The sequence below is a fragment of the Haemaphysalis longicornis genome, unplaced genomic scaffold (assembly GCF_048455015.1).
Source record: "Haemaphysalis longicornis isolate Haplotype H1 unplaced genomic scaffold, Haemaphysalis longicornis Haplotype H1 scaffold_16, whole genome shotgun sequence".
Lineage (NCBI taxonomy): Eukaryota > Metazoa > Arthropoda > Arachnida > Ixodida > Ixodidae > Haemaphysalis > Haemaphysalis longicornis.
In genome coordinates, this window is record NW_027526266.1 from 13,836,521 (window position 1) to 13,897,468 (window position 60,948).

At 47.1% G+C, this 60,948-nt stretch overlaps 1 non-coding gene and 1 pseudogene across 1 annotated transcript; both read left to right on the forward strand.

The window, feature by feature from the left end:
- The first annotated feature begins 36,146 nt into the window (after window positions 1-36,146).
- Trnaa-ggc (transfer RNA alanine (anticodon GGC)) lies at window positions 36,147-36,219 on the forward strand. The gene has a single exon. It is a non-coding gene; the product is annotated as a tRNA-Ala (tRNA).
- A 14,164-nt stretch (window positions 36,220-50,383) lies between these two features.
- On the forward strand, window positions 50,384-55,747 carry LOC144166233 (uncharacterized; annotated as a pseudogene).
- The last annotated feature ends 5,201 nt before the right edge of the window (window positions 55,748-60,948 follow it).

Consider the following 60,948-nt stretch of genomic DNA (forward strand, 5'->3'; position numbering starts at 1 on the left):
AAATCTTCCCCCAAAAGGCTCATTTCCGCCTCGGCAAACAAAATTCCCTGTCTAAATTCACCATCCGACACAATCTACCTCCAATGGTTCCTCGCTCACACGGGCATTGGAGGGATAGAGACGGCCCACACGGCAGCCCGAGCACTTGTCACCCGGGCGTATGATGTAGGCTCTTCCCTCCATGGAGCCAGATCGACCAGGGACAGTCACCTCACATTAAGAGAGGTCACACAGCATTACTGCCTCTCCCGCCACAGGCTTGCCCCCGCTCACTCATCCCTCACTCTGGAGGAGGAACGCCCCTGGCGTCCACTCCAAACAGAATCCTTACGCTGCAGAGCCGTCCTTCATCGTCTCCAACCCTCCCGCTACCCATCCTCACTCTGCCCCCGCTGCGGTCAAAAAGCCACAGTCCAACACCAAATGTAGGCTCGTGCAGAGGACCCATTCCCTCTAATTAATTCTCCGGACCAGTGGATGGACGCGTTGAGCAGCTCAGACCTCCAGCTCAAGAAGGAGCTTGTGACTCAAGCGGCTGAAGTCGTTGCGACCCTCCGGGTAGTGCCCACCGCATCCTAACCCTTTATAGAAGTAAAAGTTATTTCTCTCTCTCTCTCTCTCTCTCGCCCCTCCCCAGGTTTCACGTATTGGAGATGGCCTAGGATTTGTTTAGTAATGACTTTAGCTGTAGTTCAGCGTATTGCCCTGTGCCTTCTACTCTGCGTTACGTCTGTTTACAGCTGTATCTAGTAATATGAATGCATACCAACTTTCCCACTTGCCCCTCTTTATATTCACAGGCCACACGGAGCTTCCTAAGACAAATACGCCTCAGTAAATTGGTGACCATTACACCATGAATGGTAAAACATATGAAAACTACCGTGGAGCCCACAATAAAAATGTTTTCTTTTCGCAGTTTTTCAAGAGACTATCAAAATCTATTGTTAAATCATTCCCTAGAGCATCATTGTTGTTTATTTGTTGAACCTAGATGTCTATGTTTGTGCGTACCCAAAATACCAGCAAGCGAAATTGTCGATGTTCCTTTATTTGCCCGTGACGTAACAGGGTGCTAGAAAAAAAAACTCCATGAAACAAAACCTCTTGAAATAATGACCCCGTATCTATCTGAAGTATAGAGTACCGGAAGCGTGTGTAGGAACCAAATTTTTAGGCGATAACTGAACATTTATTTGCATGCTTTGTAACATTTTTCAGCATGATTGTGTCAAAGAAATAGGCTCAATAGGATCTATGCAGCCCCTCACACGGGTCGATGGTCGCACACTCCTGGCAGAATGCGCGAAACCACTAAGCAGATAAAGTAGAACCCCGTTGATGAGTCCCCGGTTTATACGATTTCCCGGTTACTGTGTTCTAAATTGTGAACACTGCAGATGCCAATAGCGTTACGGTGTTTCGGCGCCGGTTATTACGTCCCTCGATAACACGGTTTCCAGGTAAGTACTATTATGAGCAACATGAAAGGGAACACAGCAATGAGTGGCAATCAGCCTCGAAACAGACTCGGAGCGATACGCGGATGGCGCTGTGAAAAAATTGGCCGCGTATCTGCTTCTTTCGTTGCAAATGTCGTCAAAAGGCGATAGCCTTTGTAGACATTTGCCAAGGAAATGCCCCCCTTTGCTCACCCGCTCACCTCTCATGCTGTTCCATTACGGTCGCGCTCATCCCAAGGTAAACACACTAAAGGTTTGCGCAAGGCGATTTGAATTTACCGCGTTCCACTGCTACAGGCCGGTTTCCTCGATGCCATCGCTGCAGTACGGCGGAGACGCGCGTGAATGGAGACGGCCGAATACAAGGTTTATAGAACCGCGTGGCTGTGCTCCACGTGCGTGGCAAGCAGAACGTGGAACCTAGCTATTGGAGCCTCTTGTTGCTGTTGCCGGGTGATTTTTTATATGCCGCCAGGAGGCGGCCATTTTCTGCAGTAGATGTAGATTATCATTTGCTATCAAAAAACCAAGCATCCATTATTTTTATTAAAGGAACACTGTAAACATCCCTTGTGTACTAATTTTCTGTCTTATATTTGCGTAATGTCTTGTGCTTGTACAACAAAGTTGACAAGTATGAATATATAAACCGGGCTTAGACGTTTAGGCTGTGAGTGTATAAGACTGTTGGGCAATAGCAATTTTACTTTGGCCGGGTGGCTGATTCGAGTCACAGACAGACAGATGGACAGACAGACAGACATGCAGACATACCAAAATTTCTGGGTTTAAGTAGACCAAGAAAGACTATCGTCTTTAAAACAAAAAAAAATGAGGGCGCTCTTCCACTAACTGCAGGCACTCCCACCACGCTGGGAATTCTGTAAAGCAGAAGCTTGCATCATTTCGCCCATAATATGGTATCGTCTAACAGCCGATAAGACGCACGGGAACAGTTGTTAGAATAGTGTCCCCCTTTCCTCTTTGTTTCCGACGGCGGCAGCTGCGTATCACTCACTGATAGCTGGGTCTGGGGGTGTTTTAGCGGGTTCCTGTGTTCCCTTTCATATTGCTCATAATAGTACGTTCAAGATTTTAAACATTTTATCCCACTACGACCCGATGATACGTATTTTCAAGCAAAAAACGTTCTGTCGTGCGTGCTGACCGAGTGTCAGCGCGCACGGCTCAACAAGCGGGGCGCGAGCGGCGGTCTGGCCGCACGGGTCAACGTGGCGCCTTTCCCGTAGTGCTGGGCTTGCAGGAGTCACTTGGTAATGCGGCTGCCAAACGTGCGTTTAAGAAAGCACTTTAATTCCTTGCAAGGAACAACGACAGATCAGATGTCGAATTACTGTCGCTCGCGTTACTCGCACCCCTGTCAGCCCGACCTTGATAAAACTGTCGTACAGTTCCGTCATCTAATCAGCCCAACCGAGAAGTAATAAAGGATCTCAACATAAACAGGTTTTGCGACAAATGCGTTGAGGAGCCCTCCGTTGGTCTGCACGATTACGAAGCGGCTTTCTTGATTGTTGTTGAATGTAGTACAGCAAGCGTATTCCTTCTTTTTGTCCCTGTCAGTGTTTCGGGTGATACTTATGATAGCGCGCGCGCAGCTTCATGTTATTTTATTTATAAATGTTTGTTGGTATTCAATAAATCTCAGTTGATAGCCAGCACTCGTTCTCTTTAGTTATTTTCTCTGTGTTCCTGTAATACTGATCTGTTTCTAAACCATCTCCTCATACCAACTAGCACAACTGTCCATCCTTTTGTAGACAATACGTGTTGCAGGAATGAATTTAGTACAGTCTCTTCGATCCTCCGTATCTTTTTTACGGCCCATTTAGGCTGCACTGCCAATAGAGAACCCATGACTAATAACTCTCTTAGAATCTTCACCCGACGCGATGGCTCAGTGGCTATGGCGTTGTGCTGCGGAGCCGAAGGACGCGAATTCAATTCCCTGCTGTGGGGGCCGATTTTGTGATGCAGGCTAAAAGCAAAAACGCTCATGTGTTCGATATTTCAGCGCACGTTAAAAATCCCCAGGTGGTCAAAACAAATCCGGAACCCTTCACAACGGTGCTCTTCATCGCCTGTGTACCGTCGGCGCGTTAAACCCTCACGATAAATCTTAAAACCTTCACTTTTGTAAGGCGCCTACATTTAGCTGCCAATATTATTAATTCTACGCATGCTATTCTCATATCCGCCCTGATATCACACGGGTTTGTCATCGTGACTGCACACACTTAACGAAACTATTGGAATTCGCCCATAAAAAGAAAAAGCGATTCATCACGTCAGCGTACTTTCACTACTAGAACATTTCTTAGAAACGTTAACTTCACCTTCATTCGTGTGTACGTGTATTCAGATGATAGCACTATTTTTTAAGTTTCTTCTAAGGAAACGTGCTGCTTTCTTGAGAGTTTATCTTTCCGCCCACTCCCATTTCCTATCAAGTCGACCATATGTGTAAGGTGAAAGCACGTTTTCTAAAACACAAAAATATCAAAACTTTTTAGCTCTACCAATCGGTGAGTAGAGGTCGTTGCGATCCCGCATGGTAAGTATAAGAGAATCATAATTTTTCTGGGAACAACTAAAAACGTTTTCAGGAGCTGTTCCAACTGGTGCTTTGTCCTTCTGGCTTTTTGTTGGAAACACGTTTTTTTCTGTATTTGTTTGTTTGTGATTATAAATATATTAACCAAACAATTAATGCAAAGATTGGGTAAAAATATTGCATACCATGTTTGTGAGTGGCCCTCCCTTACGTTTTAGTGCTGTGTCTTTGTTTACAGACGATTTATATTCCATTGTTTTTTATCCTAAGCTTGGACAGCTTGAACAATCGCAGCAGTATCTACAACAAAGGCACAACACCAAAATCAACATTGGTGTCCTTGACGAGCCAGCTGCGCGCAGTTCCTGCCGAATAAATATACATGCCATCTACTTATTTGTGCACTGAGAAAAAGAGCTGTTACTATCGCTATGTCTGGAATAAAAGTACTGTTAACCTTCACCTTAATGGTCGGTAAGTGAAACCATCAATAGCAATGAACATTAAAAAAGTTTAAATGAGAACAAGGGCAGAAGCGTAGTTTAGTATATGTAAATTTAAAAGAACGATTTTTTTGCTATGTCTTGGTTTATATCTGTTTAAATTTCCAACAAAAGAACGTAAAAAATTCTAGTCTTTTTTCTCGTTGTTTGCTACAAACAATTTAAATTATCTGAAAAAGAATGATCTAATTGCCTCATAGTGCAAGCAGGTAAATATGACTACTGGGTGCTTTTGTTTGCAACATAACTACTTTGTCAGTAAGCTTGCCTCAAATTTATATTCGAAGATTTAGTGTGTCATCCCTTAATGCCAAATGGCGTCAAAACATATACAGGACTCAAGTGACCAATTTAGCCATGTACTAAATTATACGTTGCAGAAACCACCACTTTTAACTCTTAAGCAACATAATTACACTACTGACTTGAAAACATCACGGCCGCTTTTGTTGGAGGCTTATACATTCAGTTGCTCATTTCAAAATATTTCTAGCCACAAATCAGTGTAAGTTATCACCGGTTCGAAAACATTGATTGTTGTATCCTTTCTCTCCGTCAACAATTCAAAGTGGTTAATGATTTTTCTTCCCCCCAATGCCATGTAACTTCCCGGGTTTCTCGGGGTAGTGTTCTTTGGCACTTTTTATTTTTATTTACATATGACTTACCACTTAATGTAAAAACCTCTACGCCCCTATTTGCAGAATATTATATCGTATATCACACCATCGCTGGCTCTGTTTATCACAAAGTCAACAAAAATGACATGAAAACAATTTTCAATTCGCGCGAAATCTGGCTTTTGTCCGACAACTTGTTCAAATGCTAGCTTGCATCATTCAGCCGCAAGCTCACAGTCCAAACTTTAAATATGTCCTAAAAAACCTACTTGTGTCCTAGCTCCATCACATAAATATCTGGGCATGCATCTTCCACAAACTCTTTCCTGGTTCTTGCACCACACCACCATTTGTGTCAAAGCCACCAGAACCCTGGTATACGAACGCCGTAATTTAAAACACTGCCCGAAAAATGTCCGTAAGCGTGCCTACTTAACGTCCGTCCGCCCTAAACTTGAGCTTGCTCCATCTGCCTGGTTACCTTACCAAAAGTACTCAATTCCTATGATCGATCATCGAAGCAATTCAAAACCCTGCTGCACGTTTCATCTCTCAAAAATACAGCCGTCATCTTAGCGTAACACAAAGACTGGTGACACTATAGAACCCTTGTAATTGCGTCGTTCCGTTGCCATCATTTCTTCAGTTCACAAGTATGTCTACTAGTCTTATCTTTCACCACTTCCTCTCCACGTTCCGGTTGGCATGTCCAGCACGTTGAAGATCCAGGGGTGTTTATAACGGATGTACGGCCACATCCAAGCTTTTAACGTATCTGCCCTCTCCAAAGAGTTAATATTGTGGAATGATCTTCCCGACTAAAGTGTTTCACTCACTGACCACACATTATTGCCCAACTAAGTGTACCAGCATTATACCTCATCAAAAGCTAGATTTTTATCTGTGCACATTGATATTGCCGCCTGTTTTCTCTTTTAATGCCGTGCACACTACTTTGTGCGCAGTGTATATTTTTTTGGGCCATTTTGCTTGTATTTGTCGCATTTCCCCATGTTTTTACTAGACGTCGTTATTGCAAATACAGTACGCTTCTTCCACATTGCCTCTTCTGCTAGTTAAACAGTGTCCTGGCGTTGTATTGCTTTATACTATATTGCTTCTGTTCATATTGAGTTTTTGCGTTTTGATTTTCCCGCCCTCCTTTTTCAATCTACCTAGAAGACCCTGTACAGTAACGTGAACAATTATATATATATATATATATATATATATATATATATATATATATATATATATATATATATATATAAGGTTATTAGAGACAGAGACAAACGAGAAAGACGTAGAAAATAGAAATAATTTTACTGACGTTTCAGTGAGAGGACTCTCTTTCTTCATAGAGGACTCCTTTCGACTGGACCACCAGTCGAAATGTTAGTAAACATGTTCGTTTTTTGAGACTTGCGCCGGACTCTACTTTTTGATATATATATATATATATATATATATATATATATATATATATATATATATATATATATATATATATATATATATATTACGCGGTATGGAAGATAATAAGCAAATTTATTTAATGAAATTTTCTTAAAGAGGCTCTATCGGGAACGAAGGCCCATCCTGAAGTCCAGGGGTTCTGCCAGCGTTTGGTTCCACAATGCATCGTAAGTTCACACTTTTTTATACTTCTTCTTTCCTAAGTATTTGTGGCGGAAATGGCCATTGCAAAGTAATTGGGCAATATAAAAGGGGGAGTAATAGCGCATAGCATGAACCTGGATAAAAATGCACTGCCGCAGATACAATCAATTTAGATTTTCCCGGTCCTGAAATAAATGTTTGAATTTGGAATTCCACATTATGCTGATACTCCTGCGCACTCCTTTTTCCGGAGATCTTACAGGCGCTACAAAAATACTACGCAGTATTAGGTGAAAGGGGCTCACCCTGGTATCCTCAATACCTCCTACACCCGAGCCTCCAGTCAGAAATATTCTTCCAGGCGATTTTCACATGTATTTGCTTTCGCAGTATCTTTCGGTCCACCGAGTAGAGGTAACACATGGATCGCAGAAAAGACTAAGAAAATTACAGCATGGCTGCATATGACTAGCTTTTATTTCGTGCGTGGAAACTTTTGCGTTGATGGGAAAATTGTTCATACACAAAGTCTAGAGTTTTGAGTTTTCATCTTAGTAACGGCACCCGGTGTAACGTTTTTGCTGGTGATTTTCATTCCCACTTCTCCTACATCCACGTGAATCACGTTGGCTTTCGCCGGCGAGGGCTATCACGTGATGCCTGAGTGGGTGACTGTGACGGTTGATTGCCCCGGAGAATAGGTGTACATTGCAGTGTTATTTAAGTTTTGCGGTTTTCCATGTAATAACCGCTCTACTATGAAAGTTATCGCGTCCCTTTGGAGTGAGTCGCGTACGCGCGGGGAAAGCATCGCCTTATGTCTTGGCTCGCTCAAACCCGTAGTGGAAGTTACACTGCAGTCCGTGCTGTGCGAGACTAATAAGAGTAACATAAACGGGTTATTCTATTCTAAGGCTACTACTTAATTGTAGTGTAGTGTAGCACAATTATAATAATCTTATTACAACATAAAACAATTCTGCAGGTTGTATTCTTTCGCTCTAATCAGGCAAAATATTAGATGAGACACTATTGTGCTAGTCTAGCAGCAATGAAGGAACATAGTGAAATATTGGTTGACGGAAAACAATATCGTTTTATAGTAAATTCTAGTCTTTTGCCTGACGTACTGCTACAGCCATTCGTAGCAGTAGGGCAACTACCGTTGCCCTACTGCTCTGCACTTTAGAGGAATAGTCTCACCCTACATGTTTCAGGCTATCACAAAACCATGGCTTATCTAATAAAATGATATTAGAGATGGAGTTATGCCTAAGGATTTTCAGAAGGAAGCTACCATACGACCATCAAGTGTGGAAAATGAAAGTTGCTCGAGGCCTCATCTGTCAACAATTTGCGTCCTGATTAAAAAGCGTATTCATAGCTAAAGTTAGCGCCATTCACTGCAACAGGCGTGCGCTAGAATCGCACAGATTAGAGCCTCAAAAGCAAGTCATCAGCATTGAGGAGAGCATTCCAAATATACGAAGTGGCGTAAGTACATGTGTAAAGCAACTAAAAGCAATCAACCATAGGCACGGGAAACTTGGGTGATCGTCGGTAATTGTGCGTATTTTGGGCTGTCAAATCGCCACCGCTACGTTTCTTCGCTAGGAATAATACAGAAGCCTCCTCATGTCTACTACAAGCAGTCAAGAAGCGTTCAAAGCCCCTACTATGCGAGAAAATGTCGTGACAAAAGGAGTAGCAATTGGCAGGGATAATATCGTCAAAGAAATGGTGGCCCACAAAAATGTAACTTGCCATTTATACTAGTAAGTACCTTCAAGAAGTGCACACAGGACCCTAAAATTGCCCCTATTATAGCTTAACCCCTTCGTGGGGTTAGGTGCGAAGTCCCCCCTCCATAGGAAAGAAGGCTGACCGACCACAGTGCCGAAATCTAAAAGCTCACTGATTGAACACGTGGAGATGGCCATGAGTTCAACCCCATGAGCTACAGGTATTATGGTTCCTTGACGAAGTAAAGTTACTTTCTTCTTCACCGCACCCAAACCCAAGTTATGGGCATTATCTATATTATTGAACAGGCTGTTCGAGCTACCTTCTACACGACTTGATTGCAGCTTGCGGTCTTTCGCGACCGTCCGAGAAACTCTCCTCGTCAATAATTATTGCGCTCTCACAGAACAGCGGTACCCGAGCTATCCGAGCAACGGTGATCATAAAAAGTTTCGCTGTTGGTCACTCAGCTAAGCACGGAACCCAGGAAGGGTGAACCATTTTTTCAAAAACCGCTACGTTCGTGTTGGCTGACCGCGAATCTACACCACCGTAAACTTCCAGCCAACGATATCTTCAGACCTATTTCTGTTCGATGTCAAAGGAATGCCGGAATCAGACGGCGCAGCGAAAGAACGGCCCCAAGTAGCCCCCGATGGCGTAGCGGTAAAGGCGTACCATACAAGCTTCTAAAAACAAGCGGTTTACATAGCCGTAAACATTCGAAACTCGTGAACCGCTGGCGCTTGTCGTTCAGCTCCCCGTTGTTTTGTGCAACGAGAACTGCAGGTACATTTCAGCCAAAATACACGTGCTTAACCGGTAGCCCTCGCGTTCATTTATATACGAACTATTGTTGGGTTGGTTTTTACGATTGCAAGCGAAAAAGATGGCCGCCAGAAACTGCGCGTTTCAAACTGCGCAGTAGGGCGCCGGAACGTGCGACATGAAAGCAAGCAAAAAAAAAAAAGAACAGAAATCACGCTCACGCGGTTCCCAGCAGAGGGCCAGCGAGCATTGCAAATGCAAGGAATTTGAATTGCATTGGATAAAGCTTTGTTCAAGTCACCAAGAAAAGAGTGAGACAGGGAGGCGAAGAGCATGATGGGTGGTAGCAGTGAGCAGATAATGGCGCCACAGCCCATTATGGCGCATCATTGCTTTGCACTTCTGACAGCTGTCACGTTAAGTGGACCGGCTTTATTTTTAAAGACGATAGTCTTTCTTGGGCTACTTAAACCCAGAAATGTTGGCCTGTCTGTATGTCTGTCTGTCTGTCCGTCTGTCTTTCTGTGACTCGATTCAGCCACCCGCCCAAAGCAGAACAATGCCTGCGCAATAGTCTTGTACAGTCACAGCTAAATCTACCCGTCTATGTCCGGTGTAATGTTCATACTTGTCAACATTGTTGAAGAAGAACAAGACATTACCCAAATATGAGACAACAAATCAATACAGAGGTGATATTTGCAGTGTTCCTTTATAAAAACTTAAACATGCTTGACTTTTGCGAAATTAAATACTTCATCAACTGCAGAAAAAGAATTCACTCTGCCGTCGCCTGCTGTCGCCCGCGCCACTATAGCTTCTGGTGCCATTTTAAGAAATCAACCGGCAACAGTTACGCAAGGTTCCACTAGATAGTTTCCACGTTCTGCTTGCAACGCACGTGGAGTAGGGAAACGCGGTTCTATAAACGTTGAAGTAGGGTGCCTCGATTAACGCGCGTCTTCGCCTTACGGCAGCGTTCGCATCGAGACACCCGGTTTGGAGCAGTGGAACGCGGCAAATTTAAAATGATTTAAGCAAACATTTGGCCCCTTTACCTTGGGAGGAGCACGATGCAAGAGGAACAACGTGACAGGTGAGCGGTAAAGCACATTTACTTCGCGAAAGCCGATAAAGACTATCGTCTTTTGACGGAATTTGCAACGAAAGGAGCAGATACGCGGGCAATTTTTTTAACGAAGTAATCACTTTGGACTTAGCAACAGAATCTGCGGTGGATGCATGGTAATTTAGGATAGAAACTTTATTTATACGCTGCAGCTGACGAAGCCACACGGGCTTTCCCGCCGCCGTCGTGCTGGGCACATGATCAAATGCGTTAGGATAGACACCGATGGTGCCCATGTAACTGGCGGGGTTGGCTTGAGTTCACCAACGGCGGTTTCCGCCTTGTTTTAGAAAAAGGCCGAGTAGATTTTTTTGAAACGGAGTTGCTAGTTCGATTGAAACTGGGTTGACCGTGGTGTATGTGTGCGCATGTCAAATAAACATATTGATTGACTGATTTATTGAGTTGTAGACGCAGCTTCCTCTGGTGAATACTCCTTGAAGCCGGACGCAGGAAGTTCAGCAGAGTGGGCTGGGCAGCGAAAGAACATAGGTCAGCACGGGGAAATACATGCGCACGAGGAACAAAACGAGCAGGTGATCTCTCCCGCCTAATGAACGAGAGTCCCTGCATGTCACTTAAACGTATTCGTAGCAGGAAGAGCGTCGTAGAGCCTTGTATTTGTCCGCCGCAGCACACCCGTCTTCGAAACACCGTGTAGTTCGTACGACCACATTTTAATCCCGTTGCTCGTCACATCAACCAGTGATCCGGGAGTCTATAGTACTTGGGCATGTGCAGCACGTGCCTGCCAAATTCAGGAACGAAAGCCCTCCAAGAGGCTCCTTCAACCCTCTGTACGGGGCCAAAGGCCTGAGGCCGCATGAAAGGCGTCCGTAAAGTATGACAAATATTTACATCCTCCTCTCTGCGGCCTATTTCTACCTTGAAGTTTCTGATCAAGAGGCAGCTCCTTTGACGTGCATTAAACCTCATAGCGGGAAATATTTGGAGGAAACACTTCTAGGACTCACTTCCAAAAAGAAACACTCAAGTTATTTCTAAACATTGCGGGATTACTAGTGCAAAATGTAGTCCGGAATCCGAAGGCCGTGATTCAGTAACTCTGAGTGCGTTTACGCGAATTTATTTAGTAGAAAAATTAATTGAAAAATGCTGTCCTCCTTTCTGCATCCTCACGCATTTTCTGTTGCGTTTTCGTGTGACGTCAGGAGAAGATGACTTGGCTTGACTGGCTACTCGACGGCTCGCTGACCTTCCGACAGAGCCAGTCGGGCCAGCGTTTAGTCGGCCGGCCGCCGACGAGTAGTCGCAATGAACCTCTCCCTGTATGTAAACACCCTGACGTGACGAAGCGCACGTGCGTGACGGGTGGCTCCTGCTGGCGGCCGCGAAGTGCGGTGGCGGTTGGGAGAGCGCACCTGCGCCGACGGCCCGGCCGGGCCGCGCGGTGCCAGAAAGGGACTATGTGCCGTTGGTTCGGACCGTCCCTTGCCGCCTAAATGGCAGGTGGGGGTCGAGCCGTCCTAACTGCGGCCGTCGCACCTCCATGAAGCTTTCCGCATCTACAACCTCCGCAACACTGATGGGTGATGCTTTCGGATAATAAGTGCGGGACAGAACAGCCTAAACGAGTCAATCTGAAGGTTGGTGCTGTTGCGACGCATTCCAAGAATGTTTTTTTTTAAGATTCGTTGTGTTAGTACGCATGCCAAAGAAAGCTCATTCATTGTTGCTTTCGAGGTCCGCTTAAGCTGGGCGCGGTGCCTTTCAGTTTCAGTTTCAGTTTTCCGGCAGGGTATACGCTACCTTTTCTTGGTCTTTTTGCGTCTCCTGGAGACAGTGGCGTACGCACGATTTCATGTCGAGGGGACAAAGGAATCGTAAGCCATGAAAGGATTAAAAAGTGAAATAATCAGCAACGAAACAAAAATATAAAATCCAGAACCCAAAAATTATTCCAATTAAAATATCGCGATGTCGTGATTGACCGATTGTTTTGTTACCTTTTTTCCCAGTGAAATCGCGGAACGGTTTATCGTCATCGTGAGAGTAACAAAGAAGCCACACATGCGTATATATAGCTTGCGACAGTGGCACTGAAATAATTATCCGTACTCGTTATTTCGTGATAGTTAAAGTTAGTGTCCTTGTACGCCCGCTGCATGCGCCATCGTTGGGAGGCCGCAACAAAAGAATACGTTCGCTGAGTCCGTTCGCTTAGGGCAAACAGATTCTTCGAGTTTTTTCGAGAGGCGTGAGGGGCCTATCTCGCGTCGAAGGCACGATGTTAAATGTGAGCACGGCCAGCATCTCGGTTTTGCCGCATCCTCAAGGCATAATATAGTTGATCAAGGTAAACATTTATTGCACTTACAAGCAATGAATTTTGAGCGTCTTGAACAGATCATACCCAAATGGGACCAAACTTGTCGTGGTCGATTCGGCGGCAGGCGGCTATCGCGGATCCCTCGTCGAAACAGGGATTTCACGTATCCTAAGCTGGCTAGGCAATCATTGTCATTTTTTTACTGTACTGTACTTCGTCAAAACATCACAGTATTTCGCAACAAGAAAATTTCCCTCTACCCCCCACACCAGGCACTATTACACTCGACCAAATTTCTTCTGGTGCTGCATGATAGCAGATGATTGATAAACAGCATCATTTCATGGCACGAATCAGCGCGGACTGCCAATATAAACGGCATGACTGCGCTTTGAAGAACAGAAATTCCTGAATTGAAAATGTTGCTATGAATAAGAGCAGACCATGTCACTGCTTTGGCTGCTAGCCTCCTCGGCACATTGCGCGAATACACAATACACGCCGAATTTATCTCTTTTGGGACACGGAAAAGACTGATGCGGCTGATTTTGCTCGCACGATTTGCGTAGCCGAGAGCACATAAGCCCACCGGCATCAGAAAAGCCAACACGTAAACAAAAGCTCCACTTTTGCGCGCGTCTAATGAAGCCTGACTGCATACGCCCCGCGCGCCGGTCCGAATGTTTTGCCACCCACCCTCCCGGCCACACCCAGCACGCGTGCTCGCCGTGACGTCACGGCCACCGCGTGATGTACCCCGGGAGAGGTTCATTCGTTCGCTCATTTGAAACCAAGCCACGACACGTTTGTGGATGGAAGAATGTGTCTTTCTTTACTTTGTTAGTTTGTACACTGTATCAAGCTCCAAGTGCAAGTCGCTCTGCACAAGCGTTGCACAAGCGCACATGCGACCCTTGCCTGACCGGTACGCTAGTAGAAACTCTAAGGGCACTTGAAGGCAGGAGAAGAGTGTTGTGCCAGAGCGCCTGGCCCAAAGGCGTTGCACGAGGCGACACGCCGACAGCGAGGCTGAGTCACGCCTCTCCCTTTGTCGCTGCGGCGCGGCCGACTCCTTCATCTCGAAACGCTGCGGCGCGGCCGACTCCTGCATCTCGAAACGCTGCGGCGCGGCTGAATCCCTCAGCGGAGAACGACCCAAACAAGGGCATGTCGCTACGCCCGGAGGCGAGGTCACGGAGACGGCGGCGGCATCGCTCTCCCTTTCCCCATTGGCGGCGCAGCTGACTCACCGCTTCGCTACCATTCGTCGGAATTCAAACTTCAGGCAGCAAGAGCCCTGATTGGAGCATTTCGAACTTCTTGGGGCCACAACGAACTCCCGGGCTATAAAAGAAGCCCGGAGGCTCTCATCGTCGGCTTTCCTTGGCGGCTTCTCTCCGGCACCAGTCTCTTCGGAAGCACCGAGTGAAAAGGGTGCTGTCGCCTTTGTGCGAATGATGTAACTTTTGCTTACCCTGTAAATACTGTATATAAATGTTACTTCAACTCTTCGTCGGCTCGAGGACTTCGTCGCTCTGCTCTGCGCCGCGTCGATAGCGGACGGAGCAAGGCAACGTCGCTACACCGGTGACTGCGCTCGGATGGCCAGTCGCAACAGCGGTGACAGCGGCGGGATGGCTGGTTCCCACCATCGGTGACGAGCTGGATGCGAGTCACAACCTTGGCGACCGCCCTGGGATAGTCATTCCCAACAGTGGTGGCAGCGGTGGGATGCTCATTTCCCAACATTGGTGGCAGCGGTGGGATGCTCATTTCCCAACAGTGGATGGCAGCTGCGGGATCGACCGGCAACGGCTACTACCTAGCGTGGTAAGCGCTCGACGTTTTCTCTCAGTTCACCAGACTTCTCTAGCACAGGTTATGGTAGTTTAGAGAAGGGCTGGGTGAAGCACTGTGTATAGCTTTAAGTGTTTCAAGCCTAGAGAAAGTGTTTTGAAACCAAAGCTAGTGCCGAGAGGTAAACAAAGGAGCGTAGAGGATTACTTGCGCGTGCCTTACTAGTAGCTCGGTAGTACAGGAACGGCAAGGGAATTCTAAAGCGGGTAAGCAGCAAGAGGCCAGTGCAAACGATGGAGGACCTTAAAGTGAAGGAACTCATCGAAATTTGCGAGGAGCTGGGCCTTGACTTGGGCCGTGCGAAACGGAAGCATGCGATCCTTGAGATCATGCGGAAGGAGAACGTAACGGCTGAGGAAGTCAATGAGGCCAGGGAGGATATCAAAGAGCGCCGTGAGCGCGAGGAGGCCGAAAAGAAAGAGCGCCGGGAGCGCGAGGAAGCCGAAAAGAAAGAGCGCCGTGAGCGCGAAGAAGCCCAAAGGCAGAAACGGAGAGAGGAAGCCGAAAGGCAATTAGAGAGAGAGCTAGCCGAAATGGAGCTCGAGTTGATGAGGCTAGAGAGGGAGCTCCGGCAGGGTTCGCCGGCGTCTAGCGCGACTTCTCCAACGGTTCATGCGAGCGGTCCGAGATGTCGGGACCAACGGCCGCAGTTCGTTGTGGAGAGGTCAGGGCCGGAAGACGGAGCGTCCGAGGGCAAACGCGAAGCGACCGCACTCGTATTCTTGGCCAGAGAAGCGAGCCAAGAGAGCGAGAACGGCGCGGAGGCAGAGACGCCGCTGCGAAATAAAGATTTCGAAACGCGCGCAGAGTCCGCGAGCAGTGGCCAGTGCAAGGCACTTACGAGTTCGCAAGCGGGGAAGCTCTCGGAGAATGTTGACTCTTCCCCAGCGAGCGAGACGCGAAAGGACGCCGAGCAACGTAGCTCGAACTGCGAGCCGACCGAAAACTCTCGCGGTAGGTTAGTCGAACCGCCAGCGGCTGAGGCGGGTTGCGTGAAACCCTTCGGTGGAGAAACGGAGCCGGGCGACACGAAGAGTGCGTTGTCACCGGTTTCCCATCAGCCGTTACGCGAGCTCAAGGTCGAAGCGCTGCCTACAAGGCCGACAGAGAAATCCAGTCAACTCGTAGCGAGTGGCGTTGACAGAGACAGTACCGCCGTCTCGGAGAGCAATGGCGTACCTAAAGTAGATAACGCACTTGCTGAGACGTCCGATAGAGGGCCGTACGAGTCCGCTGATCAAGTTCAGGTGTCGGTCTCGGGTTCAACGATCTCGGCAGAACGCTCAGAATCAGCGGATGCCTCAGAGACGGCTTCCAACAGGATCGCGCCCAGTGCGCGAGCTAGCGAGGTTTCTCGTGAAAGTTTGGACGGCGAGGCTAGCCAGACGAAGCCGCTAGAGCCCCCGGAAACAGAAGATGTTCCTTCGGGTGTGAGCTCTAACGCGGGCGATGTTGTGGCTAAGCCTGCGAGCAGGACACGAGAGACGAGCGAGCAACGAAGGCCGAGCGGCGAGCGGACCGAAAGCTCTGGCAGTAGTCTAGTGGAGCCGCCGACGGCCGAAGTGGGTTGCGTCATCCCCATCGGCAGGGAAACCCAGGTGGCCGAGTGTTGCGAGGCGAACTCGATGTTGTCCCCAATTAGCGATGACTTGCTTGAAAGCAAGGTGGGGCACTTTCACCCGCATGTCAGGCCAGTGGAGCGAAGACGCACAGTGCGAAAGCGAGAGTTCAGAGCTTTCTGCTATGAGCGGAAACGCGGTTGCGAGGCATGCGTGCCGGCCGCTATGTTGGCCTTGAAGTCAGCTCCGCGCGCGATAACGGGCGTCAGCTTTGCGAGGCTTGTACATGACCGGGGAAAGAGAACGCGTTTCGAATGACGAAACTAGCCTGTGGGGAAGAGCTAGTTGTAACGCTGCGTTCTTTGTTTCCCCGTTCGGACAGTCCGTCCCGTCATGTTCAGCTTCGGTCTCAAACGCGCGCCGTGTGGCCTTTTGAGTCGGATCGGTGTTTCGTGGCCTGTCGTAGTGCGCGCTCCATTACCTCGACGATGGCGCCAGCTTTTCTAGCACATGGTGGGGAGCATGTAGAGCACTTACGAGTCGTGCTGAGCAGGCTCAAAGCAGGCCTATCAGTCAAACAGTCAAAAGTGTCGCATAGGTTGCGCCCAAGTGACGTAACTAAGGCATGTGGCGGTGGTAGCGCGGCCGACGAAGACCGTCAGTCGTAAAGTGGCCGCAGTCGTAAGCTATCGCCGACCAACGACTAAGTCTGAGATAAGGACTTTTTCGGGTTTGACTGGATATGGCTAAGCGTATGTGAAAGATCACTCCACACTTACTAGTCCGTTAGTGATGCTCTTACAACGAGTCAGCCAGTTAAGGTGGAAAGGACACAAAGTAGGAGGACGCGTTTTAAGCGCTGTAACGAGCCTGAGCGAGGAGCCAGTTCTAACGGTCCCCGACTTTTCGAAAGGTTCGTTATTCAGTGCGATCGAGCGATCGTGGCATGGAAGCTTACTATGCCAAGAGGATGCTACGACCGGGAACGACAAGTTTTGTACTTAAGCCGCAAGCTAACTTGCCAGGAAGAGGCTTACAGTACTTCCGGAAAGGAATGTGGCTGCGTCGTGTGGGCAGTGCAGAAGTTTGCGTGCTCTGTAGCCGCTAAATCAGACGCACTAAGCCGTGCGTTCTAAGTAAGGCTGCGTTCGTCCTCCCCGTGTCTTTCGTTTTGTCTCTTCGTGAGCAGCTTTTATCTTAGCAGGTAGATGGGAGCAAAATTATTGCCCTCATTTGCTGCCTCAGTTGATTATTTCCGCACCGCGTGATTTCAAGTAATCAACCTTAGTTATCATTTAAGTTCGTGTGTTACGTTTGACACTTAGTGTGAGTTCTTCTTTTAAGAGTTTTACGTCCCGCATGGGCCTCTTGGTGTAGAGGGTCCAAATTTGGGATAGATACTTAGCTAGGAGAGTTTGTCACGCTTTAGAGTCTGGTGTTCTGACAGAGGACAGAGGGTGCTTGCTTGCGCTGGGTGTTGCCTGTTGTCGGTCGGTTCTTTGCAAGCTCCAGAACGATGAGCACCGGCGCCGAGGACAGAACCGAAAGGGCCGGACGAAGCTGGTCGAGACACCTGGGCAGCACGGCGAGGTACCTGCGATCCGGACCTGGCAGGCGGTACCCGTTCATGGAGAGGGACCTGGTGGAGTCGCCCTTTTCCTGGGGCACTGGAGGTGTACCGGGATGAGCCTGGCGAACGAGCGCGCCCGGCATCCGAGCCACGTGGAGGCAGCTCGTCTTCACGGCGCATTGTCTGGCGGCGGGGGTGCTGTTGTGCCAGAGCGCCTGGCCCAAAGGCGTTGCACGAGGCGACACGCCGACAGCGAGGCTGAGTCACGCCTCTCCCTTTGTCGCTGCGGCGCGGCCGACTCCTGCATCTCGAAACGCTGCGGCGCGGCTGAATCCCTCAGCGGAGAACGACCCAAACAAGGGCATGTCGCTACGCCCGGAGGCGAGGTCACGGAGACGGCGGCGGCATCGCTCTCCCTTTCCCCATTGGCGGCGCAGCTGACTCACCGCTTCGCTACCATTCGTCGGAATTCAAACTTCAGGCAGCGAGAGCCCTGATTGGAGCATTTCGAACTTCTTGGGGCCACAACGAACTCCCGGGCTATAAAAGAAGCCCGGAGGCTCTCATCGTCGGCTTTCCTCGGCGGCTTCTCTCCGGCACCAGTCTCTTCGGAAGCACCGAGTGAAAAGGGTGCTGTCGCCTTTGTGCGAATGATGTAACTTTTGCTTACCCTGTAAATACTGTATATAAATGTTACTTCAACTCTTCGTCGGCTCGAGGACTTCGTCGCTCTGCTCTGCGCCGCGTCGATAGCGGACGGAGCAAGGCAACGTCGCTACACCGGTGACTGCGCTCGGATGGCCAGTCGCAACAGCGGTGACAGCGGCGGGATGGCTGGTTCCCACCATCGGTGACGAGCTGGATGCGAGTCACAACCTTGGCGACCGCCCTGGGATAGTCATTCCCAACAAGAGTCAGCGAAGTCAATATAGGTACTAAGGAAATAAAATCAACTAAAACTTTTACCGTACGGCGTAAAACTAGGGAGCAAGAAGCACTTTTTTGAGCTGGCTGAACAAGCACAGCGCTCAGCAGCACGACCAGACATCTGCGAACGCTTTTCCATCTTAGAAATGCAATTGCTTGACGTGAGGTATTGCGGAAATTTCGGGGACGCTTACTGCACGAGCGCTAAACAAAAAATAGTCGGCCAAGCTGCTTGAAATGCTGAAACTAAATAAAAGTGTGAAGTGTTTGTACATTAAATACTTTATGTATATCCAACCTTGCCAGCGCTGGCCCGTGGCCGAGTGGTCTGGAGCGCATGGTATGTTATTTTGCAAGTCACAAGGCCGAATCCCCGAGAGGGGATGGTTTTTTTCTGTAAGTTAGTTGTTTTCGTTTTTGGCCGATGTTTTCTATACTGAGTTCATCATTTTTCGGCTGTAAGGTTCACTGCCCCATGATCTAGTTCACAGAACGCGCGCAGGCTTAAACTGACGCACTAGCGAGTTCTCGCTGGCGTGCTGTTGCCATAACCACCGACTGCATGCGGGCAGTGGGCATAGGCCAGAATCAACAAAGCCTTGGCCTGGAGAGAACGCGCTTTTTATGATAAAGGTATTTAGTATTTCTCACAGTGTCTTTGGGACGGCGGCTTTTCGTGGACATTCAGCTAAAGGACGTTTTACGACCGTGGGCATGTCCCAAACGTGCTTTACGTGCCACAAAAGCTCTCATACGGTACCTGCAACACACATGTCTAGACCAGTCTCTGTAAATAACACAACGTTTCTGTGCGCATGAAGTTCTTGAACATCATCGCCATCATCTTCATCACGTGATCAACTTGCGTAGCAAGTTAGGTATTTTAGACAGGCTAACATCGCCAGGCTTTATTACAAATGTCTCTTACAATCGTCTCTCATGAAGATTTCAATGATTCAGACGCCTAATACGCATGTTATGCCAACCACGTGGATTGCTTGTCCGCTGTCACTGAAGAAATCAAAATGGCAGCAAGTTTCAATTTCCGGGAGCGGTTGTGAGATACTCGCGGCCTACAGACAAAGTCCAATGTATGTGGGGCTAATTATAGCTTTTGGTAAAAATTTGTCATGCAAATGCTTCAAACATTATGCGAGAGTCAGGGAAGATCCAAATATGGGGGGAAAGCGCATGGCATTGGAGCATCTGCGGGGACGCGGAGGGCGTTTATCCACTAGGTAGGCCTCGGCTAGTGATTGCTACGATTCCAAGCCGTCCTGGGAGGCTTATCTTACGCATTTTACAGCCTACAACATAGCAGAAGCGCGGTACGACGATTACTGAGATATCGAGAGTGCCCATTCAGCGATGGCGTCGGATGTCAAGCATGTTGTTTTACAGAACCGAAACCGAAACTTGCTTGAATGCTCATCGTGGACATCGTTCAATCACGGTGCATCTCCTCCAGTCGTTACAGCCTTTAGTTGGTGTAGCCGCCGCAGACCGCGGATGGCAGTTTTCCTCTTTCGCGCTTAATAAAATAATTACCAACTTTTAAACCTGATAAACGATGAAAGTGTGTAATTTGAGACACCTTACGTAGCGCAAGCAAGAATTGGAGATTAACAAATTCCCTTCAGTGTCCCTTTAACTTACAAGCTAATGGTTTTCTACACGCGCCGAAGAAACACATAGGCCCACGTGGCACGGCGTTGCCTGTGAGGTCCCGTTTATAAGCAGAACCTGTAAGAATCATGTCTATCCAACAAACATAGAGCAGGAACATGCGAAGGGGAAATTGTGATTAGAGTGACTATACTGCAGCGGCCGTACGACCGAGTATATCTATATGTATCCTACCACCGCGGCGGCAGCACTGGTTACAAACTGCATTCGCCTTTGCAGGGGAAACAAGAATCAACTTTGAATTGCCCTTTTATAAAAATTGACTGCCTTCATAGGAGCGGTAGAGTTATCAAAAGGAGCGAAGTGTAAGGGATACTTGAATAAAATGGGCTGTTGGTGTTGTTGGTACATTACGGATGAAACAAAACAGCACTAAATACAGCCCATGAAATTGAGGAGAACGGCACAAGTGCGGTACTCACAGGTATTTTGTCCAAAAAAAGTCGTTGTTAAAACTAGGTTTTTATGAACACAGGCATGCACAAAGAAGACACCACACATTCAAAGTTATGATAAATGGCAGCTGCGATAGACGCTGAGATTATTGGGCTGCCAAGCCTTGGCGAGAAAACACAGAGGGCACGTCCGTTAGATTTCGCCTCTACATCTTCTTGTTGAAGGGTAAATACAAAATAATAAAGTTGTTTTGATGCTCGAGCCGCGAGAAAGGCCTCGACTCGCTGCGATAACCGAAGTCCAATGCATGAAGCAGGCGTGGGATGAGGACTGCTTTTCTTGCCGGATATGAAGTTTATTTACTCTATTTACATTACTCCAGGTATTTACATCACGGCAGAATGACGGTTACATTGTCACTCTGCCCGTAGCATCCTGGTCGGCCATGATCTATACTGAACTAGATCCCCTCGACTAACCGACCACGGATTGGCCACAAAAACTAACCAATCCTAAACATGTCCCCACCCGTGGTCACGTGACCAAACACTCTTTCCCATGGAATTCATAGTACGTTTCCCACGCACGTTACTGCATCCAACAAGCAAGTTCAAGACATCTGCCACCTAAAATCACTGAGCGCGTGGAGTATTCCAACTTTTACATTAAGCAGGCGGCAGCTGCACAAAGCCAAAGCCAAACGCTTAGAGTGGCTTTCGGGCGCCTGATACCCCACAGTGTCATCGTCTTCCCGCCTCGCATTTGTCCTTGCACGCGCTGGCAGAATAAGGGAGTCGTAAGCCAATCCCTTCCCTAGACTGAGGGACGCCGCTTCCCGGTGCGTGAGTGGCGGGACGGGCTCTTCCAAACCCAGGCGAGCATTCTTGAGGGGAAGACCCATAAACCAACACCACCTATGCCGGCTTCGCAAAAGCCTCAAAGACCACACCGCGCCTTTTTTTGACAACTTCCACTTCAAAGAACGTGCCGAAACTATTTTCACTGCTGCGCACCCATCTGCCTTTCGCTAAGACAGTCTGGTCCAACTGACCGCATAGCAACAGAACATAAGTACTCAGGCTAAGCACCCCCGTCTTTTGACACAGAAAAGGAAGTAACACAAAGCATGATTTCGGGGGCCGACGACTTCGCGTCCCTGCAGCTGCATGAATGCAACGCAGCACGGCAGGTACAAACTACCGACGGCTTTCATTAATAAATGAGGATGACGCCTTTTATTGGAATTCCATAGCAAAGGCTGTAGAGATGCCCGCGCGGAATAAACTAGAAGCTAAGAAATGAAAACAAAACGAACTAGGTGACGTCATAAGGAGCAGAGGTGGGGTCATATTCTTCGGATAAGGTGCAAGGAAGAGAATGCTTGATGCTGTATTCCCTGTGAATATCGCTACGATTCCAAGTTGCCCCTCGACGCATTAATTCCCACAGGTTCTATGGAATTGAATTTGTGAATTAAAAAAGATTCTCTGTATTTTCTCTCCATAGTAGTCTTAAAGTTTGGCTGAAGTATATGCAACTTAAGATCATTGAAATTGTGGCCTCGTTGGTTGAAATGCTACGCTACACCTATGGAGGATTTGCTAAGAGAATCTGCCCCGTGACCGTTAATACGCGGCCTCCTAGGTTAACTAGTTTCGCCTATATACTGTTTGTGACACATTGAGCATTCTAACATATACACCGTGTTGGATGAAGTGCACGTTAAACTTGAATTAATCTGGGGAGCATAATAACTTGCTGTGCTTTTTACAATGCAGCTGTCTGCAGGTGCCTGCGTGTCTTGCATTTAGTACGGGAATATGTGGCTATGACTGGTTGCTTTGAAGGCCCTGTTTTAGCATGCAATAAAATACCTTTTACATTCTTATTTCTTCGGTAGGTAACCCTTGGTGCTTCCGGAAACGTCTTTTTAATGTGTTCGTTACTGGCTAAAATGGGGTAGTGTTTCTGCAGGGTAATATTTACTTTAGGAGGGTGTTTGAAAATTTAGGTATTAGGGCAGGCGGCCTGGCGGTTTCGTATTGTCCCTGATTGTTTTGCGCGCCATCCCTTTTGAGATCAGATCACGTTGGTACGCCTGTTCGAGCGAGCTGTGGGGGTGGGTCCTGTTCATAAGGGTGGACTTGAGTCCGTCTAGATGCTTTACATAGTCCCTGTCATCACTACATACGCTTCTGTCAGGTGGCTTGTCCTCAAAAGATCCCTTGTTTGGAGTGTCTGGGGTGAGAGATTTTATAACCTAGATACTACTGCCTGTCTGTTGGCTTTCTAAAACGCGTGAATTGAGGTTTACCGTTGTCTAGAATGACGGTAGTATCCAGGAAGTTGACTTCTTTTTCACAATGCTGCCATGAGGATTTATTAGTCGCATGCGGAGAATCGAGATAATATATAAACGTTTCTAGAGTCGCGTGACCGTATTCCCACATCAGGACGATGTTGTGTATGTAGCAAAACCTGAGGTTTACGACAGGTTCATCACGAACTCAAGACGGACTCAATCCTACCTTTAGGAACAGCAAACACCCCAAAAGCTCGCTAGATCAGTCGTACGAACGTGCATCTAATCTCAAAAGCGATGACGTGCTCCACAAACAGCAACAAGACGAAAGCGTCTGGACGCCTGCCATAATAACTAAAGTTTCAAACACCCTCACTAACGTAAACGATATCCTGCAGAAATACTACCCCATTTTAGCCAGTAACGACCCACTTAAAAAGAGGTTCCCGGAAGCACCTAGGGTTACCTACCGGAGAAATAAGAATTTAAAAGATATTTTATTGCATGCTAAAACAGGGCTTTCAAAAGCAACCAGTCTAGACAGCTGTTCCTATGCCAGATGCAAGACTTGCAGGCACCTGCAGACAGACTCCATTGTAAGAAGCATCGGCAGCAATTACGTTCGCAAGAATATTTCCAGTTTTATGTGCACTTCATCCAACATCATGTACATGTGAGAATGCTCAACGTGTCACATACAGTGTATAGGAGAAACGAGTCAACCTATGAGATTACGCCTGATTGGTCACCCGGCCGGTACCCTGAACACAGCCTCAATAGCTTTCGCGCAGCGTTTCAACCAACCAGGGCACTATTCTGACGACTTACAGTGCGTATATTTTGATTAAACTACGAGTCTCCGAGGGACAGAAAATACACAGAATCTTATTTATTTACAAGTTCAACTCCCTGGAACCTGCTGGAGTTCACGCTTCCGGAGGCAACTTAGAATTCTTGAGATATTCATCGGGTATACATCATTAGATATTGTTGTTTTGATGGAACAACTTTTACTGAGCTTCAAATGAAGAGTGGTGCGGGGAGGCACCAGACGGGGTGGTTCCTTATTGGCGGGACCCATATGTATCCAGTAATTCTCTTCGAGCCACCAGCTATTGCTTAATGGCGAGGTCAGAGCTGGACAGTAAGGTCCCCCACCGCTCGAGCGTGTTGGGGGACACATTAACTTGTGAGTACCTTTATTCGAAAAATATGACCCGCTTCCTCCAGCCCCGAACGTGATCGCCTACTTTCATTGGCTTTCCTAGTTTGGCTTCGAGTTTTGTACGCTGACACCCCTTCAGCAATTGCTCCGGAATCCCACCTACTTTTCTCCACTGCTTTTCCTTGTGCCGCATGCATAGCTCTAATTTTATCTTTTCGTTTTTTTAGTTTCAGAAAAATCTCTTTAAAAGAATGTTGCTGTCTTGACACGTCCAAATTCAGTTGTCTGTTTGAATTTTTCTTGTCTTTCCTTTTTTTCTTGACCTAGTAACCGCTTCCTTTTTAGATGCAACGCATCTCATTCACCCGCCTTGTCCATGCATGCAAGCATCCTTCCATCCATCCGGAGTCGTCGTTGTCCGCGCCCTCCCCCATTCTCCTCGCCGCGCCAGCTGCGCTCTCCGCCGCTCTCACCGCAGCGTTATCCACGGTTTAGCGCTCGCTCCTAGCAATACCAGCTGTGCGTCGGCGCGCGCTAGCGCTCGGTTAACGCATGCGCATGCACTGCTCTCTCTCATTCCCCTCACCGTTATGCGGCGGTATAAAACACGGTACCTGCGCCCCTCCGCATGGCATTCCAGCGCCGGTGCTCCGATGTCCAACGCTGCTTTGAATGGAGACTAAAAACAGCAAGTACGTCCACCTCCCATCGCGGGAACCCCGTAGTAGACGGAAATGCATCGTACGCGTTCACGGCACGTTTCACGCGATGGGAGAATCAACCCAACGGAAACGCCGAGGGAAACCCACGATGCGTCGCATCTACACAGGGTTCCCGCGAGGGGAGGTGGGCGTAATTTTGTTTGACCTGCAGCTTACTGACACCTTATGATAACAACTTCCCCTAACACCTGTTTGCCTTCGAGCGTTTCCGAGAGCCGTGCTCTAGACCGCGTGGCGTGGCAACACCTTCTCACCCTGTGCTTCTATGAATCGACCGAACCTCACTTACGCTTACCATCTGCGCAGATAAAAATATTACCTTTTCTCATTCCCTAAACTCTCCCCTACTACTCCCAAACCAATCCTTCTCCTACACTCCCATTCCCTCTCTCTCATTCTATTGGTGTCCAGGGCAACCTTGCCAGCCCGGTGAGTGTTTGCCCTAACGAAGGCAAGTTTCTTGCTGAAACGGTGCCAACATTTGTGGGCGCTACGTTCAGTTTTCTACACGTTCAGTGTTTTCAAAGACTGGTCCTCCAGTGGAAACGTCAAGTAAACACTGATTTTGTTTGGATATATATATATATATATATATATATATATATATATATATATATATATATATATTTTTATATATAACACATAAATCAGGGTTGGCAGTCAAGAACACCTCGGAAAGCAAAGGGGCAATGTGGTAGGTCATTGAAACAGATAAAGATTTGGAAAGACAGAAGGAAACCGGAGAAAAAATGCCCGCCAGGTGGAATTCGAGCCCACGACCTTCTGGAGGTCGTGCGTTCGGATCCCACATTGGCGGGCATTTTTTCTCCGGTTTCTTTGTTTTTTTCCAAATTCTGGAGGTCGTGGGTTCGGATCCCACCTGGCGGGCATTTTTTCTTCGGTTTCTTGCTTTGTTTCAAAATTCTTAATCTGTTTCAATGACCTACCACAACCTCCCCTTTGCTTTCCGATGTTTTCTTGACTGCCAACCCTAATTTCTGTGCTATTTCTACGAGCCCCTCATTTCTTATTCTGATTCGCTATATATATATATAAATATATATATATATATATATATATATATATATATATATATATATATATATAGTATAAGTAAAGAGTCGGATACACAGCAAGAACAATAACAAACAATGTTTACTTACGTAGCGGCAACGGGACTTGCCTTCATCAGAGTAAAGTTACATGATTTTGCTGTCGCAAACATTTTGAACACGTTTCTTATATAGGTTTGCATAAAACTGTGAGAAGGAGCGGAAAATGTTTCGGAAATGGAGAGTGTGCATACAGTCAGGCTACGCCTGTGTTACAACATCAACAAACAAACAAAAAAAAAGAAAAAAGGGGGGGAAGGAGAGAGAGAAAAAGGGGTCGTGTTAACAATGCAGCGTTCAAGGTTGCACCATGACGGGTCAAAGTATGCCGCGAGGGCTGCAAGTTCAGACAATGGGGGAAACTGGACAACCGCGGTTTGAGAACAAAGGGAAGAGTATACAGTAAGATATTCAGTGGCTGGAGAGACTGTTCGGGGGGAAGCGAAGATGGGTGTGCCCCCCGCGGATGAAGAGAATAGATAGGGGGCACAAAAGAGCATTTCACAGAAGCTAGCAATTAAACAGGAAATAGGTAGGGTCACAAAAGGTTAAACATGAATAGATCACAAAGAGTTCACCATTCTTAAGTGGTGGTTGGAACGAGGCCTCCTTCCCCAGCACAAATGGCATTGTTGAGCCGCATTAGGCTAATAAAACTGCTGTATTGGGAGAGTTTCTGCGAATTCTGATGGCAAACTCGAGGGTAGGAATAATGAACATAGTTATAAAAATTATGAAGCCGCTAATTTTATTCGAGGGATAAGCACGTTAGTTTTCCGTAACTTTCATTAATTCCAAGTGTGGCTGACCAAAACTTATAAATGAGATAAGATTCCCGAACCTCGCGGTCGTGGTGCGTTTTGAAGGCGGATTCAAAATCGTTGCTTGAAGATGTTCAAATGCATGCCCGGGACTGTTCACATGTCTTGACAGGGGCAAATAAGGGCAGCTTTTTGCATGAGAGCGGGGATTATTGAACCGCATTCGGAAGGGCGTTTCAGTTTGGCCGATATATTGTTGCCTACAAACAGTGCACTCTAGAAGATATACGACATTAGCGGAGTCACAGTTAAAGTTACCTTTTATACTTACGTAGTAGTCTGAAGACGTGCTGGTGGCGCGCTGTGTAGTGGTCATGTGTGGGCATACTTTACATCGGGGTTTATTGCAGGGCATGCAGCCAGTAGTTGCCGGTCGGTTGATACGAGATTTAGTAAGAAAGTCACCTAAATTCTTATTACGCCGGTAGACAACGCGTGGAAGTTCGGGGAATATGCTTTTTAAGCGGTCACTTTGCATTAGGATATTGTGATGTTTTGTTAGCACGGTTGACACTCTTGGAGCGGAGGATGAGTGGGTTAAAACTTAGTTGGCGGGTTCCCGTTCGGTGCTTTTTTTTTTACAGATTTCGTTACGGTCTAATTGGTTGGCTCGCACAGTAGCGTCGTCGATAACTTTTTCCGGGTATTTTTTATTCAGGAGGGCGGTCTTGAGTTCTCGACAGTTTGAGTCAAAGTCGTCTTGGTTTGAGCAAATTCTCCTAAATCGGTGGGCTTAGCTGTAAGGTATTGCTGTCTGGCAGTGTCTGACATGGCTACTTCGGAAGTGCAAATACTGCCGCGTGTCTGTCGGTTTTCTATACAGTTTAGTTTGAAGCCGACCTTGGAAGGTAGTAACGGTGACGTCCAGAAAGTTTACACTGTGTTCCGAATAGGAATGAGCAAGGGAAATACTAGGATGGGAATTTTCGCAGACCGAAACCACAACAGTTGTGATCGGGGACTCCCAGACCAAGTATCTGTATCATCACTTCGATCCCCTCTGCCCTGGAACCCCCGCTTTTGTTTCTCAGCCTGGCGCATGCATTGCTGACGCACGCTCACTGATCGACTTTATCCCTGCCTCAGCCACTACAGTTTTTCTGCATGTTGGTACTAATGATCTCAGCTCTACTTCCGCTGAACATGCTTTCTCTGACTACCGCTCACTGACTGACCTCATTCTGAAATCTCGACCGAACATTTCCACTATTAACGCCAGTCTCATTCTTCCCCGCTCCGCTAACCGCCGCCGCAACTACCGCATCTCTCGCTTCACTCGCTGCTGCAACGAAAAGGCACGCCGTTTCAACTCACTTCTCCGCGAATTTTGCCGCCACTCACGCTTTGTCCGCTTCGTCGATCATGGCTTTGAGCACCTTCCAGCCTGCCTAGTACTCGCTGCGGACGGCTTACACCCGAGCTTCGAGGGTGTGGCCTTTGCTGGCCGGCCACATTCGTGCACTCTGCTTCATGCAACAGCGTTGCAATCCTCTGGGTTGGCGCGACTTCGCATGCACCGCCGACCCAGTTGCAGCCCCGGCTATATTGCCAAATGACAGCGACTTTCCACCATTACCTCCAACTCTATCCAGTGTAAGGACCCCGTAGCAGTGTCGTGCCAGCAGCCCACCGCCACTGCCCCCCAGATCCACCACAACCACGGCACCCCGGGCGAGCGCCAGCGCCCCAACCCCGAAGTCCACGGACGAGCGTCGCGCCAGCGACATGCCAACCCCTATTGGCAAACCTGCAGCGGCCACAACACCCCGAGGGAACGCTCGCGGCGACACTAAGAAGCTCCCTGACCGGCGCCGCACCAACATCATGCCACGCCCAACCTCCGCATCTTCAGCGACCGCGGAGCCCACGAAAACCAACAGCAGCGCGTCCGCCGGACCTTCCGGGGTCCAAAATCCAGCCCTCCGTGCCACATACCCTTACAACCTTCGAAAGAATCAGCATAGCAGCAACTGACTACAACACAAAAAAACAGGTAACGCGGCCTCCTTCCCCGTTTCAAGACAGTTTTTAAAGCTAAGAAAAATCACCGAAAAGCGCATACGTTCCGAATTGCACGTTTCCGCTCTTGCACAGTACTTGACTGCCGCGGTCGCTCCCAGGGGTCTTAGGATTAGAATAAAACCTGCTATTACCGAACTCTCCCCGTCCAACATGAATAAGTGGAAACAGGTACTTGATAAAGCATCCTTACAGTTAACTGAAATAATCCTCAATCACTACGAAACTACGGCCCATTCTCTCCGAAAGAAAGAGGAACTACTTAGTCAGGAACTAAGCAAAAGAGATTTGAACCTTTTAAGCAACTACGAATCTAAGACGGCCTCCGCTATATCCCGAACAAAAGACCGAAAGTTTAACCGAGATAAGATTTCTAACACTGGCCACATGCGTAAGAACCTAACAAGCTCCGGCACTAGTAACAGCCCCAACTCTGACAATACGGCCGATAATGTCACTACGACTGTAATAAATGCTTCGACTACTGCACCCCAAACAGTTCAGTTAAACTCCTGTACTAATATTTTTCCCTCGCCTGCCGTCACAAAAGAAAACCTTAAAGGAAATGTAATGAACCTTTCAAGTATAACCCTCTCCCCAGCTCAGATGAACGTCTTGTCAAAGGGCCTAAACTTTTGCCCGGCTACTGGTGGTTTTGATGAATTTCAACTTTTTAAGGACTTAGATAACTTTGCCAAAAACATGAGGCTACGAGAATACTTCTACGATCACCCCGAGACGGAAGAAGCCCGCAGAACCCTACCTAGCTATAAGCACTGGACCCCTCCCACACGGCGTGATAGTACCCTCGACATGTACATCAAAGCTGTCCAACGCGATGTGCGAAAAGCATACCAAACACAAATTTCTTTCCACAACAACATGACTACCAACGAAACGAAAGCCCTAGAGGAACTCGCAAGCTTTCCCGACATAATTATGAAACCTGCCGACAAGGGAGGCGCAATCGTAATCCTTGACAAAACCGACTATGTTAACGAGGCCAATAAGCAACTATCAGTATCGACGTTCTATAAAGCACTACCCAATGATCCCACTCAAGATTATAAGCAAATTGTCAAAGATAAACTTGCTGAGCTTGTTAAAAATAAAACAATAAATGAAACCACGGCTTGTTCCCTGATCCCCTTAAGCCCAGTAGCCGGTAAATTCTATCTTATCCCAAAGATTCACAAGGTGAGCAACCCAGGGCGCCAAATTGTTTCTGGCATTGGCACTGTTACCGAAAACCTCTCGCGCTATGTGGATAATCTCATTTACGACATTCCACCCAGCTTTCCCTCCTTCATTAAGGATACCAATGACTTTCTCTCAGACATCTCAAAAATTGAAATTCCTGATAACTGCCTTCTAGTCACCCTTGATGTTGCGTCACTGTATACTAACATCCCCCATGAAGATGGCATCGCCGCTGTATCCCTTGCGTATAAGCAGTCATCGTGCGACAAACCTATTGATTCTTCTGCTCTCCAAACATTCCTTAGGCTTATTCTTGAACTTAACAATTTTGAGTTCGATGGAGTTCATTACGTGCAAGTCAGCGGAACGTCAATGGGAACTCGAATCGGACCTAACTACGCTAATATCTTTATGGCTCACCTCGAATCAAACTTTCTTGACACCCAAAATTTAAAGCCAATGTACTATAAAAGGTATATTGATGACATATTCATGATCTGGCAACACGGTGAGGCGGAGCTCCTCACCTTCATTGAGGCATTTAACCTAGCCCATCCTAGTATTTCCCTTGCTCATTCCTATTCGGAACACAGTGTAAACTTTCTGGACGTCACCGTTACTACCTTCCAAGGTCGGCTTCAAACTAAACTGTATAGAAAACCGACAGACACGCGGCAGTATTTGCACTTCCGAAGTAGCCATGTCAGACACTGCCAGACAGCAATACCTTACAGCTAAGCCCACCGATTTAGGAGAATTTGCTCAAACCAAGCCGACTTTGACTCAAACTGTCAAGAACTCAAGACCGCCCTCCTGAATAAAAAATACCAGGAAAAAGTTATCGACGACGCTATTGTGCGAGCCAACCAATTAGACCGTAACGAAATCTGTAAGAAAAAAGCCCCAAACGGGAACCCGCCAACTAACTTAGTTTTAACCCACTCATCCTCCGCTCCAAGAGTGTCAACCGTGCTAAAAAAACATCACAATATTCTAATGCAAAGTGACCGCTTAAAAAGCATATTCCCCGAACCACCACGCGTTGTCTACCGGCGTAATAAGAATTTAAGTGACTTTCTTACTAACTCTCGTATCAACCGACCGGCAACTACTGTCTGCATGCCCTGCAATAAACCCCGATGTAAAGTATGCCCACACATGACCGCTATACAGCGCGCCACCAGCACGGCTTCAGACTACTACGTAAATATAAAAGGTAACTTATCTGTGATTGATTGATTGATTGTGGGGTTTAACGCGCCGACGCAACGCAGGCGATGAGGCGCGCCGTAGTGGAGGGCTCCGGATTAATTTTGACTACCTGGGGATCTTTACGTGCGCCGAAATCTCGTACACACGGGCGTTTTTGCTTTTCGCCTCCATCAGAAAAGCGGCCGCCGCGGCCGGGAATCGAACCCGCGACCTCGTGCTCAGTAGCGCAACGCCTTAGCCACTGAGCCACCGCGGCGGGTGTAACTTATCTGTGACTCCGCTAATGTCGTATATCTTCTAGAGTGCACTGTTTGTAGGCAACAATATATCGGCCAAACTGAAACGCCCTTCCGAATGCGGTTCAATAATCACCGCTCTCATGCAAAAAGCTGCCCTTATTTGCCCCTGTTAAGACATGTGAACAGTCCCGGGCATGCATTTGAACATCTTAAAGCAACGATTTTAGAATCCGCCTTCAAAACGCACCACGACAGCGAGGTTCGGGAATCTTATCTCATTTATAAGTGTGGGTCAGCCACACTTGGAATTAATGAAAGTTACGGAAAACTAACGTGCTTATCCCTCGATTAAAATTAGCGGCTACGTAATTTTTATAACTATGTTCATTATTCCTACCCTCGAGTTTGCCATCAGAATTCGCAGAAACTCTCGTAATACAGCAGATTTATTAGCCTAATGCGGCTCAACAATGCCATTTGTGCTGGGGAAGGAGGCCTCGTTCCCACCACCACTTAAGAATGTTTAACTCTTTGTGATCTATTCATGTTTAACCTTTTGTGACCCTACCTATTTCCTGTTCAATTGCTAGCTTCTGTGAAATGCTCTTTTGTGCCCCCTATCTATTCTCTTCATCCGCGGGGGGCACACCCATCTTCGCTTCCCCCCGAACAGTCTCTCCAGCCACTGAATACCTTACTGTATACTCTTCCCTTTCTTCTCAAACCGCGGTTGTCCAGTTTCCCCCATTGTCTGAACTTGCAGCCCTCGCGGCATACGTTGACCCGTCATGGTGCAACCTTGAACGCTGCATTGTTAACACGACCCCTTTTTCTCTCTCTCGCTCCCCCCCTTTTTTCTTTTTTTGTTTGTTTGTTTGTTGATGTTGTCACACAGGCGTAGCCTGACTGTATGCACACTCTCCATTTCCGAAACATTTTCCGCTCCTTCTCACAGTTTTATGCAAACCTATATAAGAAACGTGTTCAAAATCTCTGCGACAGCAAAATCATGTAACTTTACTCTGATGAAGGCAAGTCCCGTTGCCGCTACGTAAGTAAACATTGTGTGTTATTGTTCTTGCTGTGTATCCGACTCTTTACTTATACTATTTCTGCGCGCTTTGTGAGTTTACCTTTCTCTAGATTTATATATATATATATACAGGATGTCCCAGCTGTCTTGCACCAAGATAATAAAAAAGAGTAATGGCGTAACTCGAAGAAGACCTAGTGGAGATAGTGTTTGCAGTACTGTGGAGAAGCGGACAGCATTTTTTTCGTTAATAAGACTTAATTAATTAATTGTAAATAATTATGTTACTCACGAAGTACTGTCCTAATCACTAAAGAGTCAAAGAGGCACTTGTAGGTACCCACGAGGGGCATCTAACTGCGGTATTTTCAGCGACGAAATAATTACGTACACATTTATTCTGACTGATAAAGAGAACCCGCGAAATATGAAAAATACCACGTGACGGCGCGTCCGCGCGCATCGTAAAGCCACGCCCTCAAACAGGCTGCCTCTGAGTTAGCCAGAATGAAATAAACAAAAGAAATAAAGAAGAAATCGCCACTGAGTTTGTGCCTTATCTGCACACGCGCCTTATCAAGGTGATGCGCTGTCTCTTCGGGTGGGTAACACCGGAAGCAGTTGCTTTCAATCAGCTTATTTGGGGACGCTGCTTTACAATGCGCGTGGATGCGCCGTCACGTGGTATTTTTCATATTTTGGGGGTTTTCTTTATCAGTCAGAATAAATGAGTACGCAATTAGTTCGTCGCTGAAAATACCGCAGTTAGATGCCCCTCGTCCATACCTACAAATGCCTCATTGACACTTCAGTTATTAGGACCGTAATTATCGAGTTAAATAATTAATTGGAAGTAATTATTTAAGTCTCATTAACGAAAAAATTAGTCACCGTTTCTTCACAGTACTGCAAACATTATCCAATAGGGTTTCTTCGAGTTACGGCATTACTCTTTTTTTTTAAACTTAGTGCATGATAGCTGGGACAGCCTGTATATATACAGGGTGTCCCAGCTATCATGCACCTAGATTTAAAAAAAGAGCAATGGCGTTACTCGAAGAAAACCTAGTATGTAATGTTTGCTGTACTGTGGAGAAGCGTACAGTATTTTTTTCTAATGATATGTAACTAATTAACTGTAAATAATTATCTAACGCGAGAATTACTGTCCTAATCACTGAAGTGTCAATGAGGCACTTGGAGGTACCCACGAGGGGCATCTAACTGCTGTATTTTCAGCTTTGAACTATTTGCGTACTCATTTATTCTGGCTAATAAAGAAAACCCGCGAAATATGAAAGATACTACGTGACGGCGCTTCCGCGCGCATTGTACAGCAGCGTCCCCACATAGGCTGTTTTAAAGCAACTGCTTCGCCTCTCACCCGCCCGATGAGACAGCGCATCACCTTGATAATGGCATGCATTAATTGAAGGAGCAGCAACAGCAAGATTCGGGGGGCACGTGTCCAGATAAGGCACAAACTCGGTCGCGATTTCTTCTTTCTTTCTTTTGTTGATTTCATTCTGGCGAACTCAGAGGCAGGCTGTTTGAGGGCATTGCTTTACGATACGCGTCCAAGGCGTGTCTACGCACGCGGAGGCGCCGTCACGTGGTGTTTTTCGTATTTAGCGGGTTTTCTTTATCAGCCAGAATAAACGAGTACGCAATTAGTTCGTCGCCGGGATCCCACCCGGCGGGCATTTTTTCACCACTTTCTTTTCGACTCAAAAAATTCTTCATCTCTTTCTATGACCCACTACAACCTTCCCTTTGCTTTCCGAGGTTTTCTTGGCTGCCAACCCCTTTTTTTCGGTCTTATTTCACGGAGCCCCTCATTTCCCATTTTCTGATTCGCTACATGCTTAGCGAGGGCCTCTGTTCTGGCAGTCTTGGTGCCATAGGGAGCTTAAGAGGGTTCAACGCTGGTCGACCACTCTGGACATGTTGCACACACTCGAGTCACGACCCGGGGGTTAAAAAGAAGGTCCCCTTCACCCCGAGTAGTCCGAGTGGCGCTGGCTGCCACCCCCAAGAACAGGAAACATAAAAACCTAACATAAATAGCCCAGAAAGTGAAGGGGAAAATCGCCCCGCCGGTAGCGTAGTGGTTATCGCACCAGACCGGTATTCTGGAGGTCGGGGGTTCGGATCCCACCTGGCGGGTATTTTTTCTTCATATTCTTTCTTTCTTTCCAAATTCCTAATCTGTTTCAATGATCTACCACATCCTCCCCTTTGCTTTCCGAGGTTTTCTCGACTGCCATCCCTTATTTCTGTGTTATTTTCAACGAGCCCCTCATTTCCTATATATATATATATATATATATATATATATATATATATATATATATATATATATACAGGGTGTCTCAGCTATCATGGCGCGTCCACTACCTGAAATGTCAGTAAACTTTTATGTTTATTTTTAATGTCGTTCTCGCGTGTCTCTGTCTCTACTAACCTTATTTTTTCGCACTCTGTGTGAGTTTTTGATTCCAGACTATATATATATATATATATATATATATATATATATATATATATATATATATATATATATATATATATATATATATGTAGCAGGTAATGTGTTCCGGACTACCGTAACAATACGTCAAAACTTAGTTGCGGACACTTTTTACATATATATATATATATATATATATTTATATATATATATATATATATATATATATATATATATATATATATATATATATATATATATATATATATATATATATATATATATATATATATATATATTGTCTTCACTTTCTTTCTTTCTTTCCAAATTCTTAATCTGTTTCAATGTTCTACCACATCCTCCCCTTTGCTTTCCGAGGTTTTCTCGACTGCCAACCCTTATTTCTGTGTTATTTTCAACGAGCCCCTCATTTCCTATTCTGATTCGCTACATGCATAGCGAGGGCCTCTGTTCTGGCAGTCTTGTTGCCAAAGGGAGCTTAAGAGGGTTCAAAGCTGGTCGACCACTCTGGACATGTCGTAGACACTCGAGTCACGACCCGGGGGTTAAAAAGAAGGTCCCCTTCACCCCGATTAGTCCGAATGGCACTGGCTACCACCCCCAAGCACAGGAAACAAACATACCTAACATAAATACCCCAGAAAGTGAATGAGAAAATCGCCCCGCCGGTAGCGTAGTGGTTATCGCACCAGACCGGTATTCTGGAGGTCGTGGGTTCGGATCCCACCTGGCGGGCATTTTGTCTTCACTTTCTTTCTTTCTTTCCAAATTCTTAATCTGTTTCAATGTTCTACCACATCCTCCCCTTTGCTTTCCGAGGTTTTCTTGACTGCCAACCCTTATTTCTGTGTTATTTTCAACGAGCCCCTCATTTCCTATTCTGATTCGCTACATGCATAGCGAGGGCCTCTGTTCTGGCAGTCTTGTTGCCAAAGGGAGCTTGAGAGGGTTCAAAGCTGGTCGACCACTCTGGACATGTCGTAGACACTCGAGTCACGACCCGGGGGTTAAAAAGAAGGTCCCCTTCACCCCGATTAGTCCGAATGGCACTGGCTACCACCCCCAAGCACAGGAAACAAACATACCTAACATAAATACCCCAGAAAGTGAATGGGAAAATCGCCCCGCCGGTAGCCTAGTGGTTATCGCACCAGACCGGCATTCTGGAGGTCGTGGGTTCGGATCCCACCTGGCGGGCATTTTGTCTTCACTTTCTTTCTTTCTTTCCAAATTCTTAATCTGTTTCAATGTTCTACAACGTCCTCCCCTTTGCTTTCCGAGGTTTTCTCGACTGCCAACCCTTATTTCTATATATATATATATATATATATATATATATATATATATATACTACTGCCATGTCCCTGGTGCCGGGTGGCTCCGGTAGTTACGTGAGTGTCCCCACGTGAACGTCCCTCATGGCCTTCCGTACTAACAGGGTAGATGAGAGCTATGGACCTTCTGCTTTACTGCGACTGTACAAAATGGGATTCGGGACCGAGAATAGACTACGGATTTTCACTGGTGTCTCTTAGCTTCATTTCCTTGCGGCAGTGCTTTTATTAACATCTTTGTCTGGACAACTGATAGAATGGAAGCCCCAAGAAGTTATCTAGTTTTTAAAACAATACTGGCGACACCTGGTAAAAGAATTCAACAATTTTGCTTCACAGCGTTTTAACATCTTGGTTTGATTTGAAGCCTTCATAGTTTCGATTATTATTGCAGATTTTAGCACGCTTTGCAACAGGTTGCCACTAACAGCGGAACGCGGAAGATTGGTTTGTTTAAGTAGGGGTAAAAGCGTTTTGGTACGAGGCGAGCGCATAATTACCCGGAAGTATTCCGTTCTCCGAACTTCCAAGAAATGGTGAAAAATCTGGATATCCGTAAAATCTATCCCACGAAGTTCATTTCAATCAAATGCAGGTAATCCTTCAAGCTTTCCAAGAAAGACAACATTTTACTACTGAAACATTTCGCCATTTTACGCCTATATGTGCACACAGAATCACACGGTTTCCAATAGCAGCAGCAGCGTACGAAAATTGGCTTGGCATATTTCACATTCAGTTTGCATGCATTCACTCCTGGTGGGTCAGTGTCATGCAACGCCCCAGTTATTGCTTGAAGCAATTTTTAGTTTTCATTGTGTTTAATTCTCGAAGGAGAACATGATGTTGCATTCATTGCAGTAATGTAACTGAGGGCTAGAATGGATTTTTACATCCTGCCAGACAAATACGCGTTTTTATGGGTATTGCCATTATAGAAGGTGCCTTTGTTTCAGACAAAAGTGGTGACACCTTGCCAGTATCCATGTCTCCGGCTGTCACCCAACACATTTCCCCGAATTGTTCTGCGTAAGGAGCAAGATGGCACGCAATGCAAGGTATTTGCGAATACTTTTGTTTCCTCACTTGCTGTTTCGTTTCCTATGGGATATCATTTACAGGGTAAATTCCTACACAGAGGTCCCCTCATTTGGAAAGTGGTTCTCGTGTACGCATAGGAACGCAACGTTTTTTTCTTGTGGGAAGCAGTGGCATCGTATATATACTCTTACTCCCAGGTTTACTCGAGACGTCGCATAATAATTTAGGCGCAGCTTTTCAAAGGTGATGATGAAAATTGAAAATCGCAAACTCCTCCTTCTAACTGCAACAATAGCTGCAACACAAAGTTTTTTCTGTACGAAAATCAAATGGCAAAATGTCAAACGCAAAACCGCTCCAATCGTAGTAAAAGCCTCCACGATCAAAGTGTAAAGAACCTGAGAGTCAAAGTTCAAGCGTAAACGATCAAAGGGCAAACTTCCTTCGAGTCAGCCCACACTACGACGTCAGCAAACGAGACCCTCGCGAAAAAGCTGAGCGTACCGGCTCCGCCCATCGTCGTATTTACACCATCATAACCGTCCAAAGTCCCAACTGCCAAAGTGCACAGCCTAAGTCTACTTCAACTCAGCGAAAGTCTAAAGCAAACGCCTACGCGACGAACCCAAAAGAAATTCTGAGCGGCACGAATGCGATGACGGCGCAATGAAGATACTGGTGAAAGCCTCCGCTAAAAGTTCCACCTGTCCAACTGTGCACCAGGACATTGACTGTAAAACTCTGGTTTAGGGGAAGGGCTATTGTATGCCCTCAAACGTGAATTGGTGGTTTTGCCACGAGCCAGAAACGTTTGAACGTACTGTTCGATTTCGATTTCTCCATGGCTGCTGGCCGTCCGCTATCAGGCGTGCTCGGTCCGCGTTCACGGAAATACATCATTGCTGCCAACCAGAAGCTACGACTGGTGCAGGCAGATTGATGCCAAAGCTCGCCTCAACATGCTCAGCAGCAAATTTAGCTTGGAATTAAGCAGCAAATTTAGCTTGGAATTAAGGCCCAACATTGTACGGCCGAGGCCGAGATGGACGAAAAAATGCGTGAATTCCGCAGCCTCCGGGCCGACGCAGTGAAGTTCGTTGTGCGCTCTGTATGTGGTGGAATGCTCGACAGACCGTCGCCAGTCGAACCCGTGACTGACAGGATCACACCAAAGGCGCTCTCCCATCGTAACTAATGCCGGCGCCAAAACTGTGTCGCCCACCTATAAAGGGGGCAAAATATTATCGCCAGTCTCTCGCAAAATAAGGAAGGTCTACATTGTGAGCAGAAACAAACTATAATATCTTTTAACAAGACCTGAAACTCACTAATGTTAAATTTACTCTTGGAATTTTTCGTGGTTCTGTCACCACCGCAATGTAGGTGGTGCAAGCCAGTGATAGACCGAATAGGCCGAGATGAAAAAAACTCTCAAAAATGTTTAAAGATGTCATCTCCAAGAACACTCACGCAGGAATCCTTGGTATGACATACTGACGAGCGGCAGCTTTATTTGTCACAATCAAAAAATACAGAGAACCTTTAACAAGTCACACTGTACAATCTAAAATGCCTAATCCAGGAAACAGTACGAGTGAAAGGGGAAACAATATGACTCACGCATGCAGTAATTATAAGCCGGTTATCGTACTGCCGTCCGTATATACCACAAACTTACCCACACCAAAAAAAAAAAAATAACAAATAAACGCCTTCATCAGGAGAGAATATAAGGCTGCCCTCAATACCCCAATTTTTATGGTCACCGAAAAGGTCCTCAAATGTTCTTCTGATACGTATACCTTCGAATACGTCAGGGAAGCCACCATCTAAAATACAAAGAAGGCGGCTGTTAAAGAAAAACTGGGACAAGATAGGCACAAGGTATATCACACATAGGCACAAGATATAGGCACAAGATAGATCACAAGATATAAAGATAGGCAGCCCGACCGCTTTCCGCCCCCCCCCCCCTCCCTTAGAGAAACGAGGCATGATGCACATTTTGACGACCCACCGACTCCTCCTAAGAACTCTTCCGAAACAACTTCATTGAATTAAATCTACACACGGACACGCTCAATGCCAAGATCAAAATAATTCGATTTGAGTACCGAACCCATGCGCCCACGGTTTGTGCGAAAGTACCGAGGAATGTGCGAAAGTACCCAGGCAACAATAATCGCAGTAGAGGCAGGCGAATCCTAAATAATTAGTGGCTGTGTGACCCTCCCTCTCCTAACTCACCATTAGAGACGGAATACCTAGCCGCTTCGGAAAGATTCTTCCACGCCTATTGAATGAATTTCATATTTCATGAACACCCGGACGCGAGGATCCGGAAGGGATCGAGGCTGCTGGCCAAGAAAGACCTCCCATACGGTGCTCCTTGCGACCACGACTGGCACGATCTGCTCCCCTAAAAATAAGTCGAACGCCTCCCCTTTCTATGCCTCGGACCACGATTATTCGCGTGCCACAAGGTACTCTTAAGGATGAAGAATCGCAAACTCTGAGCAGGAAACAAACCGATCTGCATGTTTGCAAATCTAGAAGGGCGAAGAGTGGTAGGAAATATGCGACGTTAACTGAAAACTGCTAAATGCGAATAACATGCACCCTCTCCAACGCAACGTAGCATGCCCAAGGGTTTGCTCAGTGGAGGTCAAATCAGACATTACATATCCCACTTGGGTGGGGAGATGGGAGGCAGCTTTGAACATGTCGTCACATCACGATCAATGTGAGCTCACTGAGAGGGCAGAGGACGAGCTACCGCATCCAGGGCTCTCGACTTCGGGCCCCTTCTACCGATGCTACCACTGCTTCTTACTGAAAAGAGGTATTCGCTTTTTATATCTCTCTCAAAGCAAAAACCACCCGCCGCAGTGGCTCAGTGACTAAGCCGTTGTGCTGCTGAGCACGAGAACGCGGTTTCGATTCCCGGCCGTGGTGGCCGCTTTTTTGATGGAGGCGACAAGCAAAAACGGCTGTGTGTACGAGATTTAGGTGCACGTCAAATCTCGCCAGGTGGTCAAAATTAATCCGGAGCCCTCCACAATGGCGCGTCTCGTCGCCTGTGAAGAGTCGGAGCGTTAAACCCCACAATCAATCAATCAATCAATCAATCAATCAATCAATCAATCAATCAATCAATCAATCAATCAATCAATCAATCAATCAATCAATCAATCAATCAATCAATCAAAGCAAAAACTAAATCGTTCAGACCGACCACGATATCGCGGAAGACGCACTTTGAACCACTGACACTATCGCCTTCTCGCCGAAACTGACGAACACCAAGCACCCGCTACCTTTCCCGCCCACACCTTAAGCCTCACTATCGAAGATGGTGTCTGTCTTTCCTGTGCCTGTCTTTCGTGTTTCTCAACAGTGTTTTCACACTGTTGAGGCAGTCTTTCTCGATTGGCTGACCTACGGTGCTCGGAAACCAGAAATCGCAAATGCAGCAACACAGTTTCGGAACTTCCAGTACCAAAACGCAGTTCCAAAACTCTCCTTAATCATCGTAGTAACGGTATCGCGTCGCACATCTTAAGACCTAAACGTATACGTCGTTGCAACTTTTTTCTGACGCCGTCTCGCATTCGGACGTTCTTCAACAAATACTTAAAAAGAAATTACCAGTCACACCGTATGACACACTTTTGTTGCCCACCGATAGTGTAGAAGGGGCTCCTATGAAAATATTCATGCTCCTAAGCCTCCATAGCCTAAGCAAACCCCGTATGGATGTCAGGCATGCAAACTAAAATGGGTGACCTGTCAGGTATATTTCACTTAGAGTGCCGCTTACATCAGAGATTTATTCAGACTCCAGGAAACTAAGATCAGGACAGTTCGCATAATAGACACCTTTGTAAATATGAGACGCTTTTAACATAACTGCATCGGCCAAAAGGTACTCGTCGGTGTTTTAACAGCGGGGCTGTTTAAGCTTCAGTTTCATTGTTCCGGGCGTCCCTTAAAACTCGGCGCAGGAAAGTGGAGAGGAGTAAAATTCCAGGCCAAGAAGAGTGAGGGAAAGTGAGAGTGAGGCTGCTGCTCCTTCACTGTAAGGTCGACGCGTGGGTCTCAAGTAATGGGCGGTTTCTCGTGTGTGCCTACTCGGACATTATGGTGCTAACTGAAAAAGGGACGCCAGAAACACAAGGACGAATCGCAACAAGAAGTGTTTGAGTGCTGTTAGCGAAGGGTGAGATCCTTGTTGGTATGCTGTGAAGCTGAGCTGAAGGATACGATTTCTGTCGTGCGTGTGTTGTGCCTAATAACAGACAACCTTGTCTGTGTTGTATTGCACATCCCTCACCCTCGCCGCACGTCGCGTTCGCGCACGTAACGCCAATAAATTGTTCAAGTGATAGTAGAGTTGGTGCCGTCTCTGCCCAAGCGGCATTCGCCGATCAGCCTAGCAGTGCTGGCTGCGCGCCGGAAGCAGCGTAGCTGGCCCGGTGGAGGCAGCGGAGGGGAGCGGTGGTTGCGGGGGGAATAGGAGGAGGGGGTGGGCAGAATCAAACCGGCATGAGGGGACGAGAGCATCAGCTCTCCTCGGAGCTCGAAACCGGAGCACGGACGTCGTGGGTAAGGTTCCGGGCCATCACTGATGGCCCGAGCTTCCTGGCTACAGTCCCGGATGTTCTCCACCAGAGCCAGTCATGAGGCTTTCCAGCGTGAAGGTGCAAGAACGTTCTTCCAGTGCCATACTGTAAGCCAACCCAGGACATTTGCTTCTCGGAACCAGTAGACTAAAAGAACCCCCTTGAGGCGCCCTTCGTTATTGAAGTTTGAAGTTTGAAGTTTATTCACTTTCCAACAGTGGAAAGTGAAGCAAGAGCTAAAGGCTACAGCCTGACAGAGGCTCTTGCTTCACAGGGCAATCCAGCAGTACAGAATAAGTACAATAATATTCAATTTCACACACACAAAAATATACTCGAAACGTGAGTTGGGTGAGGAGAGTGGGGATCAATACATATATTCACAGGCTCTCTCGTTCAGCTTATAACTGCAACTTCATCTTATAACTGCACTAGAGCAAGTGCACTTGGGCACTGTCCCTGGCAAAGATGGTGAGACTTGGTCTACGGTGCGAAATTCAGATGACCAAACTAGATGCAATAAACTGGAAATATTTAATTACAGTTGGGCCTCAGGACACGCAGTCGTCACACCCATTCCTAAGCCTGGAAAAGACCCATCCACGACGTCTAACCTGCGACGCATCTCCCGGATGTCGACATTGTACAAACTACTTTAACTCATGGCCGCTACTCAACGCACCCACTACCTGGAACAGTAAGCTTTCTTTTTTCACACCATGTAGGCAAGATTCAGAGCCAATCTCGCCACACATGACCACATCCATCTCCTTTGGCGGGTACTCAGGAGCACACGGCATTGAAGACAACACATCTTCGTGGTTGTTACCTTCGCAAGGCTTTGGACACCGTATGCTGCCATTCATTATCTGAGGGTGCCTGCCGAATGCACTCCCCCCATTCTTATTATTCTAATTATCGCTGCCTCACGGTTGGGATCCCTCGTCACAACTTCTCCTAAATAGATATATTCGCTTACAACTTCCACTGTCTCGCCACTTATCTCAAATCGCTGTGCATTCCCGAGGTTATTGATCATTACTTTAGTTTTCTGCACATATATTTTCAGGCCACGGTTCTACTCTGTTTGTCCAATACGGTAATCACGCTTTGAAATTCGTCCAACGAGTTACTTATCAAGGCAACGTCACCAGCAAATGTGAGGTTGCTGAGGTATTCTCCAGTAACCCTTATACCGCCTGTTTCCAATGTTCTGAATAGTTCGTGCAAACATGCTGTGAATAACATAGGAGAGATTGCCTTTTTGTCTGACGCCCTTCCGTAGAGGTATTTTTTCGCTTTTCTTAGGAAAACCATGGTATCTGTGGACCCATTGTAAATGTCGTCTAGTATTCTTACATATTGCTCGTCTACACACTGGTTCCGTAATGTCTGGGTGACTGCTGATGTTTCGGCAGAGTCACATACTTTCTCATAATCTATGAAGGCTAAGTAGAGGGGTTGAGTATACTATGCGCACTTATCGATCACCTGATTAATCGTGTGAATATGTTCCAGTGTTGAAGAGCCTTTACAAGACCCTGTTTGTTCTTTAGGTTGACTGAAATCTAAGGTGACAGAAATTCTGTTAGCGATTACCTTGGTAGGTAGCCTGTCGACTACTGGCCGTAAGCTGATCGGCCTGTAATTTTTAAAGTCCTTATATCACCTTCCTTATGAATTAGGATGGTGTTCGCGTTCTTCAAAGATTCCGGTACACTCGCGGCCATTAGGCATGCGAGTACAGGTTTGCCAGTATTACTTCCACAGTTGGCCGGTCTGCTGTAATCTGATCTTCACCAGGTGATTTGCCCCTTTCATTGTTTCCAAAGTCTACCTTAGTTCTTCTGTCGTTACTGGTGAGATTTCTATCTCCTCTGAACTACTTCTTCGTGCGGCATTATCTTTGATGTGCTGGCTGCTGCACGGATCTCTATAGAACTCCACGGTTACAATGGCTATTTTATCCCTTTTTGTGATGACGTTGCCTTGCTTGTCCTTACTTGCATACATCTGGTTTTCCCCATGCCTGAACACCTCTTCACTGCCAGGGAAAGATAGAGGGTAGTCTGGTTTTCCCAGGTGGTCGTCCTTGTATTCGGAGTTTTTTGAATAAATCCGAATTCTCAAAATGTTTACCGACGAGTGGTTTTCGGATTTTATCGGATTTATCCGAAAGCGCAGAACCATACATAAAGGAATTGCTGGGCAGTGTTGTACGGAACGGCGTTCCAAGGAACGGAGTTACTGGAACTAGTTCCTTTTGAGAGGAACGGAGGAACGCCACCATTACATTAGGAGTGGGTGGAACTGTAATGGTAACTCGTTACGTTTACGAGGGAATGGCAGAGGGACCGGAGCTCCTTCTGAAAACGTTCCATCGCTAGGATTTGGCTGCTTTTGATGCCAAGATGAGGCTAGGCACGTCACGCTCCGGAACACAAAGTTAGCGAGAACATGTCCTGGCAGAGCTTCAGGTAAAGCTGAACTTCCACGTCAAGTGCGACAACATTTACGAGTACATTCTCCAGCAAGACCAATTGCGGCGAGGAGTATGGAGCCCAATGAAGTACCACTTCAAGAGGCCGCAACAGCAAAGAAACAATGAAATTGCCTGCAGGATACTGCCATTAAGAAAAGTGATTTCGTTGCCTCTCTATGTTAGGGTAAGCTACCTGCCTTCCCTTTCCCCGCCAACTTCCTGTATTAATGTGGAGGTAACCCTAATCTGGTGGCTGCTGCCGTGCGCATGATTCCTCCTTCCCGACAAAGAAAAGCCGGTGGCCAAACGCAAAAACTGCAGCATAAAGATAGAGCAAGAAAGGCTGCGACAAAAAGGTGCCCATGAACCCCCAATCCGGCAGAGTCACAGACTGAAGCTCTGTTGTTGATGCTCTGGGTTCGGTGTTTGCGCGTGCCGGAAATTAAGGAGCAATCCATAAAGGGGAAAGTTCTGTGCATGGCACCACAGAGCGTTTCAACGGTCTTCAAGCAAAATATACACAAAATACCCACTGTCCATAAAGAGCGCGGGCTGTACGCTAGCACACGACTATGAGCGCTTGCGGAGCGTGAGAGGCAGAACCAGCTTATGCTCAAGTACAACACGGTAGTATCTTGAAGAGGTTTGGAGGTACGGCTCTTCAACATTGCCAACAAATTGCCGATGAAACAAAAAACGGTTCGTCTGTCCTACACAAACATCGAGATGCCACTTTTGCTGAGGTTAAAAAAATGACTCTACTAAGGCTGAAAGTTGGGGTAGTTTATATTGACAGAATTATTTTACCAGCGAAAAACGGACAGGGACAGGGAGAGAACTAGCGATGGTCCCGTCCACTTCTTTCTAGGTCCCTGCCCGTTTTTTGCTGGTAAAATGGTTTAGGACTCTCCTAAGTTGCGAATATGTAATCCGGACATTATTTTTTCACTCATACTGTAATATTGAATGAGCATTCAATAAACGCCTCTGTATTGTTTCTTTTGAAGTGGTTTCTTGTGCAAGACATTTATGTTCGGGATTGCGAGTAACTTTATTTTTTGACATTTGAAGCGAAGTATTCCGACTGCGCATTTGAAAACCCTGTGGACAGCGCCATATGTGCTGCTCTTGAAATAGCAAGCGCCACACTTGCAGTTCGACATGTCTGGAATGTGTCCGGTGCTCCCCCCAGAAATATGGTCTAGGAGCGTTTCGTTGAATTCTTTCTATCGCCAGATAATTTGCTGGCAGCGGTGTTCATATTCGTACAATATACGTAGTTCGATGTGTGTGTTAAATATCCCACTTCCTTTCGCCTCAGGTTTACCCGACACCAGATTTTAATCCAAAAAAAAAACAACAAACGCGACGCTAATGTAACGACACGTTACAATGTAAGAAATGGAACTGAAACGCGTTTATTTCTCGATATAGGAACTTGTAACGGGAACTCGTTTCAAAACTGGGAAGGTGTGATGAGGTGTGCATGCCGCGTTTCCATAGCGGCCAATGTCCTGTATATTATGGGTGTGACCCACGAAGAAGGAGAAGAGGAGAAGGGGTTTGTTCACCCGGTTTAAATTATCTTTCCTAAGCGTCTCGTGATTAAATAAGACTTCCATTCATTTTAACCATCCTCTGTTGATTAGCCGATCCCCTGATTGGGCATGTGCCGTACATAAAGGCGCCACAACAACAACAACAATCTCGGAGGCAGCAAGACGGCCAACCTCGTGGTGTAGGCACGAGGACTGTCGCCGGCTCTCCCGTCTGAGCCACTGCCCGGACTGCCAACGATACGATGACCGACGAGACGACAAAAAGCTGTTGCGTCCGGTGGAGTGAGCGGTGTTCTGGTGGCGTGGAGCGCGGACAGCGAGGCCTCGCCGTGGTGCAGGCCTAAGCCCTTCCGTCCCGCTGCTCGCCATCTGCCACCATCACGTGGTTGTCCAGCGAGACACGTCCACAACGACTCGAGTAACCTGCCCCGTCGCCAGCCAGAGAAGTGCGGTTCCGAGTCGTCACATCCTTACTGACTCATCTCTGCGATCCCCGCCTGGAGCGTATGACTTGATGACTATGTCCGCAATCCTCCGCACCTGTGATTTCCGCGTGTAGTTTACAACGTTTTTCATAAATCCAGTTATTACAGTTAGTGCGTGTGAATTTGCGAGGAAGTAGTCCAGGCTCGTCACTTTCTTCGCGGTCCGGCCAAACATTCATTACAAAAGTGGTGAGCTTGCCATGAACTGAGCCCTTACCCTGCTCGGGAAAGTTGTCGTGGAAAAGGGAAACCCGAAACAAAACAGCGATTTTGTTGCCCAGGAAAACATCCTTCCGTGGTTCACATCACAGCGTGGCCCAACCACGAGTATGCTGTCGTTTCCTTAGCCCTCACAACTCTTGGTGCATCAAAAGCTTCAGGCTAAAGCGTGAACGCCAAGCGGTATTGAACACTAAATCAGGACTACTGTGTTTATTGCTCCATGCGAATCTGCGCTTGCAGAAACCTTACATCAACTCACCCTATGATGTCCACATTTCGGCGCGAAAGGTCACTGTGCTTCCGAAATCGCGAGCCAGAAATACGCGGAGGCGAAAACAGTGTATACCCAAAAAGGTGGGAAAGCGTGCAAAGCCGAAAAAACATTCGTTTTTAACTTTCGGGAGAGGCGTGGCAGTTTTATTTGGTCCAGATTTGACCCAAACCGCTCTTCTAGAAGTTGCAGGAACCGATACCACAGCGTCTACCACAGCAAGGGTGCATGCTTCCCACGGCGGAAATGGCACCGAATTACATTGCGAACAACCTTTGGCTCACCCGAAAGAACCGCGCATACACTACACAAAGACCGGTACTAGTCCTGCGTACTGTAGGTTGGTAAATGAGTGGTCCATATAAGTATATAAGTGATACGTAAGCCGTTGACCTTTCGTGCTGTTTCGAACGGTGCTTAGTCTACCTCACAGCACAAAAAGAGTTACGTTTGAGGAACTGTTTTGGTGAACCCTTGCGAACCTACCCCACTGACTGTGCTGTGTACTGTGTAGATTATTCTTGTAGGACTCATTTCTGAAGTTTACACTTATGCCCTTTCAGGACGTCTGATGGACACAGACTACCTTGCCACCTACGAAGTTTAGAATAGTTCTCTCGAGAAGGAACGAGGGACGTCTACAACACTAATGCGGGGTCAGCATACCTCTCCACAAGCAATGCTATAAATTCCCAATCCGAAAGGAAGTAAGACAGGGAATTTTATCTCACCATAACTATTCACAGCAGCTCAGGAGGGGTTGTTTATAACGCTTTGCGGGAGAAACACAGGATTAAGGGTATACAGGGAATATTTGAAAATTTTGAGGTTTGCGGACGACATAGTCTTGCTAAGTGAGAGTGCAGAACACATCTAACTATGTTTTAGGAACTGAAAACAGAAAACACGACCATGGGGCTAAAAAAATAAGTATAAATCATAAGCAAAAAGGAATGAGCATGCCGAAAACGTTCTCTTCGGCTTAGAAAAGAAGCACTAGAAGAAGTAAAAGAAAATATCTACCTCAGCACAGATGGTTAGTGCTGACTTTACCCACGAGAGAGAAATCCGCCGTAGAATATGTATGGGGTGGGGAGCACTCGGCAAATACTCCAAAATAATGAAAGGTAGCTACATATGTCACTCAAAAGAACAATCTGGGATAGGATAGGATAGGAGTAACTTTATTAAATATCGGCAACCGACGGTTTAAAGCGTCGTGACGTTGGCCAAGCGTCGACCCGGAGTTATGCCCTACTCTGCAATGCCCCAGTTCGGCCCGTTTGTGGCAGGTGGTGCGGCGTGTGCTTTTCGAGCGCACCCCAGCCCTGCTGGACGGCCCGTAGTTGAGTGTCCTTGCCTGTACACTGCACTGCACTTTGAAGTTCGGGCGGGTATGTCCTGGAGGTAGCTTCGTTCTGGAACCTAGCACAGTCCCACATGATGTGCCATTGGTTCGCCGGACCCACTGAGCAAACACTGCACACACGACTCGAATGGAGTTCTGGGTGAAGCACGTGTAGAACTGCCGGGGCGGGGAGTGACCTGGTCTGTAGCTGCCTTAGAATTACGGCCTCCTCCCGACTGAGTGCCGGCTGGGGAGGCGGCATTGTCCGTCGAGCTAGGCGATAAGACTTAGTCACTTTGCCATAACTGGCCATTCGGTCCTTGGTTTCGAACCACCACACGGAACGGTCACTCTCGGGGGAGCGGAGGGTAAGCGCTCGCGCCGCCGAATGGGCCGTCTCGTTGTGGTTCGGTGAAGATGCACACTCGACGGCGTGAGCGGGGAACCATTTTATACGGATGGTGCTTCCTTGGTCTTGAAACGTGAGCTTGGCAATGATGGCAGCCGCCGGAGCGCACACTCGCCCCTTTGCAAAGTTGCGCACGGGTTTCCTCGAGTCGCTGAGCACGGTGCGACACTCGGTCTCGGAGATAGCCAGAGCGATGGCAACCTCCTCGGCGTCTGTGCACCACACGCTCGCTGCCGCCGTCTTGGTGCCGGTAGCCGCCGCGACGACCACTCCCGCCAAGCCTTCGCGTTGGTATTCCGATGCGCCTAAGTATCGGGCGTGGGGGTCTTGGGCATGTTGCTCGGTGAGGGCCTTGGCCCGCGCCTGCCGCCGTTCTTGGTTATACTCAGGGTACATGTTTTTCGGGATGGGGTCCACGCTGATGTGGGCCTGCGCCTCCTCGCTGATCTCGCACAGTTTCCGCCTGGGAGCTCGGGGGTTGTGACCTAGGGATGCCAGGATACTGCGGCCCGTCTGGGTGGTAGAGAGGCGCTTCATTTGCGCGGTGAGCTGCGCCTCGTATATTTCCTCTAGGGTGTTATGGACACCGAGTTGCAGGAGCCGAGCCATACATGTGGTCTCCGTTAAGTAGCGCCGTCTTATAAGTCCGTCTGATCAGCGTGTTGATCTTGGTCCTGTCGGTGACGTGCCAGTTGAGGCAGGACGCAACGTATGCGATGTGACTGATCACGAACGACTGGACAAGGCGCACGAGACTGTCTTCATGCATGCCCGCCCGTCGCATCGATACTCGGTGTATGAGCCGGATTTCGTCCATTGCCTTGGTGGTAAGCTTGGTAATGGTCTCGTCGTTGCGACCGCTCTTGTTTAGCAGGAGACCCAGGACCATGATCTTGGAAACCTAATGAAGGCGTTGCCCTGATGCTGTCACGTTCTTGATGTGATCGCACTCCCTGGGGGGAGCGCGTTCCCGCCCCGGTCGTAGCGGTGTGAGGACGAACAGCTTGGATTTGGCGGGCGAGCAAACAAGGCCGGTGCCTTCAATGTGCTGCGCAATGGTGGTACCCGCCGCTTGCAGCTGTGGCTCGATGCTGGCGTCGGTGCCACCGGCCGCCTACAGGGTAATGTCGTCGGCGTAGATCGTGTGCCGGACGCCAGTCCCCGCCAATGCCCTCACTACCCCGATCATGACGAGGTTGAACAGCAATGGCGAGATGACCGAACCCTGAGGCGTGCCCATGCTGCCGAGCTTGCGTTCGAGAAGCTTGAGGTCTCCGGCATGCAGTTCCACCGTGCAGTTGTTCGAGAAGTACTTGATATAATTGTAGCTCATTATCCCCTGTTAAGTTTTGATGCTTGTGCTAATATGGCTGAGTGTTTGATTTTACCGAATGCGCTTTGTAAATGAAACCCCAGAATTACTCTGCTGTCTTGTGTCTTGTTGTCGATGATTTTGTGTTTGAGTTGTAACATGGAATTTTGTGTGCTGAGTCTGTGCCTGAAGCCAATCATCGTGTCTGGAAAGAGGCCATCCTTCTCCAAGTATTCCTGCTAACGGGTGGCTACCACGTGCTCCTGCACCTTGCCCATGCAGGACGTGAGCGAGATGGGAAGCAGGTTGACAATATCCGGTGGTTTGCCCGGTTTCGGTATCAAAATCGTTCTTGCCCATTTCCACTGTTTGGGGAGCTTGCCCGAACGCCAGCATTCGTAAAGTAACGGGTTAGGGACTCGATCGATGCTTCATCGAGGTTGCGTAGGTTCTTGTTGGTAACGAGATCAAGACCTGCTGCCGAGCGAGTATTCAGCTCGTGCACTGCTACCCGCACCTCTGACGTGGTAATGTCTCGGTGGAGCCACGCGTTGGGCAGCCCCCCGCACGGCGAGTGGGTTTTCTTTGGCGTGTGCGGGAGCTACTTGGCTTCCAGGCTCTTGATAACAGCGTCTTTTCCTTGATTTCGTGTGGTGGTTTGCATGAGGCTGGTCATGCGGGCGAGCTCGTGTGACTTGGTCTTAGTTTCGTCTAGGAGGTGTCTAATTAGATTCCATGTGCAACCGTGGTGCATTTGTCCGTCAGCTCGTCTGCAGATTTCGTTCCACTGCTGACGGCACAGGACCTTGCAGTGGTGTTCAATGGCCCTGTTTAAGTCAGCCTGCTTGTTTCTCAATTGGCGGTTCAGCCGTTGACACCCAAGGGACGGGACCTGTTACAGGATGCTCTGGACCACAACTGTGCCCGGATAACGGACCCCGCTCATCCCACCTGCATCGGCAACTCCGTAGCACGAGACATCATACAAGACCTTAAATTTGTCAAGAACGACCACGCGGGAAAAGTAACATGGCACAGCACTGGCGACGACTTGGGCAGCGCTCACTTCATCCTCGAAATCACGGTGCTCAAACTTTTCCGCGGCAACACCATTGCACACAAGTGGACGGATTGGGACGGTTTCCGTAAGGTACACAGCCCAAGACATTACAGACATCGAAACCTAGGCGGCAGAGCTCCGCGATGCAGTGCAGTCGGCCACCAAGACCGTCGAAACGGACGAAGACGTCATTGTCATGGACAGCCCCCTGGCCCATCTGATCGAGGCCAAACGTTCGATACAGGCGCGTTGGAAGCGGCAACAGCTGAACCGCAAATTGAGAAAGAAAAATCTACAATCAGTGCATACTACCGGTTGTAACTATTCAGCTGAAACTTGTTGCCTTAATAAATAACCGAAACAAACCTAAATCAACTCAGAGGGGCATGGAACTAATAATGTTAAGACTAACACTTAGGGAGAGCAAACGAGCTACCTAAATGAGAGAACAAACTACAGCAGTAGAAAATATAGTTTTAGTAAAGAAAAAGAAGTAGGTTTGGACTGCCCATGTTGTGAGACGAGCCAACAAACAGCGAACAATTGCGGTAGCAAAGCTGATACCAATAGATAGGTCTAGAAGAAGTGGAAGGCCATTAATCCGTTGGAGGAATAAAATGAATGAATTCAAGGGTAAACTGTGGATTGGAGCAGCGCAGGATAGCACCAGTTTAGGGTCAATGGGAAAGGCCTTTCTCCTGCGGTTGACCTGAGTAGGCTGATGATCATGATTTTGTTTTGTACCATTGTACCAAACAAGTAATAAAGAAAAAATCGATGATGACGGTATCAGATAGACGTCCGCACCGTAGCAGAAGGGACCAAGATTTTCTTCAAACCAGTTTAAACGTTTTCTCTTGTTTCATCATCATCATCTTTTTGTGCCCTCCCGTTGTGTAAAGGTGGCTTTTCTGCAGTGTGATTCTTTAGGGTACCTCCATCACGGAGACCAAGAAAGCTTCGCTGTATGTTCATCTGCGTAGGGATTGTCTCGAAGAAGAAAAGTTAGGCTACTGAACTCTGGGCTTCGTTGCTTCAATTTGTGTGTCGTGGGCGCTACTGCAAATAAACCCCACTGCTTTATTATCTATGACAGCTTTGATACGGCGATTGTAGGTCACCACGGTCGCCCAAGACTTGTGTCGAAGCAGACGGCTCGGTCATCTGCCTCAATCGCCTCCTACCATGAATGGCAGGCAACCCGCACATACTGGGCCTCAGCAACCTCAGCAACCCGCACATACTGGGCCTCAATGGCCTCAGCAACCCGCACATACTGGGAGCTTGACTCATCACAGATAGCCCCTTATGCTCCTGGGAGAGCTTGTGCAGACGCCCAGGACCGGCTCACGCGCTACCAACACGTGAGCCGATATAATCAGTGGGTTTTCGGTAGAGGGAGCTGTGTCATTCCGTAGTAAAACAAACACGGACAGAGTAAACATTAGCTCAGACGGCTTAAACCTGTTGGAAATCTGCAGTACGTATATCCAGGGTTTGCGAAATCTCGGCAGGGTCATTAATTCTCAGATGTCCGATGAGGACAAAGTGGTTTATTTGTTTAAAGGCATTGCGAAGGACGTCCACAACTTTCTGAGTGGCCGAGAGAATTCTAGCACAGTCGACTTACGATGAGGCTATTCAGAGATTTTCTTTCATCTAGCAGACAACCGGGAGACCACCTTCGTGATGCCAGACTGCCTTTAAGAATCCAAGGTGATGCAGTTGGACGTTTCCTCGCACCCGCAAATTTCGAGCTTCGCTATAAACATACTAGCGCATTGAACTACGTCTAATTGAAAGAAATGTTTCTATGGCTAGTGTTTTGTGTGTTTTATGCCTGCAAACAAAAAGTACCGTGGCTCTGTGTCTTTGAAGCAAGACGAACGCTACAGCGCGCCGCGTGGGCAATGGATGCTACTAGCACGCGGTCACCACTAAATTCGGCCGCCGTTCGAATCATGATTTCAGCCTCTTATACGTTTGATCATTGGACATTTATCAATATTAGATTAATCAATGGGCACAAATCGCTATATCAAAACATGAGTTACACTTCAGGTGATCACTGGGACATGTACTATCGTGATAAATAGAGATACGAACAACGGAGTGGGTAGCTTCCATTACATGCTGCGCATCCTGGCTACGGGTCGCATATGCGCAGTGCGAACAAGAACAAGTTACAAGAGTTCGTGTCCAACCCTGGTATGAAAAATCCATCCTATTTCCGTCGTTTGTAGCGCTCTCCACACCAAATAATAAATAAAGGCACATAACTGCGTGCACCGTTTTCACTGATCGCAGCACCAAAGTTGGATAACGCTTGTGTGAGCGGGTCATAGAGAAAGAAATACTATGAGCGGTCGCTTAACGCGGTGCGAAGACAAACCAAAACGCTCACAAACCGAACGACGAGGTTTTCATGTCAACGTTGGAAACAAACTTTCGCAACTTGTTCGTACGGCGCACACTTGGACCATCGCCAGGATGCGCAACATCTACTGAAAGCTGCCCGCTCCGTTCTTCATATTTCAATTTATCACGATAGTACGTCTGTTAGAAAAGTATCCGATCTTAAAACGTCGTGCGCAGTGCTCTCGTCAGTTTTTTTATTGCAAAGAAATTGACGGCGCGACTGTAGCAGCGCTACTTTATCAAATTTTGCCACAAATTAGGCGACAGCCAAGTACAAACAACTCAGAAGATTGAGACGGCTTTCGGTGACGATGCTATGAGCAGCACACAGATTAAGGAGTGGGTATAATCGGTTTTAAGACCACCACCCATGGGTGGAGAGCAAGCCACGCTCCGTTCGCACATCAACACGCCGTAATGACCAGGTCATTCTCGAAGTGAACGCTGTGGTCATGCGGGACCGTCGTGTGGCTATCCGAAAAATTGAGAGAGAGATGGACATCAGACCTTTTTCTGCACATTGAATTATTGCGGAAGATTTGAGCATGAAGAGAGCTGCGGCGAAATTTGTTCCGAAGCTGCTCGTGGTGCAGCAAAATCGACTTTGGGATGAAGTCTCACAGGACCTTCTGGATTCCACAAACGGTGACCCCGACTTCATGAACCCCATAATCACTGGTCACTAGTCTTGGGTGTGTGAGTACGCCCCGGAAACGAAATCCCAGTCGTCACAGTGTAAGCATCCCACGTCATGGAGAGCAAAGAAAGCTCGCCAAGCGCGTAGCAACCGCAAACTGATGCTGACTTATTTCTTTGACTTCCGCGGTGTGGTACACCACGAGTACGCACCACAGGGTCAATCAATCACCAAAGAGTACTACAGGGTGGTCCTCCGTCACCTATGTGATGCTTTGCGGCGCGAGGGACCGGTGTTGTATTCTACAACAAATTGGCGCACCCATCACGACAAGGCTCTTGTACATTCCTCGCACTTGACTCAGACTTCTTTAGGCGAAAATCCAGACTCCTGTAGTTCAACACGCCCATAATCTCCTGATACGGCCCCTGTGACTTCTGGCTGTGACAAGTGTCTGGCGCCCCCCGACCCTAATCTTCGCCTAATGAAAGGCTTTACATACAAAGGCAAGCGAGAAAGACCATGCCCGCACCGCATCACATTTATGCCGAAGAAGCACAAAACATAACAAAACTACAAACCAACGTTTTTTCAAACAAATCCAGACTGTCTCTTATGTTCCCAGAGACATATAACGAAGAATGCCACAAATGCGAATTAAGAGCAGACTTATTCCGCACAGTCTGGAACTGCCCTGTAATTTGGCAACTGAACACTACAAAATTTCTAGACAGTCCTGGGATTTACCACAGTCCATCTCGGACCACTCGACACAGCGTGAGCTGCTGGACACAGCCAAGCTGGGAGCCTTTGCTACTGCTGTCCTGGAAACAGTACTTCACCCATAACTCTTTCCACATTCTCTTCTCCCTATTTTCAAATAAAGTTTACTCTCTCTCTCTCTCTCTCTCTCGTTGGCAGCTAAGTTCAGTGGCCCCACCAGGCTCTGTGGGCAACATTGCGTGTGGCTAGTGAATAAAGACCGCGGAGCACAGCAGTTCGCGGTCAATCACAGTCACCACCAGCACGCTGCAGGTCGTCACTCGGCTGGAGGGTACCAGGACCCTCCCACGTTCACGAATGCGGGCCAGATCGTGACACTGGCTGTTTCCCAAAATCAAGAGATAATTGAAAGGCGCGCGATTTCAGACAAAAGAGCACCATATGGCTGTAACGACAGCTGATCTAAGCTTCAATCCCAAAGAGGCCTTCTCGGAATGCTTCCAGCAATGGCCTCACGGCTGGGAGGAGTGTGTGGAGTCAGAAGGAGACTACTTTAGGTTTCCAACGCTCCACTTATGCCATTTTTTTTTGTTCGTCCAAAGATCGGATACTTTTCTAACAGACGTATGTTTACTAGATTAGTAACAAACACCCTGCAACTTTGTGATGAATAATGTTTATAATGGTGTGGGCGGAATGAACGTTTTTTCGTGTAAGGACGACCACCATCATAATTCATAAAAGATTATATTTGCTTATAGCTTTCAACCTAATTCTGTGTCTCCTCTAGGTTGTGCGGTGAAGATCACCGCCTGGCCAACCACATTTATAGGTTCGACGGGATGGTGATTTTTTAAGTGCGAATGCACTTCTTAAGCGAGCCTGAAGCGTCCGCCGCCGTCCGCATAGCAACAGCTGCGGGTGCGCGCGCTCCTCGTCTTCCTTGGCAACGGGGGGAGATGGGTGCGCGCTGCCTGGCCGCTGACATGGCACATACCCACGTGGGGGATTGGCCAGGAATCTCCTCGTCTTCCTTGGCAACGGGGGCAGTTGGGCGCGCGCTGCCTGGCCGCTGACATGGCACATACCCACGTGGGGGATTGGCCAGGAATCGGGCGTGAGAAGGGCTAATGCGCCCGCTTAAAGGAGTACTGACACGAAATTTCAAAGCTGAGATCCGCTCTAGCAATCAAGTACAACGACAACACAAATAGGTGTCTGTGAATAAATGCATCTTTCTTTCTTTGTAGTTGTATGTGTGTGTGTGTGATCTCTCTTTCGCGAACATTACCGAACCACGCAAATTCAACTCGTGCATTCGCACTTTCACATTCTTCCCCTCGGGGAAATGCGGGGAATTTTTTAACCTTGGTTATAAGGGCATAGAGCTGAAATTTGTCCTAATGGTTCAAATATTTTTCTCATAGCTAGAATAATAAATAACATTTAGTGTTTTATTACGCGCACACCACACAAGTTTTCTTAAAAATATCCAATCTGATGGGAGTCTTCAATTATAATTATTTATTTCTTTTTTATGACAACGAATTGAATCAGCAAGTAATGCAATATTTTCTACAGGGCGATCCCTGCCCTTATTCCGAGGAAAAGCTTCTCTGCTTCATTTATTGCTTCAATGATAAATTTATTTATTTATTGACTGAATGATTGATTTGTTTATTGAGTGATTGATTGATTCATTCCTTTATTGATTGATTGATTGATTTATTCATTCATTGTGAGTTGTAATGTGCCGAAGCTACGTCTGGGAAATGAGACTTGCTTTAGTGGAGGTCTCCAAATAATTTTGACCACCTCGGGTTTTCAATTGTTCACCGAAATCTGGACCAACGGCGTTATCGGTCTTCACCGCCATCACAAAAGCCGCCACCCCTGCCAGGAGTAAATCCGCGCCCTTGTGTTCACCATCAGAGCGCGCTATCCACTGAGCCACCGCGGCGAGTAGAAAACGCTTATCTCAACCGTAGAACCCAAGGCGTTGCTGTCTACCAGATCAGAGGATAATTCAACGTATATCAATAAATATTCACACTATAAACACCTAGAGGGGCGACTGAACAGTGACAAGGGTCTTAAGGCAGCCACGTTAAAAGCCGGAGTTTTAAAAAAACTCCCCCCACCTCCCCGAAGGGGATCGTGCGGAAATGCGAATGCATTGGGTGCACCGATGAGTGCGCTGCGGCAAGCAGTAACGGAGAGAGGCGTGCGCTCCACTGCATTTATATACACTTTCCGAGCGCAGCGAGTGGAGAGAGGGTACGCGGAGAGGAGAGAGAGACTCGCGCAACACGCCCGCCCCGCGTGCGAGCTCTCTCTCCCGCCGAGCTCCGCGATGCGAGCGCCCTTACACACCCGAGCGCGCTCCTCCCCTCCCCTTGCCCTCCGCTACTCCCGCCCGAGCTACCACCTGCTCCGGTTGCTAGGCGCGCCACAGCTGTTGCTAGGGGCGAGGAGGAGCGCGGAGAGATAACACCTACGGGCGCACGCCGACGGAGCACGACAACCCCCGACTAAGAAATGCATTCGCATTTACGACGACGACGACGACGAAGGCTGAACTACGAGGCGCGCGTTCACGTGCGCTCGCGCTGGAGGAATGCAGGCGCACGCCGGCCAACGGCGCAAGACAACCCCCGGCTAATAAATGCATTCGCATTTAAAAGCTTGTTAACAGCATTTTGTTTTGCCTTACCAAGTTTCGGATACCCTTCAGTGTGCGTGTGCTGTTTTTTTTTGCATTCCGCAGGTTGGCGAGTGCATACATGGTGTTTGTCTACGGGTGCGTGCTGCTCCAGAGGTTGAAAGAAGGAAGCGGTCTATATTAACTACCATTTTGATTATAAAAACTGGTGCCAGAATTGCAAAAATTATAAAAAAGAGACGCGACGCGCGCACATCAACGACACCAGCCACAACCACGGCGGAAGAGGTGGAAGAATCATAGTCGAGGTGCACGGTGCCATCTGTGAGCATAGGCATCACCTTCTCCGATACAGTACCATCACCGATGCTACTGGTAAAACCCTGGACTCTCGTGACAATTTTTGTAGTATTCCACGGCGCAACATACTCGTTGGTGATACTGCTAGGCTAATAATGTAGGTGCTCAACTTGACAGCAAGCCTCTTTTACGGATTTAATGTGCAACACGACAAAAGCTGTAATCGGCTCAGTAGCCCTGAAATGACAACTGTAAACCTACAAGTATTAGAAAATGCTCGACCCGAACAATATTTGTGAGACGCTACAGGCAGCAGACATTTTTAAATAATCTACATAAAATAAAAATCAAGCATTTACGTTTATTGTCTAAAAAAGCGAGCATTTGCAGTGTCCTAAAGCAAGAACATACTTGTCTAAAAATGTTACCAAACAATATCTCATAGCGGCGGTGGCGTGATAATAAATACCCACATTACAACATCAATCCGTTTCTCGCATGGTGGCCACAAATTGTATCTTAGCGTTTGTTGAACACACTACGTATCAAACCGGAATATAAAGGTTTTGTAATTCAATGCCGGCCAACTTGTGCGACTACCGGTCGCTTTGAGTGTCATTGTTGTGTAGCATCCTTCGACAAGCATTATCCATCTAAACGTAATACCGAGTTTGGCTCCCATCAAAGTCTGGGTACTTGTTTCCTTGTTTCCCTTTTTTATAATTCTAGTGCAGCTGTAAACACATTTTTATTCGCCTCTCCCACTGAAAGATGCGGTTTCTCTGAATTTTATGTGGCTGAAAGGTGTTTTTGCGTAAAGTAATAAAGTGCACCGTTATCCTCATTTGTGGTCACTTAAGTTGATATCTGCGCCGTGCGCTTTTTAGTGTCCGACCATGCCTTTGCGACTGTTTTGCTACTGAGTTCACAAAAAACAGTGACAGAGACAATTAAAGTCCACGTGCGTGTTAGCCGTTTGAGCCTTTTATACATCCCGCCAGTTCGGGTGAGTATAAACCGGGATTAGCAGAGGCATCCCTTGCGTTCAGCGAAAGCGAAAAGGACACGTGGCGTCAATAGTTTCTGGGACGCGATTTCGAAAATAAAAGCCACTTTCTCTGCTATCTTATTACTCAGCACCTAATTTGCCTTACTCAAAAAAGCATCGCACTTGAGGCCATCATCCCCATGCGCACCAGGCAGCAGAGAAATTTACTTCGATTTGTGAAACACCGTTCCCGGAACTTTCAACGCCGGGTGTACTGAGGGCGAAGCAGTCTCGGTGTCAATTACTAAAAATATGACCAAACAGAACAGAAACCTTCTTTGCTATACGCGTGAGTGAGTGGCCAGTCACGGCTATCGCTTTGCCTGGCACTCAAATAACAAGATCCTTCTCAAGATGCAAGGCGGTGCCCCTGTAATTGTTGCTCAATGCAACAATGACCTTGATAGTCTCCAGTGCAGTCTGATATGCTTAGGTGGCAAGGTCCTTTTTACTTTTTTGTTAAGGGCAGGTTTGTTATAGGCTTGTTGATTTTCTCACGTTCTCGGTAGAATCATAATTTCCGTGACCTCTTTAACGGCGTGCATTTCGAATCTCTGAAAACAGACGATAAACTGTAGTGCTTTTATCAAGGCACATCAAATTTAACATTGTGATATTCTCAGAAACTTCGTTTGGCTTTGAAGGCGATGCACATGATATGCATGGATAGGAATTCCCTATTGCCTTTACCGCACAGGGAAAAAAGGAGGTGGTGTAGACTTGGAGCGTTAGCGGCTAGAATTCGTAGTTGAATTTATAATTCTTATCTGCTTAACCTTATTCTTCGTAAAGATTTTAATAAGGTTCTTGCTGAGAAAAAGTTCAAATAGTTTCGAAACTTTAATAAATGTTCAACCTTGTCGCATTGTCATAACACCACGCACAAGAATCATCATGACGTTTGAATCTTTTCAATGTCATTAAAAGAAATGTCGTCGGGAATCGTTTAATGCCGGGGATGGTTATTTTTCTCCTATATGACTATCTAGCAGTTCCGTTTTATACGTTTACAACGCCTTTAAAACACCAAATGTTCAGACACGTATGAACTAATTGCAATATAAATTATGTCACACCATCTAGCGTCCGCGAAACTTTGCTTGATGTAAACTGGCATGATGTGCTAAGTGAGAATGACCCCGATGAAACTTATATCAAGAGAATGATAAAATTTTCACACGCCTACTAACACGTTTTCCGTACATAAAAACCACCCACCGCGAGGAAGCTCGCATGCCCTGTGTATGAACGGAAGTTTTCAACGCCGTCTATAAACGCGATAAACTCTATAAAAAATTCTGAAAACCAAGTCTATAGAAGTACTATACAATTCAAGAAATGAGTTACCAAAGAGCTTCGTAGTAAGAAAAAAAGGTGTCATTATAATATTTCAAACGCACCAAGGGATCGTACAAGAGATGTAAGGAAAAAAATACATGCTCTAACTATAAATCTAATCATCAAGTCACCGAAATCAGACATCATGGCAAGGTTTTAGAAAGTGAGCAATTAGTCGACGCTTTATTAGTTTTTTTTTCTTTCTTCTCTCTACCCCTACAAATATTCACAACGCAAATGAGCAGTTTAGATCTTACAATAAAAATTGCTGGAGTGCCTTAAAAATGTTGACGTTGCTGACGAAAATAAAAACATTAAGCATATTTCAAGGAAAACACGAGGTCATAACTTATACGATGAGCTTTCTTTTTTACAGAAATACAGGTGTCTGGGTTTTCTGATACCAAACAGAGAAAGCTATAAAATGTTTACGTTCCCTTCCTGAATATAGTTGAGGTCACATGAAACGTTTTCTCAGTTTAAACTGTGTTAGGTGTGCGGAAAACCTTCGCTAAAATTTTGTCCAACTTCGGTGAAAGTGCATCCTATCGATGAGCAACTTTCAAAGTCCTTAAAGGAGTACTGACGCAGATTTTTGGCGTTAACATTATTGCACAGTTCGCTTCCTTTACTCAACAGAATACCCTGGGTGAAA